The sequence below is a fragment of the Glycine soja genome, chromosome 4, assembly GCF_004193775.1.
Source record: "Glycine soja cultivar W05 chromosome 4, ASM419377v2, whole genome shotgun sequence".
NCBI classification, from domain to species: Eukaryota; Viridiplantae; Streptophyta; class Magnoliopsida; order Fabales; family Fabaceae; genus Glycine; species Glycine soja.
In genome coordinates, this window is record NC_041005.1 from 51,284,437 (window position 1) to 51,341,155 (window position 56,719).

Consider the following 56,719-nt stretch of genomic DNA (forward strand, 5'->3'; position numbering starts at 1 on the left):
TCTTAACTTTTTATCCAATTATACATGATTTCATTTTTTTACACTAGGTTTGAAAACATTACTGCAACATATTTTTATATGATTAAAACTATTATATTAATATCTTTTTAAATCTTATACTGATACCCAGAGAGAGAGAGAGAGACAAGTGAATGTGATGGTTAAAAATCCGTTTCCTAAAGTGAAAAAAGAAAAGGAAATTACAATGAAAATTTTAAATTAAAATAAAATGTAAAAATGTCAATCTTACGTAATTTTATTATTTATTTTTCTCTTTTTTAAACAAACACACCTAAAAAAAAAAGAAAGTGTTGGTGTAATTACACAAAATAAATCTCGGACATATGTTGTAATTTGCTTTAAAAAAATATGAAAAAAAGAGAAAAGACAAGTAAAGGGGATTCATGGATAAGGTCAACATTTGCGACTGTCACTTAAATTTTGGGTATCAGAGCTTTGACAAGGTCAAAATAACTCATGCGGGTTCTTGGGCTGTGGCCCCGTCTCATTAACACTAAAGGCAGAAAGCGTGTAATTTTACCATATATACTTTCCCCGGATAAATTTAGTTTATTACTAGTATATTTTTGTTTTGGGTCCAAAATCCTATTATATTGTTTGACCTTGATATGGAAAAAGTTCTAGTATTACCATGTGCAGAAAAAGTCTTACTGCAATAAAATTTTGCTAAACTAAGATAAATTATATATTAGTTAAATAATTAAAAAAATACTTCTTAATATTATTAATATATTTGCACAATAATTTCTAATGTATTGGCATCGTAATTTTTAATAGAATTTTATATTATTAATTTATTAATTAGTACCCTTAAAATACCGGGACATTGATTAGCATACTCGATCTTGAACTACTACTGATTAGGTCTGTAAACTTTTATTCACTTATCAACCAATGACATAACATAATTAGTGAGCCTTCCAAAAGAAAAAAAAAATAACAACATAACTATAGTGAAGTTAACAAGATATATGACATGGCAAATTGGCAACTAAGCCAACATCTACAGTGACTGAAAAAGAGGAAACTATTTATAAAAATGGCAATTCTTAAAGTCTGAAAAGTTACCGCGAACACCCAAATTTGCCTTCAGCAAAGGTGGGAAGTGGAAAGGGCAGAGATGAAAGCATTCGGTTTTGGATTTTCATGACTAATTAAAGAAATGATAGATAAGTTAATACTACTTGAACTATTTATTTAATTAATTCTTAAAATAAGTGACATCGCTCATAGTCACATATATATAGCCCAGAATAAAAGATTGTTTGCGCAAAAAACTCTTCATCCAATATAACGTGTCTGCGTGCAAACATGTAATATACACTAGTTAAGGAAATACTAGTATGATCGAATATTGTTCTTCGTTATCTCTCTCCTTTTATGAAGCATGTGACAGACAGAAGACACAAGGAGATGACCAGTAGATGCACTTGCTTCCTCTATCATCAAATAATTTTTATCTGATAATATTTTGCAGGTTACTTTTTAATTACACTACTTTTTTTACTAAATAAATAACACATAAACATTCAAACGTACTTTTTTAAAATAAGAAAAAACTTCTCAAATTAAAACACTAAGAAATAATGCAACATTGTATATTTGTAAGTGATAAAAGACATTCAGACATAACCCTTTATCTATACTTTAGGAAAAGAAATAAAGGGGAGGGGAAAGTATACTTAAATTGAAGAAAAAAAAGGGAAAGCAGCATTGGATGGAGAATTTGTGGAGTATCCATGAAACATCCGAAAAGGCTTAAAGGTGATGGAAACAAACAAACTAATGGTCACATGGGAAGAAGATGTGGGGACTGTTTCTGATTTGGTTGGATTCAAGTCATGCTCACATCATGGCCCAAAGTTGGATGTGTTTTTCCTAATTCACTCTCCCTTGCCTCCTTCATTTTAGTTGTTCTCATCCAATTTTCAACTTGTGTTTCAATTAAAACTAACTCTTAAATTAAACACTTGGAATTGAATTCCAACACTGATATGTATAGAAAACTACTTACTTCTCCAAAATTAACTTTTTTTTTCCACACCACTTTGAAGGCTTGAAAGGAATACATTACTCAAAATCATATATAACAACTTATTTATAGCTTAACCTGAAGGACTGATTATGTCAGTTTTCAGTTGCACTGCTAGCTAAATAAAAAATTTGCACTGATTATTAAGCAAATGACAAGTTCTTCTAAAGAGAAAAAGGACAACTATAATGAGGTGGATGTGCATTAATCACTGCTAATCAGTTTCCTTTCATTGATACAACCAGAGTCAATAAGTAAATTGATATTTGAGAAAAAAAGAGAAAAAAAAAGAACAGAAATGATGCATGCAATCCAAGTAGGATGAAATGTTTGAGAGACACATCCGATTGCTATGAGGTAGTCCATTTTTTGGTAAGATGGGAGTGGCATGGTAGGGTATGCCATCTTTTGGAGTGGCATAAATGTTGTTACATACACAACCGTGAAAATGTTGTTTGTTTTATAGTAGTGACACCTGACACGCCTCTCAAATGATATATCACCACAGAAAAAAAAAAGGGTAGTTTCAATCAATTGCATGGACAAGTACACTCCGTTTGTAGTAGCCGAAATCATAAACAAATAGGCAAAAGACAGTTACCACTTTAACGAAATTTCGGTATAATCAGCCAAACATTATTAAAACTCATTATGTACTCTGTAAGTTATTAATGAAATTTCATGATAATAACATTAATTTCTTGTTTTTATATTGAATTGAAAAAAAAATAGCTTAAGATTTTTTTTACTAAACAATAAAATTGTTTCACACCTTTTAAGTGTAGAACTAAGGAAGCATTTTAATAAAAATATATTTTTGTCCATTTTTGCACATAAAAGTTTTAGGTAAGAGGAGAGTCTCCTTAATTATTTTAAGCTCAGAGCAAACCATCTACTTCAGCTATAACTTAGAATAGTAAATAATCTATTATTGGGGATATCTAAACTTGAATTCAAGTCATGCATTCCATACACGTAAAAGGTTTAAATGGCAAACCTCTTTATTTAGAGTAGAATTTATGTAAAAATAAAAAGTGATATCTGCATTAAAAAGAGGTTAGGTCTAGTAAAAAAGTTAATATTTCATTACTCACCGAACCAAACAAAAAACTTCTAGCTAGTTACCAAGGTAAACTAAGCTAAAAGTAGAATAACGAAATAACTAGAACCAAATACGAAGTATTTACATGTACAGGCTTTATCAAACCAGTAGAATCCTTCTTCCGAATAAAACGATCAGCAATTTCTATGATTGTTCTTTCATGGAAGGAAGGATTACAGGTAATATAAATTGTTGCCTGCTTGCAGCTTGTCACATAAGATCATGGCAAGATCTTTGGAAACCTTAAGTTCTTGAAGTAAAGGTCAGAGACAAGTTATCACACTAGTGATCATCATCAGCTTTCAAAGCCACTATATTTTACTTTCCAAATCTCCAAGAGAAATACACACGATAACTACAGATTGATATACTACTATTTGGACATGTTCCTCCTGAGGAAAAAAAGAGAACATTGCCAGGAGTGTTTTTCGGATTTCTGTTATCGATAAACAAGATCAAGATAAGTAGTTTTAGGTTTAGACACAAAATGCCCTAGTTTGCTAGAGTAATTAAACACAGCACATATGATTGGTGGCATGGAAATGGTGTCGGTTAGTAATCAGTGATCACATAGTTAAGTGTGACTAAATCTAGTAGTTCCAAAATACTAAAGTTTATAGAGATAGGCCAGAAGTCAAAAGTCCTAATAATGATATGGTTAAAAAAGAGTAGAAATTGAGTAAGAGTGAAAAAGTAATAGAAAGTTAACCACCTCTTACTAGCTAGAAAGGTTAACTGAACCCAAGCAACTATACAAAAATAAAATAACTAATACTTGATTAGCTTTAGTTACCACATTTCCGATGGGATTCAAAATGGTACACTAGGCTATCAGTTATGTTTGGATTGGTGGTAAAGATCAAAGCGGAAGGAGTCAAAATATAATGGAGTGAAATGGGTTTAAAATACCATTTCATTGTTTGGGTAATTTATAAAAGGATGGAACAAATATTCCATTCCATTGTTTGAAAAAGGAATGAAACAGAATAAATTATAACTTTTCATTTTATATTATCCTTATTTTAAAGTGATTTTTTTTATGATGACCGGGTGCTGTGTGTATAGATATGAGAAAATATTCAGATATCAATTTTAGCCACTACAACAAATACAAGCCCGTCATTCGCAGCAGGCGTAGTTTTAGCTTGCAAACTAAGCGATTATACCAAACGTACCTAAAATCGGTGCGTTTGTTGAAAAAAATAGCAAATATCAATTGTCCATAGAAAAATCAGTACACACCAACTCATTCAGAAAAAATATTTATATTCCTACAAAAAAGTAAGTATATAGTATCTTTTACGTTCTATGATTAAAAGCATAAATTCAATGTTTGCAACTTAAAATCCGCACGTAGGGAGAACATATATTCTTACGTTTTCTGTTACAACGAGACTATTTGAACATCCTGAATTCATTTACTTCTGTCCATTCTGTTTGGGAGAAGGAAAAAGAGCAACGCTCACCCGGAAATCGTAACCCGACATCCACCCTGGAATTATATTGGTAAATATGATTAAATTTTATAGGTGACTAAAAGTATATCTGTAAATGAATATAATTATTGTAGCTTAACTAGAACTCTTAATTTGATTGTAGCTTAACTAGAACTCTTAATTTGAGTTTTAGATATGTAATTGTTTTAAATACTTAAAAAAATATTTTGTATCTCATTTTTTATTTTACGTGATTTAAACATTATTGTCTTCAACTTTTATGGAACACACCTATCTACGTCCTAAAATAAAGAAATAAAATTGTCAATATTTGACTAACAGTGTCTCGAGATAATTGAAAGACAAAAATAAAAATAGGCAATCAGCCCGCAACCCAAAGTGTTCCAAGAATACTATTCACTTTGGGTTGGTACTTTTGGGTTTTGGATTTAATAATTAAACAAAAAAGGGACTTGAGTCCTCAGAATTCAATTGCCAACAAAAAAAAAAACAATCTTATATTGTTAATCAGGCGAGTGTGAGTCCTCAGAATTCAATTGCCAACAAAAAAAAAAACAATCTTATATTGTTAATCAGGCGAGTGTGGGTTAGGAATTTTTTTTCCATCGAAACCTACATCCGGCTGTATAACAACAAAACAATTTTGAATTTCAATGTAGTAGATTCAAAATTTACATTTTACAAAGTTAAATATTACATGCTTAAAAAAAGTCTGAGATTTTAGAGCATTTCTGCATCTACATGCAATCCTAGATATTAGAGCAACGAGAACACTTTTTCTCATATTCTCAAAAATCACTATTGAGTCCCTGATTTCCATTTTTTTTTTTAATTCCTTCCCCCAAAATGGTAATTCTTGAGAGCGACAAATGAGGAAGAGCGTGACAAAAGAGGCTTCCTTTCCAAATGTATGATTCTAGTCTTCTTCACCTTCAAGTCTCCAATCTCATCTTTGTCTCCGCCAACGATACCGTAAGACGCATACAATGAGCGACTACCTGAAGTAACCTCATCTTTTTATGGCCCATGTGTGTTATGACCAATGAGCCACATATATAAATGACCTATAGGGCCTAAAAGCTCACAAAGTCTTGTGGGCTAGGGTTGGTCCATGGCCATAAAAACTACCTTTTTTTAATTTTTATAATTCAAATATCTATTTTAGTATAATACTTTTTTATTTTTGTATAAAAGAGGTTGGGCAAAATTGGTTAAAATTAACCCTAATGAAGGTTGATAAAAAATAACTTTGATCAAAATTAATCTTAGTCAAGGTTGATAAAAAATAATCCCAATCAAGATCAATAAAAAATAACTCTAATTGAGATAAACCAAAATTAATTGTAGATGGTCAGCCAAACATAGCCTTGAGCAAGATTAGTCAAAATTAATCCTAGTCGAGGTTGGACGAAAATAACATTAACTGAGGCTGACCAAAAATAACTCTAGCCAAAGTTGGTTGCAATTGACCTTAGTTCGGTCAACCAAAAAGAGTCCAGTCGAAGTCGGCGTAAAATAATCTTATCAAAGATCGATAAAAAATAATTCTAGTCGAGATCAACTAAAAATAACCCTGCTAACATAAATGATCAAATAAATCATCTATCCTTTTAAGATTTATGTGCATATATAGTATATTCTCAAGTCATTTTCTTTTCTGTACATAAATTTTAAACAAATAAGCAATTTTCAGCCATAGTTTAAGGTTCTATATAGGTACACCAAATAATTACAGCAATTTTAAACAAATGAGAATTTTTATTCTTCTTCCCATCTAACCTTGTCCACTAAATTAATAATATTGTCGGTGAAATAAGCCTGTCATTCAAATGTGAAATATATTTGAAAAAGGTTGCATATCTTAGAGTGAAAATGTACTGATATTAACGTATGGTTCATAAAATAAATTATACGACCTCTCAAGCTTTAGTGCATTACAAGTGATCGAGTCTATAGCAACGATTATAACTTCTTGTATTTGGATACAATAAGATATTGACAGAACTTTTTTTTTTTTTTCCGGGGGATTGGGTGGAAGAACTTACAGTTTAAATCAGGAAATAAGAAAATAGTGTACCTATTACTATGATTAAAAAAAGAAGAAAGAAACAATCACACCGATTACCAAATATAAAATGTGGTAAAGCAATGCACCAAAAAAACAGAGGAATAAAATGATCATATGATGGACTGGTATGGTGATAAAATACTTAAGCAACGTGATATGCCTATCGGTAAGGATGGCTGTACTACTACTACTACACCAGGCTCATGGTGAAAACCTTATGTGACCGTGATCGAGGAGTTAAATAAAGCTGTATTTATGAATTTAATAGTGGGTTTGATATAGTATGTGTTTCTTCATAGTTGATACTTGAATGTAAAATTCTACCTCTTGCAAGGTTTGATATCAAAAGACTATCTAACAACATATTTTATTTATGTGTATAATATAATTTAATAAAAAGCTGGTAAAAAAATTTAGATTTGTCTCTGTCATTCTCAAATGTTCGTTTTGCATGATAATTTTTTAAATTTCTATTTGGTTTGGTGTGCTACTTGTTTATCCCTCACTCCCTTTGGGCCATTGAGTTATTAGTAAATTAGATTTTTCGGCTGATGTTTCTATTGACGAATTTAATTTGGACCTAAGGCATTGGTCCAGTACATATAATTTCAAAAAATATATGAATTATTTAATTATGTAATTATAGAATAAGTTTCAAAATATGGTACAAAATAAAAATGTCTAATTTAGTAGTTAAATTGATTAGAAAGATATACTATAGGCAAAGTAATTAATCGAATAGTGCAAGATTTTTATTAAATAATTTAATATAAAAAATCTATATATAGATGAAAAGTTGCTATAATTGATCAAATTCTTAAAATTTTAAATTATACCTTATGTCAATTGGAAAATTTGACAAAAATTAACAAATTATTTCACATTTTTTTAATATAATTCAAATTCGTTAAGATAAATAATCTGAGGTATAATATTCAATATATCTTTTGAGGTTTCAGTGTGTTTATCAACGAAAAATTGACATTTAATGGTAAGCTATTATCTATACTTATAAAAATTTATTATTTCTTTGAACATTTCCCAGCCCATGAATAATTTCTCGCTCCAGTAGCTGACTTGCATCACCAGGCAACTGCAAAGATGTCATAGTATGAGATAGAGATAAAGTGAGTTAATCAAATTAAATTAACGGTAGTTTTCTGTCGTAGTCTCCTATATTTCTCAGTCACTATTATACTTTTTTTTTTTTTACTGGAACACTATATTATATACTACCTTTTATTGGTGCAAAAAAAGAACCAACTTCTCCATCATGAATTAACAACACAAATACAATCAATTGTCACTGGGAGAAAATAATACAGGCTAAGGGAAATAAAATAATTTTATTGGCTGATAAATAAAAAAAAGAATACAGGCTAAGGGAAATAATTTGGTTGGTTGGGTTTTTTTTTATCGGTTAATTTGGTTGGTTGGTTGAATTGATATTAACTCCTGTTAAGATTTTTAGCATGTCTTGATCTTGAAAAGGGCAGCATATTCTTTTCTTAATCATTTTATATATTAAACCTAATGCTAATAATAGTTATACGACACTTACAATTAATTGAAGCTGGGCCATAATTTTCAATTTGCATACCCAAAAATTCGCAAGATATCTCATAGATTGCATAAACGAATCACATGGAATATGCCACAATTGTTAAAAGTTCCTATTGCTGTGCCTTACTTTGCCAAACTTGTGCAGCCACATTTATCACTCAATTTTTTCAATATGATCGTGATATGTCGGATTAGTCTAGCCACATATTTAATAAAAATTAAATTAAATGTTAAATAGGGAGTGAATCATTTATTCGTTTAGCCTATGGGTGATTTTAATGAGTTGTTGATCGAACACTTGTATTCATGTCATGTTCATGTTCATGTGAAGTTGTGAACTATGATGAGTTTTGTAGACCTTGTCATCTAGGAGTAATTTTTGAGATGAATAAGTTAACTCATACAAAGACAATATTTATTCTCCTCTTGCACATCTTGTGATTCTCCATTGAGACCATGCGAATTCTCATTCTCCTTTTTCTTCTATAACTCAATCCTTTTACATATATGTCATATTTCAACATTAAAGATTTTTTATACCAAATTTTTACCACGGGTAGCAATAGAAATATGAGTTGACTGTTATGTCAAATACAAGGGGAACGGCCATTGACGTAGACTTTCTGAACCGAATTAGAAGCAGTGCTTTGAATCCATGCAGCTGCAGGCAAGGCAGTAGCAAAAACAAACTAGTGCTTAATTTTTGTCCTTTTACTTTTCTAGGAGGTTTGGGGGATATACATTTGGCTTTTGCTGACTTTGTAAACTCCACCGAACAAAAAGTATACATCAAACATCGTGCAACTAAGCTTTATACGGCTAATTTGTAGGTGCATCTTGTCACTTTTGGTAGCACAGAGCGAGAACAAGCCAATTTCCTATAAATATATTATGTTCATAATAAATTGTTGTAACATTTTATATAATTTATTTGTTATTTTTCTATCACATTACTCATTTTTTTAATTTATCATTTCTATTTAGTTTATTAGTATTTTGTAAGGGTCTGTCGGTTGCTGTTTATAAAGTGTGTTTTAGTACAAAGAGAAAAAACACCCTACAAAAACTAAAATCCTCTAGGAAAAAAAATACATGAGACTCGTGGACTAAGAAATTATATATTGAAATAAAAGATGCAAGAAAAATCAAATGCATCAAAATAATTCTGTGTAGACAGCTCAAACTTTGCTAGCTTTCCCTGTAGTGTGAGTGAAAGAGACCTACCAACACCATGCTGACTTTACCCCATGCAAAATCCCTAATAGCTCAGCTATAAGAACAAAACAAGCAAGCACCCATATTGTATAACCGAGAAATATGAAACTCCCACCATGGTCCCAAATCAAGCCTCTAGCTAGTTGGCCATGCCAGTTAATTGTTCAATGATAATTAACTTTAAGCCTTCGTTTGGTACGTATGAAGTAGTAGAAATGAAAAGAGATAAAAGTTGAATAGTGATTGTGTTTAGTAGAGGTGAAAATATGGGTGATCTTTTTCGCTCTCTTTCTACTTTAGTTCACTTCTTTACATTCATTTTTTTCTTCACACTTTTATTAATTTTACTTCAACAATCCACACAAGCTAAAACAAAATCAAAGAGAGGAGGAGATCAACCTAATTATTTATCTTGTAGGATGTACTACAACTCTTATACTGCGTTCAATATCAATGAAAGTGTGAGATAAAATAAAAGTGAGCGGAAAGTAAAAGTACCTGGTGGGGCTCATGACTTAGAGGATACCATTTTTTTTTTTTTTGAAGCACCCGTGAGACTGTGAGAGGCTTGCATTTACTGTAATTGGATCTCAACAGATTGAGTTCTCATTTATTTATTTATGAATTCTTAGGCAAATATATAAAATATTTAATTATCACATTTTCAAAGATTAATTTTCTGTTTTAAAAAAAAGGATCAATTTTATTTAAAAATATATACCAAATTAATGCATCATTTTTTTTACTGCTAACAGGAGGAAGTACATTTGATTTGATGTTTTGACAATTATGGTACGTGCAGTTTTTATGGACGTACTTATAATAATTAATTTGCGTCCAATTAACTAGGGAAGGTCCTACTGGTGGTAACTCTGTGTGGCATTGCCAGTACTCTGTACACTGTCATTTATTTTCTTAAAAGTGCGTTTATGGGTAATATTTTTAGGAATATTCTAATTGTAATTTAATATGTTAAGAAAATACTAAATTACAACTTATATATACAATTTTATTTCTGATTAGTTCCCCAATATAATCACTCATATCAGTGGATATGATCTAATTTTAACAACTAGTACTAGAAGTGTGAACCAGATTACTACCTGGGCGCTGATAAATTGAAAAGCTACCTTAATTAAGAAAGAGGCTTTGGATCCCTAATCTAATCCGAGATCCCTCCTATAATGTTTTTACTGTCAGTCCTCAAATCCCCATGTCCGCTAGTTGGGTTGCCGTGTGAAAATTTTGAATTGAAATTCATGCAGATCGAGTTACTAAATGTGGGGAATAATTTTTTTGAGGGGCATATTTTATTAATCCTTTTATTTATTAAATTTAAAAAATTGAGCATTTTTGAGATTTTAAGACATTATATATATATATATATATATATATATAAAGAATAATACACGTTTCTAAAATTACAAGTATGTATAAAGTATAATTCATATTTATTTTATAAGTTTCCGTAACAAAAAATTTAAAAGCATTATCAAACAAGAAACTAAAAAGTTAAATGTTAGCAAAATTTCTTACTTTATTCGTATTGTAACATATCATATTTGTATATAAATACAATAAAAAATTAACATAAATTTCAATTTTATGAAATACATTATAACTTCTCCTTGAGATGGAAAATAAAATTATAATTATAATAATAAAATAAAAGATGATGTCGTCTGTTATCTTCCCTCGTGGTTTTTAATTTTTTGGGCTGGTTTAACTCCTTTATATCGCATTAAAAAATTAAAGGACAATACTACAAAGATATAACTTTTCTACCAAAAAAAGTATAACATAATTGGTAAAAAAATTGAGTTCTTTAAATATGTTGAGAGTATGATTACCATTACCTAACCGTGCACATACTTTATAGCAATAAGATAAAAATAAAGCTCACTTCAATAATCTTTACAAGAGATATTAATTAGTCTTATTACTTCTGATTATGAAATATCTTAATTTAAAAAAAAGAAAAATATTTTTTTTCTAAATAGAATATTGTAGGAATATGTATCAAATAATTCATTCTCAAAATATATCAAATTATTATTTTTCTTAAAAATGCATATTTGTATAATTGCAAATGCTTCAGATTCTCAATTATAGAAGGAGTTTGCGATACATGTGGATAAAGACAAGCTTTGAGTATTTAATTAACTAAATAAATTAAGTATATTTTCTTAACAAGTTTTTTTATATGATTAGTGTATATAATAAATTTAAGAGTAAATTACACCAGTATATATTAAGATTTTTTTGAGATTACGCATGACCTCTTAATTTTTTTTAATATATATTTACAAATGTAGGGATAGAGTGTAATATGTTTATTATGTAATAGAAAAGTTTATATAATGTGTTTCAAAATATTGAATGAATACCAACATTAGGTTGGTTTATGAATAGAAAAGTTAATATAATGTGTTTCAAAATATTGTACCAACATTAGGTTGGTTTGAGTAAGATTAGATTCAATAATATTTCGAATTTAAATTTTATAGAAAAAATATAATAAGAAAAAGAAAGTTCACTTTTTAGTGGTACTACAGTAGTAAAAAAGTAAATACTTCACATTTAAAACATAGTAACAAAAAAATAAAATATTTTAAGAGGTTAGTGTAGAAGTGAAAAAATAAATGATTATTGAGAGAAATTTCATGAAATATGATGAAATGTAAGTTTAATTTATTTATTCTAAAGATGAAACTTATTTTAGTTAAAATTAAATTGTGTTTATAAACGTTATTAATAATTTTATTAAAATTATAAAAATACTATTTATATCTAAATATTGAGTACTTGTTTATTTTAAGCAAATTTCACATTTAGAGACATATTCAACGGAATTCTACTAACAGATTTTTTTTATGTTTAACTTAATTCAACGCGTTCTCAAACACGGCTTAAACAGTTGCTAAAACCTCTATAAATTTGTTAATCTCAACACGAAGTAGCATACTATTGTAATTGCCAGCTTGGTTATACGTTAAAGAAAGAAAACGAGTATCACTGTGTAAGCATTTTTTGAAGTAACATCTGCGTCCGTATTTTTAAAATTTAACGTTATTTTATGGTTAAACGTGGGTTAATCAATTTCAATTCTAGCATAACTATGCCATCACTTTATCTTTATAGCCTGTTTGGCAGACTGTAAATGCGTACAATTACGTTTAATCTGGGAAGAGTATATATATATATATATATATACAAACTACATTTGTTAGTTCTGATCATGAGAAAGATGCGCATAACAATTCATTCAAACACATGACTAAATATACTATCAATAAAAATAAAAATAAAACAATTGTCTACGCGATCTCAATGGTAAAGTTTGTTTTTTTTGTCAGATTTGAAGTTCAATTTTTGCCGTAAAATAATTTTTCTTAAGGAATATAAGTACAGATATAAATTAATGACAACTTTTTTTTTTTATATGGTTGTAGAGCTTCGCTCCAGTAGAAGTTAGTTTCACTGTTGCCGACAAGAATATTATCCAAACATGCCGTAACATTTATTTTTTACATCTAAATTACATCCTTCTTTTTAATTTATTTTTTTAACGATTATATTTATTTTCTCTTAAAAATTAATGTGTATTATAGTTTAGTTTATTTTAATATAAAAGATTTTTCAGAGAAATTTTTTCTCCTCTTAATATATTCAGTATAAGTTAATTTCAAATTTTTACTTTAACTTTAAATAATAGAGAATGAGACAAAAATATTTAGTGTCATATTTTTTAGAAATCACATATGTTCTCAATCTCAATCGGACACAATTTTATTCAAATCAAATCAAGTCATCACGAGTGACAAATTGTTTTTAAATACTTAATGCAACAGTCATCTATTTAGAACTTAAATTCAAGACTACTCTTACTCCACAAATATACTAAGTTATATTTACTATTAATTTTTTTTATAAATTGAAAAAACATCTAAAATTAATTATTGATGATACTTAGAGTTTTAGAGAGAGATAGAGAGAGAATATCCTTGAAAAGGCATATGATAATCGCCATTTTCGTTTAGGTTTTCTTATATTGATATTGATTAAATATAGCACATTCTATATTGATATTTTTTATTAATAATTTAATAATACTTACTTATTTATTTCAACAAAGCCTGTAATTTTTAGTAAACTTACTTATTTATCATTCTTTTAAATAATACTTTAAAGAATTGATTAATAAAATCTTAATAGAAACTATTATTTATTGTTCTTTTCTATAACACTTTGAAGCATTGATTAATAAAATCTGAATAAACATTATTGTTTGATCTTAGAATAAAACATTATTGTTTATCATTCCTTTAAAGTAACACTTAAAAGCATTGATTAATAAAATATGAGTAAAAATGATAATGATCTGAATGAAATTTGCAATCTGTATCTAAACAAGGAATTGAATTAACGCTTAAATATGTTTTTTTTTTTTTATCTAAGTTAGTGTTCTTGTAAGTTAATTTTTTTAATTTTAGTTTAGATAAGTTTGTGTTTTTTGAATTTTGATTTTTTTGTAAATTTTTTTATGTTTTATTTTTTTGGTGTAAATTTGTGTTTTTTAATTTTGATTTTTTTTCATTTATAATTTTTGTAAGTTGGCACTTATAAAAAGTAAAATAAAAAAAACGTAAACTTATAAAAATTAAAAATAAATAAAAAACTAAAATTTAAAAAATAAATTTATTGAAAATAAAAATAAAAAGTATTAATTTATAAGGAAAAAAACATATTTAAACTTGAATTAATTACTACTGTAATTACATATTCAGAAAGTAGTATTGAAAAAAGTGGGGAATGCTGATGGAGAGGCAGATCTTGAACTGTGACCGAATTGACCCCGAACCGGGGAGGTGGGAATAGCATGGGACCCACGAAGCAAAGCAGAAAGAAACATAAAATTTCCATGGCGTGACGGGGAGAGAGCCAAATCGAACCGAAAAGTTTCGAAATTACATACATAAAGAGGGAGAGAGAGGGGATGCAAATTCCATGAGAGCAGAAGAGGTGCCTCTTACTCCGTTACGAGTTCGACCCCTCCTCTCGCTCTTCTCTTCTCTTCTCTTATCTTCATAGCAAAGCAATAATCCTAGTAGAATATGGAAGAGAGCTTCGTTTTCCAGTGGAGCGTTATCAGATCTCTCTTGTCCATCCTTCAGTGGTGGGCCTTCAATGTCACTGTCATCATCGTCAACAAGTGGATCTTTCAGGTTCCCGCTATCTCCTTCTTCTTCATCTATTTTCAATTTCCAAACACTCACCAATTCGCTTCTTGTCTTCTGATTCTCGAGATTTTTTTTCTGTTTACGTTTATAATAATGTCTGATGTCGTGGATTTTATTTGATTTGGCTGTTAGTATGCTTGAGATTCATGCTTTGTGTATAATGAAATTGTCCGAGGGTGCTGTCAGAATGAAATTGCCATGGATTACTGTTTTTTTTTTTTTTTTGAGTATTGGTATTGATTGCTATTTTCGGCGTTACGTTTTGATTTGTAGAATTTTGGTTGTTTGACGAAACCTTTATTCTGCGTTTGGATCGAGTTTTTGTGTGTTTCAAATGGCGTGTGAAATTAATAATGAAAGTGATTCTTCTCTCAAAATTAATGAATAACCAAACGTGATTCCATTCCCAGCCTGTTCACTAAGCTAGATTGAAATTCCAAAATCGTGTTTCGTTACTGATCTACGTACTCTTCTGGTACTTCTGACGTTCATGTCGTAGGTTTCTCTTAAATTCTCAAGTTATTAGTCTTGATTTGATTTTCTCTCTGGCCGAGATTTAAATCCATATGTTCTTCTTGATCGTGCATTTGAGCTAAATTGCTTGATAACCATTGCAAAATCCTTCTGTGTTTAAATCTTAGATTGTGTTGTATGAATTTAAACAGCTGAACCAAAACGTGTAAAATCTTATAACTGTCATTTAACTTTCCTACTATAGAACATAACTTAGTTGATTTTAAAATGAATTAAAATTGATCGTAACAGGTGGTATATGTGATTAATTTGTGAGCAGTATTTGCGGCTCCAAAGCTTCTAGAAGTGTATCTTTTTTTTCCCATGGAGAGTGGGCTTTCTCCTGGTGTATATATTGTACAAGATTCAATTATGTTTTTTGCTGGTCTAAAAAGGTGTGATGGTTTTCTTAGGTTTTATCCCTGGTTCTCAGAACTCCATTAATCCATTTGGAAGGGAATTATTTTTAAATATTTGTTTCATGATGACATTGATGTGTAGATTTTTATTTTTTATGTTGAGCTAAATGATTGTGATCTCCAGATTGTTTAGATCTTCTATGTTTGTGTTCCATCTATAATGAAGAAAAGATTTATCAATCTTTAGAATTATTCCACAATCCATATCTGTGTATTTAGGATTCATTCTTACTCACCTTTGCTGCTCAATCATCAATTCATCATATTAAAAACTTGTATGGATTATATAGCAAACACTAACATTTTTGTTTTGTTGTTACAGAAATTGGATTTCAAGTTTCCCTTATCAGTTTCCTGTGTCCACTTTATCTGTTCATCCATTGGAGCATATGTGGTAATTAAGTTGCTGAAGCTTAAACCACTGATAACTGTTGACCCTGAAGATCGCTGGAGAAGAATCTTTCCAATGTCATTTGTGTTCTGTATTAACATTGTTCTGGGGAATGTGAGCCTACGATACATTCCAGTTTCTTTTATGCAGACAATAAAGTCATTCACACCTGCCACCACAGGTAGGTTTAATAATCGGTGTTAACATTTCTGCCATATATTTGCTACCTGCTTTATATTGAGACTTAAGGATATTTACATCTGATTTTGGTGAACTGGCACAGTTGTTTTGCAATGGCTAGTGTGGAGGAAGTATTTTGACTGGCGTATTTGGGCTTCTCTTATACCCATTGTTGGAGGGATTCTTCTCACATCTGTAACAGAGCTTAGTTTTAATATGTTTGGATTCTGTGCTGCCTTATTTGGCTGTTTGGCTACATCTACAAAGACTATTCTTGCAGAATCTCTTCTGCATGGATACAAATTTGACAGGTACGGTCTTTATTTATGGTTGCATTCCCTTTGCTGTTATTAACTTGGTATTTTGGTGTTCTTTTTTTCCTTTCTCCATTTTTTTGTCTTTCTGGATTTTCCAGTATATAACCTTTCCACTTCCCAGTTATTTCCATGTCCGTAATACCTATTTGTTGTGGAAAATGGGAGCTTCCCAGTTATATCTAGAGTATGAAAGTCTTTATTGTTGTAGGCTTTTAGCTAAGCAGTGTGCCTTAGCATGTATGGAAGCATTTCTGATCAGCATCCATTGAGGCACCGAGTTTACAATGATGTTTCTTGAGTTACTTTGTATTTGTTTGCTTTAAAAGAAACAGAAAAATGTTGTCCCTGGCAAACTGGTGATATTTTATTTTTTGGGGTATTGGAAAGTTTACAGGCTTTAACCTCATATTCCAAGGTTGGGGGCATGCCTAAGACTCTGTAAGGGCTTTACAGTGGTACTTGTAGATGACCTACTAATGAAAGTGTACACCAACAGGAATAGCACCCAATACGTTTTTTTTTTGGTCAACTACTTTTGATCTCGTTATTCCTTGTATCTTGGCTATGCTATACTTTGCTCTACTCGGTTCTTGTCTTGGTTTCTCGGAATTGCTTTGCCATTACTTTTATGCAGTACGCAGGCTAACTTTTCTTTTCATGTATCTCAGCATAAACACAGTTTATTACATGGCACCTTTTGCAACCATGATCTTGGCGCTTCCTGCCATGTTACTTGAAGGCAATGGAATCCTTGAATGGCTAAATACTCATCCATATCCTTGGTCGGCTCTCATCATTATTTTTAGCTCCGGGGTGTTGGCTTTCTGTCTTAACTTCTCAATTTTTTATGTGATTCACTCCACCACTGCTGTAACATTTAATGTTGCCGGAAATCTTAAGGTAAGAACTACCCCGCGTAATGCTTCAACCATGATGAACAGCAATTGGTTCAATTAATGTATTTTTAGAAACTGTTCCATTTTTTTTCCTACAAGAGATGCCTTTCTCCCCTCTTGCATTTTTTCATTGAATTTATTAATATTCATTCTTCAAATTTGCATATTAGTCATTAATGCCTGTTTGTGTTGTTAGGGCGGCATAGTTGGTTTTGTTAATGGCCAAACCGAACTATGATATATAAATCACACTCCCTCAATTTCGGTTTAATTTGTAACTTTTGGAATATTTTTGTCTCAATTTTTTTATCACTTAGAATATCATTAATACCCTTATTTATTGATATTTTTTTACCTACAATACACTCATGAGTTCTTTTCACTGTCTATAATGAATAACAGCATTTTAGTTAAACAAGCATTATTTTGCCATGGTAATTGATATAATCAATCATTTTCTTAGGATGTAATTATGCATTAAGACAAACAAAATGAGACGGAAGAATGAATTAATCAGATCAGAATCATGTTTTTTGTGCAGGTTGCAGTTGCCGTCCTTGTTTCTTGGCTGATATTTAGGAACCCAATTTCGTATTTAAATTCTGTTGGATGTACCGTGACTCTTGTGGGATGTACATTCTATGGTTATGTGAGGCACAAGCTCTCCCAACAGCCACAAGTCCCAGGAACTCCTCGGACACCCAGGACTCCCAGGACCCCTCGTAGTAAGATGGAGTTGCTTCCTCTTGTAAATGATAAATTAGAAGATAAGGTCTAGTTCATTTAGCTACATATGATGAGGTTTCAGCCTTTTTGAAGGCAGTAATAGCAATAGGTACAAATACATTAAAATAACTTCGGTTATTATTTGGTAGATTACCTCCGAAATCTTTAATACAAGGTTCTTTTTTTCCCCCCTTCAACTTTCATAGTCTTTTCCATCTTTTGTCAATTCTCTTTTTTCTATTTACCCCCTCTAGCGAAGAGTGCTTTTTTGTCTCCATTTAGCTTTCTATATTCCCCGTTTGATTGTATGCACTGTAAACACCGACGATTATTGTTAATTTATTGTTATTTTTGAAAGTGCAAAACGAATTCCTATAACAATAATTTTGACAGAGTAACGTTTATTGACAAAATTGCCTGTTCCTAGTTAAACGCGAACATTGGGCGGAAATTGTCTACCACCAGTGATTCGACTGCATGTAATTTTAAATACAGCGAAATTTTAACGTCATGCTGGAAATTAATGCTCACTGATAATGACCTTTTTTTACCATCTCTATAACTGAAGGACCTACTTATGAAAGAGAAACTGTTCACAAGCATGGACAATTTGATTATTTTTACTCATAGTGACATTAGTACACGATATAGTTAGAACTAGTTACAGGGTGATATAGATGATTATTTTTACTCAGATTATAGATGATGTTGCAAATACTAAGGTTAATTTTACCATTTCCCCATTTATCCCCTCTAAGATCTGAACTAGCAGCAACTAAACTTTCAATCTAAGCCAAAAGCCAGAAGTTCTTCTGCCATCTAGTGCTGACAAGGTATCCATTCGTGCCCTGGCTTCTCTTCCTCACTCCAATTGTCAAGCACTCTGCTTTATTGATGCAATGCTCCACAAACTCCTCTGTACTACTGCTTCCGCTGCTTCCACAAAGACTGCAAAAATAGTGATTAACTTGTTAAAATCGCAGACACTGAATCACTTAAAAACTCAAATTGAGTAACAAGAAATTTTAAAATTTGATATCAATGGTTGCTGATTAGCTGATTGCAGTTGTGTAGAATGTAGAATCTCACCAGCTTAAAAGAGAAGATGGCTTCTTTTGGCCCAGTACCAGGACAGAGACCTCCAGCTTCTTTACTTGGCTCATTACAGTGGCCAGTTTTGGTCCTTGGATTAAGAGCGCTTCCACTTCCACCTATGTCAGACCATGACCTTATCAGTAACTCTCTTTTTTCAGAACATAGGAAGAACTGTGAAAAGAAAAAGCTGAAGCATCTGAATAGTTCTCATGATTTCGCTCTGAAAAGTGAAAACAAAAGGAGGACTCATGCAAGAAGCAAGACAGTTTGCCATCTAAAGAAAAGAAAAGCTGGAAAAGAATTAATAGCAAAAGAAACATTGTAAAAAAGATAAAAAGAGAAAGGGAATGGACTTCCTACTCCAACATTATTGAACAACATTGAAAACTCAGAACTACTCTTGGATCAAGATCTACCAAGCACAATAACTACATCATTGCATGAAAGGATGGTTCTCTCTATTTGAACTCATTAACTGAAGGGAAAATAGTAAAAAACACATAATTATCATCCTTGCTACAAACATAACCAACTTACCCCAGGCTTGCAATCTTTGCAAAGTGACCCAAGATAATTGACAAGATAAGTGGAGCAAGAAGATTCAGGACCCCTGTGAGGAGGCACAACGTGAAGAAGAGTCAAGGAATCACCCTTGTTGGCAACATGAGTGAGTGCCCACAACATTGCATGCTTGGAATGTGAGGTGTCATCAACCACCACCATCACCCTCTTCCTCCCCACATTCCCCTGCATGTTAAACCCTTCCATTAGTTTCACACTTGCCTCACACCCTCCAAAGCTCATTCCCCAGCCACCACTACCACTATTATAGTATCTCTCTTTCCAACCCTCCTTTTTTGCACTTAACTGCCTCAAAAACGAAGCCGAAGAAGAACTGAGCATTGAACTATGAACTCTCTCTCTCTCTCACACTAGATAATGTAGTACTATTATTACTAGAAAAAGTGGGGGTGTAGGATGCTAGAGTGTAGCAGAGGTTTTGTTTGATAGATTACTATAGCTGGGAAAACACGCTTGCTATTTCCTATAGAGAGAAGGGTGAGAGGTGCAAAGTAGGTAGAGGGTGATGTGTGGGGGGATACGTGATGCAAAATTTGCGAAGTTGGGGGCTTTTATTATTTTTTTGCGCAGATTAAAGTGTCACGGGAATCTGTGGTCTCAGTTTTGTGCATGATGCAAAAATAGGATCTTTTGTGAAATCTTTTTCATCTATTCCAGAATCTTTTATACTATAGTAGTAATACTTGTTTTGTCATGATAAATTAGATCCTTAAGTATTGTCTACGTAATAATATCAATAAAGAACGTAATACCCATAACATATGATGGGTTACCTCATGCCACATGATGTAAAGTGGTCCATCAAAAGACTTAATTATCCTCAGCTCTCAATTCTTTTAGTCAGTATAAAGATCGAATCGAGATTTTGGAGGCAAATTCTTGGATCTAAAATGCAATTTTTGCATACAATACATACTCATGTTGCATTGTAATCTCGTTGTGAAAGAAGTTTGATGCATAAAATATGTTTGCATATGGTTTTAAAAATGAATTATAGTTATGTTAATGAGAGATTACAATGCATCGAAGAAATTACCCACAAGAAATTATGTTAAATACGACTCTTAAATTTGAATGAACAATTAAAAGTCTCTCTCTCCTGAACTCTTAAATTATTATTACTATTAGGAGTTGGATATAAATGCAACTCAGTTTCATCAAAACAGTGTCCACAATTGAGCTTGCCCGGGAAATAGTGTATGTGTTTATTTAGATTAAATTTCTTCTTTTTTTTTTACCAAAAAAAGAGATTATTTTTTTGGAACTAAGAGTAATAAACATTTCTTTGAAAACTATTACAGAAACAAGATGTCAATAATTGTGTATATCTGTGGTGCTTTAACTCTGTACTAGGAGTAAAGTTGAAGATGGAGATGATTTTAAGTTTGAACAATTTTAGCAGGAAGCTTCAGTGGGATAACCTCACCTTCCAAACTAAAATCTATTGATTGTTTTAGAGACCCGAGTAAATAGGCATGGGAAGTCATTAATGAAACAATTAAGTTTTTGAAGAAAGTACTGCATTATTAGACAAATATAAAGATACTGACACGCATAGTATTATTACATCTCTTATTAATTATAAGATATTTTTAGCTAATTTATGTTCTTTAAGAAAAATAAGTAATTTAGTTAGTTATATTCAATGTTAAATATTTGTATTATTTAATTATTTTTTTATTAATATTTAGATAAGAAAATAATTAAATAAAAAATAATTAATATATCTAAAAATTAAAAAAAATTATAATTAAGGAGAAAAGAAATACTAAGGATTTCAAAAGTGGTTGTATTTCCCCTGCTATCCAATAAGTGTCTGTTGGTTTCGCAAGAAACTACCATCAATGAAGAAATGGACAGAAACATCTAGTTTTTGTTGTTCGTTGTGGGAGTAAGTGTAGAGAAAATTGTTGTAGAAATGACGGGTCTCAGCCAATTTCTTTTCTCTTCAAAAACAGATCCCATAAAGCGATAAAAGTGCATGTGAAAATCATTTTTCCAAAACTGTCTCTAGCCTTCGAGACCTTATGGACTATGCTTTTGTTCTAAGCACTATGGGAATCAACTCATAATATAAACTTTGACCAAAAATGAGAACCAATTAAATCGAATGTGCTCATAACAAATAGAAAGATACATATAATTGTGTACTCGAAAGTAAATAAAACCGAATGTGTTGATAACCAAAATTGAATTTGTGGGTAGGATATTCGATTCTATCTCTACCATGATTGAATACATGTTGTTTAAAATATGCAGTTTTTTTTTTGAAGGACATAAATTATTATACCTGATAAATTTTAAAAAAATCATAATAAAATCAAAATCAAATGAAATATATATAAAAAGGACAAAATCAAATATTATTTAATACAAGCCCACATGAATAAAATTAGAATTGTACAATTGATTTATTTAAATTTTTTATTTAATTATTCATTATATCACTTTTTTTTCTTCTCATTTCACATCTCTTTGTATCTATCAAATAATCACATTTTTCATCCTCTTTTATTTATTTATTCTTCCTTTTCATTCTTTTTTTCTCGTACTTTATTTCCTTTTACTTCGTCACGAACCAACACAGCCTAAATCAAATCCTAACAAGTACTGATAGAACCCCAATATCACTCTTTTGGCATTGATGTTAGGAATAATTGGATGGATTAAATTACAATAATCAAAACAATTACTAAATGACTGCATAGTCTTCATTGCACAAATATTTTTCAATAAAATAACAGTTTCTTTACTTCTCATTCACTCGTCAGAGGTCAGGCAGCAATAAAGAATCCTGACCTGAGAGGCGATAATAATAATAATAACAAATTTGAAAAGATTAAAATAATGGGAGGGTTTTATTTATTAAATGATGAGTTATTAATGCAAGGGTGTCAGAAATGAATAGGGACCCTCGTGAATTGGGTTTTTTGTTTTGTATGGCTTTGGAAGGCCTCACAACGCAGAAGTTCGTACCTCCAAATTATTGCTCCCTTATACCTCGCTGAACCAACTCAAGTACTCAACTATTCATGATACGCTTCTACATAACTACTATTCTACCCTTTCCTACCTTTCTCATTTACCACACACAGCCATTGATTCAGATTATTTCACAATTGAGTTGTTTTCCCTCCTAAGCTTAATTAAATTAAGATGGAAGGGCCGTGTGGTAATTTGATTTTCAGGTTGCATTAACACGATTTTTCTAATATAATGTGTTTGAAAATTAGTTTAGAGCTTGAAAGATATAACTATTGGTTTCTGAAAATTACATTCAAAACAAGAAAAATCATACCCGAAACGTGGAATTAAACACACTATTAAGTTGGTGAATCAAGTTAAATTATCATGGACGTCATTCTTACCCACTTCATTATTCACATTTTTACTTGTTAACGTATACACCTCAAAAGTCCTAAAAGTTGAAGGCTGAAAAAGTCTCCGTGAAAACTTAAAATTGTGTAAACCTAGGATATCAAAGAGGATCAATCTTGTCTATTGGATCAAAAGTTCAAGACTTAACCATCTTATGTTGGAGAATATGGTTAAAAACTCCAATTGTCTTCTATGAGAAGCCTATTTATTATGCCCGGATAATCTACTTGACTGGATGATCCATTTTCAAGTTGTCTATTGGTTTAAAATTATAAAATTGATTTTTATATTTTTCAGCAAAAGTCGCATGTTTTAATATAATTATCTGTTTTAGATTAATTTAGAATCATATTTTGATTACATTTGATAATTTAAAATTAATTTTATTAAAATTAATCCTACAATCTCTTAATTAACCAACAATAAATGTAATAACGCCAAAAAGATTAGCTGTTCATGTGAGTTAATGCATGAACTCTGTGCTGCCATTACTTATATGTATGTAGTTTATTAAATTTGATTAAAATGTGTTTGATGAATTTTATATATTAAAACTTATGTCATAATATGTGAAATTAATTTCAACAATAAACCAAACTTCCCTTACTTAAGAACATTACCTTTTCTTTTGTGGGTTGATGAGGAGACGGATTCCAAACTGGTTCACCTTAGATTTGGTCAGTTAGATTCTAGCAAACGGTGATAGCTTTATTTTAAGTAAATGGTTAGAAATTTGAATCCTTACTCGTACGTATGACCTTATTGGAAGGGATAGTATATATATATATATATAACATGTATATGATAAATTTACAGATTACAATGCCTGGTAGGGTCGAGATGCACACTCTGATTCGGCAAATAGCAATTAATATATGTATATATGTAACGTTAAATGGCAGTTAAGGGAACATGAGAGCATGCCATTCATTCAAATGAGCATTGAAATGAGCAACAAATAGAGTACAGACGAAATAGAGTTCAGCACTTGGCAACTCGTGAAGTACTATCGATATTATGTTGTTTTATCATAAACATTAAACAATACGACACAGTATATAACATATAAGATCTCCTTGAGGGTGGTGCATACGTCTTTCTCAATTGATCCTAACCGGATCCTTTCCTTCCTCACGATATTCATCTCGAATTAGGTCTTATGAAACTAGACAAGGTTTTTTCATAACTAGGATCCACGTTGAAAAGTAGTTTTCATAGACCATAGTAAACATCGAACAATGACAAGCATGTATATATCTCATATTGGATAACCTATATATCCACCTCAGTTGGGTAGAGAGGACTTAAAAATAATACCAGACAGAAAGTACTTTTCATTTGTTATTTTAGGAATCATTCCCTATTTCACTATGTGTTTATTATTGGAGTGGCTAAACATAATTATATAGAATCAACATGGTAAGGACCAGAGCAATCACATAAGCGGAATGTCCAATCAATACGACAGATATCTATATAGTCTAAACTTTAAAATACCAAAAGAAAACTAATCAGTTAGGATTGAATGTTGTTGAGTGGTACAAGAGTAGGGTTTTGGATTGTCATCGGTTCCTTTGCAACTCTCCTTTTTCCCCTTCTTTTCCGATTTACTTTGGATCTCTCATGATGATCAGAGTTCGCGAGGGCCAAAATTTCCCTCTAATAATAATTCTGGTTGCACCAAGTGCGACTTCTAATTGTATCACATGCAAGTTTTTATTTTTTTCGTATCCCTTAGAGTGTGTTTTTGGAGGGGGAAATTTAAAATTATGAGAAATTTTAAATTTTAAGAATTTCAAATACTTTAATTGAAATTCTTTTATTTTAAAAATTTTGTGTTTGGATAAAAAAATTAAAATTATGACGGTGAAAAAAATGAGTGAAAAAAAATGATAAAATATGATTGGTGTACTAGTTATACTACGCTCACATCCAATCGATGTTCTACGAGCTCAGACAATATTTATTGAAGAAGACTATAAGAAGAAAATTTTTATTTCTCACCGTTTAGAAAAGGAAATTGAAATTTCAGATTTTTAGTTGTTCAAAATTTTGTTTTAAAATTCCAAAATTTTAAATTCTTCAAAAAAACATCCAAACAATGAATTCTCGATTACAGCAATTCAAATCCATAAATTTCTTTCCTTAGTTAAAATTCTCTATCCAAACGCACTCTTAGATTTAAAGTGCAGTTACCTTTGATTTTTTTTTATATGTATCAATTTGTTCACCCAAAATGGAACTCGTGTTTAAAACATTTTTATATTTATTTTAAAAAAATATATGAATTTAGTTTTTAGTTTTAAAAAATCACACACTCCCTACGTTTAATAATGATCCTTTTCTGCAGTAAAAAAAAAAACAACGATCCTTTCTTAGTATAGCTTTGATAATTTAAGTAAAAAAAAATTCCCTAATTCTTAAAACACCCAAGATATGGGAATCTTGTCGCACAGGGCACCATTAAATCAACGTTGTCAAATTACTATATTTTTAGGAGTAATGCTACTTCAACAATTTATTATTTATTATTTAATATGAAGCTTAACTGCGTTATGTATGTCTTTGATTTAAAACTGTATCACATTTCATATTCTCAGCAAAAAATACAAGTATTAACTACGGGGTTTGGTCATGTGGAAGCGTTAGTAGATAGTAAACTAAAGTTACAAATTTCTTTTCGGAGAAATACTTATATTTAGCGTTTGACATTATTTTGAACAAAATTGTATTCAAAGAAAGATATTTCAGAAAAAAAAAATATTAACTACGGGGTTTCGTATTATTGCTTCCGAGCACCAATCTTATTATTAAACACGGATGTGGGTACGGGTCTCAGATACCAACTAGATCTTGTGCATCTTCATTTCCAGATACAAAGATGAAAGAGATGCTTTGCAAAAATTATTTCTACACTCATTTTATGCTTTGTAAGAAGATAAAACATTTTTCATAAATTGGGTCAATTCCTACCTCTTCTACTTCTCATGTCACTGCTCTAGTTCAATTTACAATCTTAGCCCGTGCCGTGACCATAATCAAACAAACTACGCGGACCTATCCTATGTCAACCGTCAACGCGTTCTTCTAATTGCTTATGTGCATTATGAAACCTATACAGAAGTTATAATTTGCCTTCTATGTTGTATGTTGTGAAGAATCCTTTCTGTACAGATTACCCTCACTCACCAAAGATATATCTTCAGGAGACAACGTGGTACATCTGCTCAAGTAATGATGAAAACCACGTACCCTGCATTGAAACGTGGTTGAGAAACTATTCAAGGAAGCCTGGTTAACTTATAATAAATCAAAAGGCTTAAAAAAGAATTGCTCAACATGTACTACCTTCCTCTTCTATTCTTTTCAACTTCTTGTGAAATGCGGGAAGCTTCTGACCTCGTAATTTCGCGTAATGAAGATAGATATTCATTGAATGCACCACCTTTCAATGCCAAGGATATTCTTGCAGGAACAATGGATTGGATGGCTTTGAACTGAGATGTTTTGTTTTCACTGCATTAAAGGCTACCATAGTAAGGTTTGACATCGAGACATGCCCAAAAAAGTTGTAAAAAATTTACCAGAAAATTTGTCACGAGAGGAATTGAGTATTAACTAGAGATGAAAGGCTACCTCTTCTGCGTACTATTTATTGGGCTTTTCCACTCTACTTCCTTTCCAGTATAGATAACTTTGCTTTTTGTGAGATCCTGTCCGGATAATTTAATGGCGGAAGCCAACATCTCAGAAGTAATATCAACACAATTTGCACAACCCAACTTTGATGCTTCATCTGCTATAAGCTTAGCGTAAAAGCAAAACCCATGTTCAGCAACAGTGGACGTCATTATTTGTTCATGATACCAGCTAGATGTGGCTTCACCAGAAAGGAACGTTGAAGGTTCCATAATATCCTGCACATACATTTATTGTCAAAATTGAGTGCCAAATACACAGAAAAACTTCACAATATTCATTTCAGTTATAAAATGCACTTACACGTTTATGAAATAAGTCAGCTTCTGAAATTAGATTGTTCAGCCCACTAGCAAGTTTAACAACTTGAAAAGCACCCAGCTGTTCCGAGGTAGCATGCTGTTTTAAATCCATGCGACGCTCACGAAGATCTTTCCACAATTTTTGTATTTTTTCTGTCTCTGTTAATGGATTGGACTGCAAAAACATTGGCTTTGCTTTGAAATCCACACGACTGCACTCATCCATCACATTAACAATTGTTTCTATATGTTCATCTAGAACATCTTGCAGAACCCCTTTAGGAGAATGGTCTGAAATTTCAGTATCCAACAAATCTGGATTTTGCGACAATTTTGTTAAGCGCCTTCGAACACAGAATGGTTTCAACTCATTATTCACAGAAACTTCCTGATCCTGAGGACCAACAAGAGGGCCAGAAGACACTGCTCCAGAAATTGACTCCGTTCCATTTTCAATTTCAGTCTCAGGAACAAACGTTGATTCTGGCACACAGGATGCATCTAATGATTTACATGTTTCATTTAAGCATGTATCATCAGCTGTTTCTGAATATTTAAAATGTTCCTCCTCTGAATGCTGAAATTCAGAACAAACCAGCTTGCGAAGTGTTGTGCTGGGGTAGTTTCCATTTAATTGAAGCTCAGAGGGACATTCATTATTTTCTTTCATCAATTGTCTTGTATTAGCTTCATCATGTGTGTCTACAGGATATCTATTATTTGAATCCTCATCCTCAGAATCAGAGGACATGACTACAAGTTTCCTTCGACCATTTTGCCGACAGGATGTAAGCGGGGAATCAGAAGAATTGGCAAACTCAGAAATAGCATTATATTGAATTTCAAGCTCGCTGTAATCTGTCAAAGAATTATTTCTCTTAATCATCTCCACCTTCTTGGCCTCTATATAATCAGCTTCCATACACTGCACATTTAAATCATTTTTCTGTTCATCTGTGTGAAGAAGCTCTGTAACCAACCCTCTAGAAGTTTCTTCCATTTTATTTGTTGATTTGGTGATTTCATTCTCAATTAGTTTGGATATCTCTGAGGGGAAATCCCAGGGCATAATCTTCGGTAGTATCTGATGGCCAAGCTCAAGATCAAATGGAAGCGAGCCATAATGTGTTTGTGCCTTTCCATCTGTTCAGTAAAGGGGAAATCATAAGGTTTTGCAAGCCATTGCAATGGCAAGAAAATAAACCGGATTGTAAATAATATTATATTCCGACTATTAATTCCTAAGCACAAATATAATAGCAAAAAATTAAAAAGCTTTTAGTGTTGTTAACTTGTGGAAGGGTGGGGGGATCTACCAAAATGGAGTCAAAACAGTTAAAAAATGGGGAGTGAAAGTAAAGGAGAGAAACCAATATTCACTAGCAAGATTTTCAAATGAAGTAAATAACACTGGTAAAAACAGGTTATTGCACTAAAATACTAGGTGACTACAACAAACTACTTTCTTAAATACTTCACACTACTTAAAATCACTTCCTAAACACATAACACTTCTCTAAATCATGTCCCAACAAACAGTGAAAGGTCAAGACACAAAAAAAAGTGAGGTAAAAAGGGGGAATACTGAATACGTGTTGATGCTGATTTTAAAACAAACTTTTTCAAGGAAGACATATCAATCAATAATCATACAAACAAAAGCAATCTGTTTTAGGAATAAATAAATAATGGTTCGATTAATTTCACTGCTTTTCCTAGTTCATTTTACCCTTAAATATGGCCACTCTCACCTTTTAAATATTATTCCATATTCAATAAATGCATACAACAAAATATTTTCTTAGATGTGTATATGTTACAACGTACTGCTAACACAAATTAATAGTCTAGAAACACAGAAGAGACCAAATGCTGTGGGGTATACCTTTTTGAAATCTTTTACCCTGAAACCAGAACTGAAGATGCATAATGGATTTTCGGATATCTCCATCACAAGAATGTATAAACTTCTCCAGTAAAAGAGGATGGATGTTGACTCCCTCAGTGAGACAAACCTGCAGGTCATTCATATCAGATTAATATAAATTTGGACAATTTTATTTTACTGCTTTTGAGTGCAGAGGGGAGGGAAATCCTCAAGAATTGAAGAACATACAGTATACAAATGGCAAAGCAACTCCTTTGGTGATGGCAACACGAATGAAACATGAAGCACATCAAAATTATCTGGCAGGCCAGGATTATCACCTAATTTACAGAAACATGTCTTCATAAATATGAACATCTGAGAAAATCTGTAAATTAAGCAAAAATGCATTATTCTAACTGGTTATCTTACTATTACTGGTCAATATAATTGGCCCCTTTGCAGTCTCAGCAATCTGTTGGATGGCAGCAATACATCCACGATCTTCAGGAGAAAGGATGTCCACATCCTCAATTAGAATTAAAGTTTGCACTTTATCACATGATGCAACTACATTGTTTTTGCCAAGTAACTTCTGTAATGATCCACTGGGGATATGAGCTTCATCATCAGGTATGGTTATCAGTTCATCCACCCCATCATTCACCTCATCAGCAGCTTTACCACTGAACAAAGCCAAAGCCAAGGGGAACTTCGTAGTTTTCTTCTGTGGACTTGCAGTGTTTTCTGATGACCTGAAATATATACGCATCAAATAATATATTATTGCAGTACAAGTTAACAGAAGCTTCTTACAAGAGTAACTTGGTTCTGCTAAAATACAATTGAATCAAGGCATATCATGTAATAAAGCAGTTTATAAATGTCACACTCTTATTTTCAGTTGCATGAGGGCATCTACATTCCCAAGTTAAATAAACTATTGATTTCCTCTGAAATATGAAATACTCCCCAAAAAAACAGAACACTCAACTAAGCCAACTAATATTGCAGGAAAGTGAAAGCATATGTAACACAATTACAGTTAGTTAAAATTACTCAGTTCCAGAAGATTGGAAGCTATCGGCAAGCATTGATAGAACAAGTTAGCAAACCTTTTGAACCCAAGTGAACCAAGAGCATCTCCAAAATAATTCCTGACAGCAGTTCCATTTCTACAATCTGATGCATTAAGCTGTTGAGACAACACAAACCGTACTTAAGTTTGACCAAGTTCATGGTTGAAAAGACATATAAGACAACAACGAAAATGAATCTTTTAACAACTAGCAGATGTTTTAAAAGAAAAAAAGATGCTGACGGAAGCTTGAGAGGATTATGTTGTGCACATCTGTTTCTCAAGAAATTTGTATGAAGCCTATACTAGCGACTGGGCAATACAATTAATTGTTTCCACCATACTTTCTCAATGTTTTTAATGACAAATAACAATCTTTCAGACTATCATTCTTCCACTGAGCAGGAAAGACCGATCTTAAATTCAAGGTTAAGAGAAAATAGCAAGCTTCTTCAAGCTAAATCCAAATCTGGCCAAATAATCACTGCTTAATCTTCAGCGATGCATATAAATAATTAAGGTGGTTATTTAGAGGATCAATGAATGTTATTACAAATGTATATCAGTTTAAAAGCATAAATTTCAAAAATATATTAATAAACTTTGGTACCTCTAAAATCTCAAACCCTTGCTCTTCGGCACAAGCATAGACTGCTGCAGACTTTCCACTCTGCAATATTAAACTTATGTTTAGCCACCAATATGAACATGAAGTGTTTTACGCTGGTAAAAAAATACTGATTCTAGCTACATTTAATAATGATAATGCTTTGCAACTATGTTAAAGTTATCCAAGTAAAAAAAACATTGAAAAGGCATGGATAGTAAAGTAATAGATTTTATGCAAATGCAAATAACTTTTGTTGAATTGCTCTCCACAACAAAGACCAACAATCCTAAGCCCTTGATACCATTGTTAGAACTCAGATTAAAGAATTAATAATAATGATTTTCCTAATTATTATGATCATACATAGATAATAGATGAACTGAGGAAATTAAGCTGGAAAAGTAAAATAAAGACAAGTTTAAAATACAATGACTAAACAAATAAAATAGGGATTTGGCTATTGCCAGATTAACCTTGGAGAGGTAAAGGATCATTAATAAGTAATAACCATAACTCTAGTAATAGAAACCGTAGACTTGTAAGCATAGAGTTGTTACTTGGCATTCAATAAGCCACAAAGAAAACCACAAGAATGTATTCATTCCTAATCCTAGCATGATTTTAGAATAGAGGATAAAAGCAGCCACATCTAGAGCGTTTTGGTGCCTTTCAAGTAAAAGGAATGCAACAATTTTCAGTCTCTATTTTGTTCATAATCGAATGGCTCAAGATTTGTGTACCCATGGTTTCATTATTTTTCAATTTTGTTTGATCATCTACATTTTACTTCCCATGGTTTTATGTTGTTTTCAGTGATCAATAAGGCATTAGCTTTTATCTTGATTTAAAAGAAATTGTATTTGAAAAATTATCAAGTCTTGGTTGTAATGCCCTTGATTGTCAACTTTTCGACAACTCACACTTTGATACTTCACATAGTGACATTTCACTAAACGTCCTTGTTAATCAGAATCCTCTGTCCATCAAAACTCTCTATAGGTAACTGTAGAGTTCTTAAGTGATATGCTACTGAAAAGTAGATGCATCCTGTTGATATAGATAGTACCACTTAATTCCTTTAAGTCATCTTCAATTGTACAATCTTATACCTGCATAACCTTTGGATTCCTCTTATTTCAGTGTGATTTGTCTGAAATGTTATATTAGTATGTATCCTAAAACTACTCCACCCATTAGAAACTGACCATTATATTACTGAATAATAGTAGCCTTCAATATATGCATAAATGATGAGCATAGGAGGCAATTTGTGTAAAGAAGTGTATGCAACAATTTTGAAGTAGATTTCCACACACCCCAATTGGTCCCGTAATTAAAAGAACATTCTGCAGGGAATCCTCCTCATTTATATCTTCTGAATCGTAATCACTATAGGAGCATTTATAATCATCATCGTCATCATCAACATTTCGCATGTCACTTTTATCCATGTCAGAGATATCCTTCCTGCTTTTATAACGTCTTTCATGCCAAAGATGTAGCCAGTCACGCAAGAAGTTCACTGATTCATCATTACCACACACCTACAAAACACAACCAGAAATGCAGAATTTAAGATAATAGAAAATTGAAAAAAACATGCAACCTTAATTTTTAAAAAAGAAAATTACCTCAACAGCCTTTGTTGGCTTGTATTTGTATGTCCATAAGCTGTTCTCTGCCTTATCTACACAACTACAGTAATAAGATCTCATACTGCAAAGCAGATTCAGAGTACAAGGTTAAACTCACTATCAGGAAATAAACATCCTATGCAAATCTAAAGTTTATAGAACTGAAAAATGAAGTCACGCTGATTAAAAAAATAAAATAAAAAAGCAACAGGGTACAATTATTCTCCATTTTACAATTGATAAATTCCAGTGCTTAACTACTTGGGGAACCCAAGTACACCAGACCATACTTTAGTAGGCTGAGAGATAGAGGATCAAGATTGCAGAAATAAATTGTTGTTATCAGGAAACCCTGACTATCGAGATGGGCACCAAAAGTTATCTAAACCCATCTTGCTTTAAGCCAAGAGAATCTCAAATAAGCCAATCAGTTAGCATACATATCTTCCTGGACAAAACATTCTCTTCTTGATTGGATCCAAAAAACAGTCCTGGAATGGCTAGTGAAAGATAGACACAGTAAACAGTTTAAAACTTTCTATTTTATCGAAATTAAGCAACTTTGATCGAATGCATCTTTCCTAAGTTTGCATTAGTTGGGGGTTGATTTCAGCACAAGTGAAAAAGACACCAGCTGGGAGACTCCTTAATCCTTACTGTGTCATAATCATAATGATATTAAGTTTATGAAATGAGGTATTTCTCTAGAAATTTGGGATTTATATGGAACAAGCAATTTTCTGACTCTCATTCTGTAAGTTTCTGGCAATTAATTTGATTCAATAATAAACAAGCTTTTAGAGCTCTAAGAGGCAAAGATTATCAGGGAAAAAGTTGGACAAATTTAATAAACAAATAACCAACTGTACACATGACTGACGGCTGTTACACTTATCATCTCCCTAGGTCCTTATATATACATTTTTATAAATAGCTTGTACTTCATCTTATTATTTAACAAAAAAAATCAGATGAACACTAGGAGATATCCTTGTAAACAAGAAATCGATTTGCTTCCTTAAATATATTTTCAATTTTTCTTCAAACATTTTTTTACTCGGATATCTCTTTACCAAGTTATTTACAAGAACTTTCCACACATTTCATCAAAAAACTGTCCCAGACTGTCATTTATTGCTGAAGATGATGTTCAGCAATAGGAATTACTTACAATTTGCAAATGCTTGAAATGAACATATATATAGGGGCTAATATAATGAGAACAATTTTTATTTTAAGTATGTCAAACTATAAATCTTGATTATATAGCCATGCATGAATAGTCAAGATTAAAAATTACTAAGTAACCACATGACCAAAAAAGTCAAGTGGATTTATATTTTAATCTTGACTGTTTAAATAAAATTTAATGTTTCATCATAATTATATATAATGGGCCACCTGCTATAGCCATGTACTAATGCTATTGCCATGATGATATTGGTGGGGCATGAGTCATGCATGTGCTAACCTTTCTTGAAGAAATCTAATTGGTGGTTCAGTATCCGACTTTCTAAAAATGTCAGCTTGCATTGTTGTAGTAACAGATTCATCCACCTCCAAGTCCTGAAAACAACTTTTGACCATCAGTTAACAAATAATTAAGACAAAGGGGAGAGTATATGTCACCCTCTAAACTAGATTTTGTGGATTGCCTACATACCACAACTATGCATAGAGGGCAGGTAACTAGGGACAGAACTACAGAAGTCATCCATTAAAAATATATGAGAAATGGTATACCAGTTTGGCATCTTCACATGTCGGAGGACATGTTTGCTTTGCTAGTGAAGCTGAGTTTGATGGTGATAGTTCTTCCAGATTTTCTGGATGTATACAAAGTCTATCTGAAGATAAGGAATTCTGAGAAATTGAAGCGCCTGAGGGATACAAGGAACTATGAAGCTTATCAAAATTCAAGGATTCAACAGAAGCCTCCAAAACAGATGAATTTAAACTTTCTGAACCATAGTTCATAGAGGTAGTATTCTCCAAAAACGTCCAGTTTCTCCAGTCAAGGGATGAGGTGTCATCCTGCATGAGCAAATTTTACACCTAACTCAAAAATATGGTGCTACAGAATTCAAAACCCAAACACCAACAGAATATATATTACCCCTCCCCCCCTTCTTGTCATCACATCACATCAAAGCAATAGCAAATCCAAGCCACAAGTAACATACCTGAGTATTTTCAAATACATGAATAGGACCACAGGTAGTCCTTTCATCCTCACTCTTTGTTGTTGATAAATTACTTCCTGAATCAGCCACGTCCTGAACTTTCTTCCCCGCCTTCCACAGTGAAAAAAATGGATGTATCTGCCGTCCTGTGAATATCCTCGAATCTTCCTGGTTTAAAACAGGTTAAAAAAAAAAAGAAATGTCAGAGATTGTCATGCCATAGTTAAGTGGCACTGGAATTGAGAGTATGGAACCGAAGCTAAAGCCACAACACAATGAAGTTTCAGGCCAATGTCTTCTTATATTTACAGCATTCACGGTTTCGCCCAATTTTTGTTATTTCGCACAATCAAAAACACAAAACAGTGACGTGCTAACCTCAGCAGCCAATTTCGCTTCTAAAAACAAATCATGCACCGGTGCAATAACCCGATCGGAATCAGCTAACACCTGCCGCAAAGTGGACCCCTTGTTAGTCCCATTAGCCGACACATTTTTCTTTGGCGTGGCATTCTGCTCGTAGAGAAAACAACAACACCAAGTAAAATACGATTAGAATTTGAAATCCTCAATTTTCTCACCTTCCCAGCAACACTTCAATTTTACCGCGACATTAGTAAGCACTTGACATAAACCAAGTAGATTTCATAATTAAGGTTTTAAAAAAAATGAAATTTAAATTAAAAAGTTTTAACATTTAAATTAAGAAAATAGAAGATGAACTAACTAACTACCTTGGAAGCTTTTTTTCGAGGAGTTGTTTTAGCCTTGGGTTTCTTCCTCTTCTTGTGATTCTCAGAGTCGGAGTAATCCTCGTCGCGTTCGTCCTCTTTGTCGTTCTTTTGATCAGGCTCCGGTGGCTTGTGAGGGAAGAGCGTCGACTGGACCAGTCGCCGGCGGACACTGCGGCGCGGCGGTTCGGCGGCGGCATTGCAGGAGGGACTGAGGTCGGTGACGGTGGCGTCCATCTGGATGGAATTGAATTGATGAGATCTATAAGATAGGGTTTTGGGATTTGGGGTTAAAGGAAAAGAGGAGCGTGATTTTGAGAGTTGAAAATAGGGTGAGAAAAATTTGGAGGGAAATCGGTTTCCATCTTTCCGAATTTGGAGGGAACTCTTTTCAGTTTTCATTAATGATTGATGTATCGAACTGGCCCACCGTTATGCTTCTGTAATGTTTGGCCCAATCCAAAGAGGAGTAATGTTGTTAGATAATGTTTATTTTAACAGTTCACTGCTCCTGGTACATGTAGCGAAGCATGTGCTTGATGTAGGTTTTTTTTTTTTTTTAACCACAAACAATTTTGAAAAATATAAATCAAACTCACGTCTGTTTTTTTTTCATTCATTTTTATTTTCATGATGTTATTTAAAATATTGCTTGACACATCAATAATTTTCAAATAGCACAATTTTACCTCGGTGTTTTTATCTTTTGCTTCTAGTCTAATTATTTTGCATATTTTTCTTCAAAAGGCTTGCCACTTTAGTAGCTAATTTGTTCTATATAGTGTTTTTTTATTTATTTATTACAGTTTGTTCTATATAGTGCTTAAATTCGTTTGAGTTTACTTACTCTGAATGGTGAGATTAATAATTGAGCTCGCACCAACATTTGTATGAATTAAAATCATCTGTTCTTTCAGACCCAAAAAATGCATCATATGCATTTGATTCCTGCCCCTGATGAGGTTAAAAAGACTGGTGGTTCTCAGATTTGCTGACTTTTAAAAAAATAAAAATAAACAAACAAGTCATGTGATTCTGTTCTCATTTACATTAGGTTGCACCCCTAAATTGGACCATCCCAGAGAAAATTGTTAACGAATATCTAAAGAAAGGTATTAGATTTGGCAGAAAAAACAAGATTGTCAATTAACTTAGCATCACAAAAAGGAAAAAAAATAGTAATAATAATAATAAAACCGATTTAGAGCTTCTATACAGATTGACAATAGATTATACCTAAAATTACTGACAGTAGATAAACACGATAATTCAGCAAAGCACCAAATAATATATGGCTAAGCGTGAGAGGAAACCCGAAATCCCATAGTTTTCCAGATTCACGAATCAGTTCAAGAGTACAAAATGAATATCAGCAACTACGATAGACAGGTGCACCTGTGACAAACACAAGTAGCAGGCCAACTATACCCCCCACAAAATTGAGAAGATTACAATGCCACAGGTATCATCAACTTGACAAGCAATAACACAAGTGCATTCGTCAAAGTGGGCAATGGTTTCACCAAGGAGCATGCAACAGAAGCCCCGGAAGAAATGCCGCTAATAGGGCCATTTGCAGGAGAGAATCCTCCTGGAAGCCCCGCTGAAGGCACCAGCGAGGATTTGGGTGATGCTGGACCAGCTCCATCGAACAGTGGTGCTGGTGCTGGTGCAAACACTGTGTCCCTTGCAACGGTTGTAGGTGGAGCAACAAGGGGAGGGAATTCCTGCAGCCCTGCAACATCATTTAAAATATATTTAGAAGGCCATTCATGAATTACTAAATACTGAGTGTCACCAAATTTTCTTTTGGGGGCTAGGGGTGATGGGAGTAGGTTAAATTAGGAATTGCAACTAGAACATCTCTGATGACCCTAGAACAAAATGCAGATTGTTATGCTTCTTGCCATCACTTTAGTCTGAATTATAATTATAATAATGCCACACGATATCAAACCTAACTAAATTCTAGTTCTGCAAATAAACTCTATATTTTAAACTCAGAATTTGCATACAGTTGCTGACAATATGCATAGCACATAGAAAAAGCATGATGGGTAACCATGATTCACTCTTTGTATCTCTAGCATATTGAAATTTCAGACATTCAAAGTTGTCATCTCCAACACACCTCCCTTGCTCAACCCCATATATACACTGTTTTGTCCATATCACTAGCCAATGTAGGATCTCCAACACATCTCAGTAAATAAATCATCCAGAATGAAAAGTAAAACAAAGATAAGCACAATCTATTTAATTTAAATCTTTATAATGGAATACAAAGATTAGTAAATGAATTATACAATGCATTTAGGGTGTGTGCGCGTGTATAACACTAACCTGGACATCGAGGCTGAAGAGAGGGGGACAACCTGCAGGGTGTCAAGAAATGTTAAACAAGCTTCAATTCAAAGACCAGTTAAGCAAAATAGACATTACTAGAATATGTAAATCAGAAAATGCAGCAGGTATGCAGACAGAGGATAAACATACGTTGTTACAATGCTGCCATTAACAATGCCATCATAATTGCAAGACGTAACATTGCAACCACCACTAGTCTGCTGCACTGTAACATTCCCAAGCATAAGGTTGCTGCCTCTACATTGCATGCTGGAGCAAGAAACAGCCAGAGAAGCCGGCATACAGTACAAACTGCGTAAAAAGCAACAACATTAAAAACATTAGTAACAGGCAGCACCTTCTCAAACTCTACAATGCCCGTTTTTCACTTCACACCCAAAAAAGAGATTCGAAGCTAATGGCTAATGCACAAGGGGAAAAGCAATAATAAACTATAAACAGAAAACAAAGAGGTGCTTAGTCAGTACTCAAGGTTTTTGGGTCCACAGCTACATTGCACACAGTGCCCCGCGGTAATGGCATAGCTTCCATTAGGGACAAGCAAGCCAAAATCAGAGGCGGATTTCGGAAAATTCGAAGCACAAGCTGCAACACGAGAAAATAACAAAATAAAAAAAAAAGTTAGCAATTAAACAGAAAATTATAAACTGTAAGGAAAAAAGAGAGGCAATATTTAATTACCGGGAATTGGAACAGCGAGGATATCGCCATCGTTAATAGCAGTGCTTCCCATGGCATTAACATTCATCAAATCAGTGAGGGTGGTGAAGTACCTAGCAGCAATGGCAGCGAGGGTATCAACGGGGCGAACAACATAAGAGAGGTAAATCGCGGGGAGAGAGTTATCGGAGCCGTTGAAGCACGTGCAAGGAAGAGGAACGACGAGGTTCTGTCCGACATCGAGAACCGAAGGGTCGGAGATGGAATTGGCCTCGCGGAGCTGGTCGGAGGAGACGAGGCCGGCGTAGACGGCGTCGGCGATGGAGGAGAGGGTGTCGGAGGGGCGGGTCTTGTAGTGAGTAGCGACGGATTTGCGAATGCCGTCGACGCAAGAGCAGGAGATGGGAATTTTCAGGAAGAGCTTGGAGGGGAGGATGTGGTGCTCGACGTCGGGGTAGGAGATGTCGATGGCGTTCGCGGTGAGGAGCGAGATGGGGTCGATTTGGAACAGCGACGCCACCTCGGAGACTTTGAGGTCCGTGTAGAGGGTGTAGCCCAGAAGCGCGTTGCATGAGTCGGAGTTTGAGCATGGCTCGATCGTGGATTTTGACGATGCCTGAAGAAGCAGGCAGAGGAAGACAAAGCTCTGCAGAATAATGTGCTTTGGATTTGGCATTCTGGAAGAAATAGAAAGTGAGTGAAGCTAAGCTACTTAACCAGTAACTAATTCTAGGATGTCGGAATCTACAAGGTTTGAGAGGGGTTTAGGGTTTTCTGAGTTTCACGAAAGAATGTTGTGTTGTGTTGGGGGAGGGGAAAAGCGAACGAAAGAGGAGTTTAGAGTAGGAGACAGGTGTTTTGCATTTCACGAATAGAGCCGCAAGGAAGGACACTGTTTCCTCACTAGTTCTACTTCGATCATAGAGATTTCAACCTTTTACTTGCTTCGCTGGACATCTTTGTCCCTCTCTCTCTCCATAATCATTCCTGTTTTTAAACATGGTAAATAAATTATACATTTCTGTTGCAGGACAGTAGATTGTGATTTGGTTCATTTAAAGAAGTAATTATTGATTTTATGCCGATGAAAATTTCTTTTTTAAAGATGGAGTGCTCCAATATCTTATAAGATTTGAAATGTTTTGATTTAGAGGGTGGAATTTTTATTATTATGGTTTTGTCGGATTGGGAGCACCGCACGATGGGGATGTTTGGGTAATTTAGCAGAATGCTTTCTTGGATTTGCGGACAAGCTGGTGTGGCCCGCATTGAAGTTATATTGGTTCGTATAGTTTGCTTTTTCAGGCGTTTGGGCAAGGAATTTATAGTTTTCTTGCTGCCCTTGTATGCCAATGCCATAGATTATAGATACCTTGGCAAACCACATAGCTAAATTAGCTAACGAGGAGTCAGGGAGTCCCATGATGGAGTCGAAATTAAATATTTTTTTAACACATTTTAATGATTTATAATTAATTAAGGTAAATTGTTCAACAAATAAAAAGGTGGTTCATCATCATCACCATTCTAACAAATCTATTCAAGAAATCAATTGTAAATTATGTTAGGTGTCTCTCATATGCAACATACATGTTTGTGTCAGTGAATAGTGGTGATTGTCTAATTTCAGGAATCGAACACCAAGTAGCGGTGGGTATGGATTGAGGCTCACAAACTGACTATTTAGCGTGCACTTTACAAGTTTTAAAATATTCAATTCATCTTACTGTAGTGGAATTTTAGGTGCTTTTTAGCATGAAAGATACAATAAATGGTAGGAATTGTGATTTAACATATTTACATGTCCCTAAAAAATAAATCATTTTAAGTGATTTTAATTGTCATTTCTTCGGGACTTCTTCTAAAACCTTGATGATTGGGAGTGAGAAAACAATATGATTGTTGTTTATTTAAACTCACATGTTGACAATTGATAAAGACCATCTTTGGTTGCCCCATATACTAAAACTTTTCATTGTCACACTGTCCTTAAAAAACAAATTTGTATCAATAGTGGTAAAACGAATAGCAAACTTTTCAGTGTTTATGGTGTTGTTGGATAGTGGTCGCCGACGGCCTTATGTTTTATGAAATATTTCCATGTTTCTACAAATAAAACAATCTTCAGTCTTGTGTGTATTCATAGCCACCGCAAGAAAGGAGAGAAAGAATATGGAGAATCAAAGGCAAAGCGAGAAGATGGTTTCGCGAGTATCAGTGTTTTGGACGTGAAAAAAAAAAAAAGTCTTTTTGCATAACCATAGAAGAGTTTTTTTTTTTTTTAAGAAAGTAGAAGAGTATGGGAAAATGTCTTCTAGTTCTGTTTTTTAGTTTTTTTATTTATGTTTTAAAAATGTTTAAAATTTAACAGAAGATTAAAAAATAAGAGTTATTAAATCTCATATGACAGTTCTAAATTATTGATTGATTGCGAAAATATATACTAGAGAAGTAAGTGCATGCAATTCAGATACATCATACATGATCTTCCGAATTGATTCCTCTACAGAATTCAACACTTGTTGTTGTATAGTCAAACTCGATGCTTGTCTGAGAGTATAAAGAGCTTGTAAACACCTAACTTTGTCCGAATTTACCACTATTTTTATGAAGTTAAAAAAATGAGAGAAAAGAAATTAATAAAACGGAAAAAGCAAAGAAAAGAAAAGAAAAGAGAGAAAAAAAAACTGGAAAATTAAAAAAGGAGAAGAAAGAAAGAAAATAAAAATATTACACTCAAAGCCCAGAGCTATTGACCCATTGAAACTAATTCAAGCCATGCCCACGTTAAACTCAACTCACTCTAACCTAAACTAATTTTCCCCCTTTAACAACCGTTGTGTAACATCCGCATACATCTGTTAGCCACTACGAGTGAGTGCTTCTAAAAAGCATTTCCATCTTCAATTTGGGCACTGAACTGTTAACAAAGGCAAACTTCAATTGGTAATCCATCTTGATTTTCTCTGTAATTGTTGTATAAAGAGCATGTCTTCTATTGGGTATTCTTCTGATGTTTCCCTGAAGTATCCTTCTTGTTTTAGCCTTGAGTTGTTCGACAAAATGCATGAACTAATAAAAGTTGGTAATTAAGAAATTGTTCCTTAGTTTTAGTGTTTTTTTACTTTTCAGGAAAATAACTTATAACTTGGGCCTCGAAGCCCGGGAAGTGTTATTGCATCGTTGTGCTGCCACGAAATGAGTTGGAAGTGAAAGCAGAAGACACAACCCACACTATACCATGCCTTCTGCTCCTTCCAAACTCTACGCAGGTTCTCTGCACTCTCTCAATCCCTTATTCACTCCATACCAATTCCATTGACCCCTTTTCTTTCTTTCTTTGCAGATGACGTGAGCCTCCTCGTTGTGACGCTAGACACCAACCCTTTCTTCTGGAGCACTTTTCCCTTCCCCTTCGCCGAGTTCCTCTCTCAAGTAACACTCACACAAACCCTAATTCAACACTTCACCCCTCCGATTCCAGTCTCAAACTTTTTTTTTTCTTTCCTTTTCCCAGGTACTCGCTTTTCTCAACACGATCTTGCTCCTAGGCCAGCTCAACCAGGTCATCGTCATCGCCACCGGATGCAACTCTTGCGGCTACGTTTACGATTCCACTTCCGACAAGAACCATGGCTCCACCACTGGTACAATGCCCGCGCTTTATTCCAATTTACTTCACAATCTCGACGAGTTTCTCGCTAGGGACCGGCAATTAGACGCCGACGCCTCTCACGCACCGGGAATCGTTCCTTCTTCGCTGTTATCGGGCTCCTTGTCCATGGCGCTTTGTTGTATCCTTCTTCGCCAATGTAATTGAAAACACCTTATTTTAACGATTGGGGCTTTTATTTGTTTGACCTGATTGGGTTATCAGATATACAGAGAGCTTTTCGTTCGGGACCAATGCCTCCTCAGCCTCGGGTGCGTGATTAATCGCCTAGCTGTTATTGCATGGAGTTTTATGTTATACTTGAATATGATATAAGTTGCAACTTGCTACTGGAGCTGTAAGTCGACTATGGTTGACTTTTGCCTTTTATTGCATTAATGAGCAACATTGTGGGTTGTTATTGGAGTTTGAAAATGATATGCGTGTCCTCTTTGTCAACTTAATGTTGATATTGCAGGGTTTTGGCTCTTTGACACACTCTTCTTTTTGGTGTTCAGTGTTTGAATTCATTGATGCTAAATATTGTGTTTAGTATTACGCTTACTATTGTTTTTGCTTGTTTGTAGAATGATTGAACATAAAGATTGTGTCCTCTTTAAACTTTACTAGTGCTCAAAATTGAATTGGGTGCTCCAAGTTATGAATTATTTTTTATATCTAGTTTATTTTGATCTGCTTTAAACTGGAGATGATTTTTGCAAACTCCCTGCTGGAAATTCGTTTACATGATTGGTCTCGTCTTTATTTTTGATGTTATATTGGCTGTTGCTGTTATAGGAATCTAGTATTTTCAACTGATCATGATTTTGTTTTTTCTTCTGTTTTTTTTTTTGGATTTCTTTCCTACTTGCTGATTTTGAATAACTGTTATTTTACTTTACTGATTTATGAACAGATTTTATGTTTGCAAGGGGCTGCTGATGGACCAGAACAGTATGTTCCTCATTACATTTACTTTTTATACATTTAAATATTGTATCGACCCTTGAATTCAAATCACACCTTGTATCCTTTTCAGGTATGTGGCAATCATGAATGCAATATTCTCTGCACAGCACTCTACAGTATTTACTGAATCTTCACTTTCTTTTTCTTTTTTCTTTCAACTTTGGCCTTTTCCTTGCCAACACACTGTTATGTAGATAGGCAATTCTCAGCAATATAACTAAGACATAAAGATTGTTTGTATTTTTATGTGTAACTAATACCCATGCGTAACTAATATTTTATATTGTAGGTTCCTATAGATTCTTGTTATATTGGTTCAAACAATTCTGCATTCCTCCAGCAGGTAGATAAATACATAAACACACACACAGAGACACACTATTGAATGAGTTGGTATTGCAGTTGCAGAATATGTTTTATTTATTCTAGTCATTTCTTTTTGTGTTATGAATGGCAGGCTTCATACATAACTGGTGGAATATATTACAAGCCTCCCCAATTGGACGGGCTTTATCAATATCTTTCAGTAAGCTTTTGTATAATTAACTGCTTTGAGAGGAAGTTGTTTCACTGACAGGATTAGTTGACACAGCTAGTTTCTATTCAACAAATAAGTCCTTAAAATCTGTTTGGTAATACTAGAAATTGGACAAAAAATCGATTTAATAGCATCTGCCATGTCAGCATTCTCTCCCTGCCCCTTGTTTTTCCTAAATACTGTGGGCTTGGGCTGCTGATGTGTTAACTGTCCATTTGGGTCCACATTCTCTTTTAGGGTCCTAACAGGTCGGGTTTGGTTTCTTTGTTTTATTGACTATGTAGTTCCTTAAACAGAACGAAACAATTGACTTATCATTTTCTTCTAAAGAAACTACATCTCAACCAAATAATGTAGCAAAAGTGAAAAACTAATGTAATGACTCATTATACAACGGTCTCGAACATAAAACTTTAATGATTGGCCTCTAGCAAAGGAATAAACAAATTATATTTTTCTTTCTATTCAGGTTCAGGTTATTTGTCTTTTCAATTTTACTTTTTGTTTTACTTCTGACTGTAATCTAACCTTGTGTATGCAGACAGTGTTTGCAACTGATTTGCATTCTCGTGCATTTTTACGGCTTCCTAAATCTGTGGGTGTGGATTTTCGTGCCTCGTAAGTTTTTCCTTTCCTAGTTAACCTTTTTAGATTTCTCATTTTCATTTATTTTCTCTCCTGTAAAACTACAAACATTTGGGCTACAACCTAGCTATCATTATACTTGTGTTTTTTAACTCCAATTGGTCCTTTTTCTTCCTTTTTTAATTTATGTTGGTTTGAAGATACACACCTATTTATGGATCTGTTCTTATATTGCTTCTGTACGGTGGAGACTTCAAATTGTTTTTTTTTAACATAAAATGAGATTGTCCAGCCTGCCAAAGTCTTTTAGGTACCCATGGTTGACTGATATCACATATATTTATCCGATGCTTTTGAGCTGTCATTGACACTTGACAATCCATGTTTAGTGAACCACAATTTATGCAATCAGTAACCTAACTTTTAAATCCTAAGTTCACTAAATATAGACAGGTGATTAAGGGACACTTTCAGATACTTCCTCAATATAAATTAGTACAATGTTAAATGAATCTGACTGAGTATTGAACTTCTTTTGTGACGGATGATATATGAAATGTAATTTTAGTGGATTTATACAAGTTGTGTGATGTAGAACTCCTTTTGTGCTGGCAATTCTTCTGTTTACTATAGAAATTTTGAGACCCGCACCTTGATAAACTGTATGTATTGTGCAGGTGTTTCTGCCATAAACAAACAATTGACATGGGCTATGTGTGTTCTGTATGCTTATCCATATTCTGTGAGCACCATGATAAGTGTTCAACCTGTGGGTAAGTGTTTATTTCCCTAACTTATTGTGGCCATTTGTCATTCTGTTTCCATAAGCTTCTCCATATGTTATGCTTCAACAACAACAACAACAACAACAACGCCTTATCCCACTAGGTGGGGTCGGCTACATGGATCAACTTTCGCCATAATGTTCTATCAAGTACCATACTTCTATCCAGACCATTAATTTCGAGATCCTTTTTTATAACCTCTCTTATAGTCTTTTTGGGTCTTCCTCTGCCTCGAATTGTTTGTCTTCTCTCCATCTGGTCTACTCTCCTCACTGCAGAGTCTACCGGTCTTCTCTCTACATGCCCAAACCACCTAAGTCTATTTTCCACCATCTTCTCTACAATAGGCGCTACTCCAACCCTCTCTCTAATAGCTTCGTTTCTAATTTTATCCTGTCGGGTCTTACCACACATCCACCGCAACATCCTCATCTCCGCTACACCTACTTTATTCTCATGTTGGCTCTTGACCGCCCAACATTCTGTTCCGTACAAAATCGCCGGTCTTACCGCAGTCCGATAAAACTTTCCCTTTAGCTTGATCGGTACCTTTGCATCACATAACACCCCCGATGCTTTTCTCCATTTCATCCATCCTGCTTGAATGCGATGATTCACATCCCCTTCAATTTCCCCATCATCCTGTATTACAGACCCAAGATATTTAAACCGTGTGACTTGAGGGATAATATGGTCTCCTATTTTCACCTCTGAGTTAGAAACCCTCCTTCTTTTGTTGAACTTACATTCCATATACTCCGATTTGCTTCTGCTTAGGCGAAAGCCATGTGTTTCTAGAGCTCGTCTCCAAGTTTCCAACCTCTCATTCAACTCCTCCCTCGACTCTCCAAGGAGGACTATGTCATCTGCAAAGAGCATGCATCTCGGCGCTATCTCTTGGATTTGTTCCGTGAGGACATCCAGAATTAAGGTAAAAAGGTAGGGGCTAAGGGTTGACCCTTGATGTAAACCAATTGTGATGGGAAAATCGTCTGACTCTCCACCCTGTGTCCTAACACTAGTCGATACCCTATCATACATATCTTGGATAGCTCGAATATATGCAACCCTAACCCCTTTCTTCTCTAGAGCTTTCCACAAAATCTCTCTAGGCACTCTATCATACGCTTTCTCCAAGTCAATAAAAATCAAGTGCAAGTCTTGTTGGGCCATGCGATATTGCTCCATCACCCGCCGTAATAAATAAATCGCTTCCATGGTCGACCTTCCTGGCATGAAACCAAATTGATTCTCAGTAACTTGAGTCTCCTTTCTTAATCTCCGTTCAATCACTCTTTCCCATAATTTCATGGTATGACTCATGAGCTTGATTCCCCTATAATTTGCACAATTTTGTATATCCCCCTTGTTCTTATAGATTGGCACTAACGTGCTTCTCCTCCATTCCTCCGGCATACGTTTTGACCTCATAATTTCGTTAAAGAGTTCGGTAAGCCACTCAAGACCTCTATCTCCAAGAGTTTTCCACACTTCAATAGGTATGTTGTCTGGCCCCACCGCCTTACCATTACTCATTCTTTTCAACGCTTCCTCTACTTCCTGTTTCTGAATCCGACGATAGTACTTATAGTTCCGGTCCTCTTCTCTTGTGTCTAGACTGCTAGAGTCATATCCATATCCCTCATTAAATAAGTTGTGGAAATACGCCTTCCACCTTTCCTTGATATCTTTTTCATGCACTAAGACTTTGCCTTCTTCATCCTTAACACACTTTACTTGATCCAAATCTCTAGTCTTCCTCTCTCTACCCTTAGCAAGCCTATATATAGATCTTTCTCCGTCCCTGGTTCCTAGAGCTTGGTATAGTCCGTCAAAAGCTTGGGCTCTTGCCTCACTCACCGCCTTTTTGGTTTCATTTCTAGCTATCTTATACTTATCCCAAGTTTCAGAATTTCTACACCTAGACCACTCCTTGAAACACTCCTTTTTTACTCTAACTTTGCTCTGAACATTTTCATTCCACCACCACGATTCTTTACCCCTAGGTCCAAAACCTCTAGATTCACCCAACGTCTCTTTAGCCACTTTAATAATCTCTTGGGACATCTTGTTCCACATATCATTTGCACTTCCTTGTGATTGTCCACACCAACCCTCCCATATCTTTTGTTGGAAGATTCCTTGTTTCTCACCCTTCAAGTGCCACCATTTGATCCTTGGTGCTACCAGAGGACCTCTTCTCTTTGCCCTATCTCTAATTCTTACATCCATAACCAAAACTCTATGTTGGGTAGTCAAGCTCTCTCCCGGGATAACTTTACAGTTCAAGCAATACTTCCTATCAGACTTCCTGATAAGGAAGAAATCTATCTGAGAACATGTCCCTCCACTTTTGTAAGTGATAAGATGTTCCTCTCTTTTCTTAAACCATGTATTGGCTATAGAAAGATCCAAAGCCTCCGAAAACTCCAAGATGGATTTACCCTCCCCATTCATCTCCCCTAGGCCAAAACCCCCATGCACCCCCTCAAAACCTCTAGCCACGCTACCTACATGTCCATTGAGATCCCCTCCTAGGAAAACTTTCTCTCCTTGGGGTATATCCTGAAGTACCCCTTCTAGATCCTCCCAAAATTTTACCTTAAAGTGTTCTGCTAACCCAACCTGAGGTGCGTACCCACTAATAACATTAAAGGTGTCCTGTCCCACTACCAATTTTAAGGCTATGATACGATCTCCTACTCTTCTTACATCCACGACATCCTTCTTCCACTCCTTGTCCACAATAATCCCTACCCCATTTCTTGATCTGATTTTTCCCGTATACCACAGCTTAAATCCCGAGTTGTCTAATTCTTTCGCTTTTTCACCTGTCCACTTAGTTTCTTGTAGGCACATAAAATTGATCTTCCTCCTCACCATAACATCCACTATTTCCATAGATTTTCCAGTAAGTGTGCCTATATTCCATGTACCAAAGCGAATCCTCCTGTCATGAACTAGCTTCTTTACCCACACCCGTTCACGAAAATGTGGGAACCCTTGCTTACTTTTCACTACATCCGGGCGGCGATGCAGCGGCCCTTGCTCTTTTGACACTGTACTCGAGCCATACAGCGCGTTGCTTCCGGGCAACGACCTAGCATTCACATTATTACGTAATTGATCCATGTCATAGAGATTCGACAAAGTTTAACGTTGGCTGTCGAAAGCCTAACACAACCCTCTCCTTTTATCCGGGCTTGGGACCGGCTAGGAATAGCAAAGCTACCCTAGGCAGGATTTATATGTTATGCTTCAAATGAGTATAAATATTCATCATTTAGTTAGTAGATTGTAAGAACTTGTTCAATTTTTACAGAAAATTCCTTTTTCAATTGTATGCTTTTGTAATTTATTAGTTTATTATCAGACTTCTATTGCTTCTTCTTTTTTCCCTTATAATTTGATACAATTATTAGAGTGTCTCTCTTTAGCTTAATTTTATAGCCATAGCTGAATGATACTGTATTTAATTTAGGGGTTAGCATGTCAAGAAAAGCTATGAGATGAAGGCAATCCCAGCTGATTAAGATGAAGTTTTCAGTCCTGTATTTGGATAATCTCTTGATAACACCTACACAGCCGCAACATTTCCATGAGCAAACAATTGACATGGGATATGTATGTTCTGTATGATTATGTTCCAGCATTTGTTTCTACAAGGAAAATTACATTTTAGTCTATTGGCTACTAAAAATTTCTACAAGAAAAATTACATTTTAGTCTATAGGCTATATTGGCTACTAGCCTATGAATCCAATTGTAGCTTTTATTTTAATGTATAATACTTAGCCACATACTATTTTGCCAAAAGATCTCTACTTTTGGATTAATATCTTGGTGATACTTGCTTTTCTTCATTAGTTTGAATTTTTGTTAGCACAAGATTGTGTATGCAGTATGCTCGTTTTTTTTAATCAGAAACAAAACTTACAAATAGCATGTGAGGATTAAAATGAAAATACTGGGTATCGACCTTCGAGAATCCCTGGCTTGAGAGTTTTAGGGGAAAAAGGAAATTCCTTGTGAATTTATTATCCCGAATAATTTATCATAGAAAAGATTAGTTAAAAGCAGACCTGCAATATATGATGAATCTATTGTCTTCGCCTCTTTGTTAATTTGAAAATAGAATAGAAAATTCTGTCAATCATGAGTTGAAGTTTCACAATGAATGTTAACTAACTAGAGAAGCACGAATGTAGATGCATGTTAGATTGAAACACGAGTGACCAACATATTTTTGCTTCAGCATTCTGGATGCCTCTATTATTATTGAGACCTCAGTTGGTCAGTCGTTACTTCATTATTATCATTTACCTCCATTGGTAATTTGTGTCCTTGCACTTTTTGCAGGTCTGTATTTGGCCAGGCTCAACTAGATGCCTCAGCAGCCGACCGGCAAAGAAAGGCTTGAGATACATTATGTTGCATCTGAGTGCATAACATATTTTGTCACATTTATCAAGAGAGCTGATCGATTAACTTTCTTTTCATACCTGTAGCATGATGAAATTTTGAAATCAAGTTTCTTTTCCATCTGTCTTAGTGGGAAACTGAAGTTTGTCATGGAAATTATTGTAGGCCTATAAAAAGTCAGCATCGAAAAAACATTTTATCTGAAAGTTTAATTCCCTTTGAAATCCATGATTTGCATTATGTTCACATACATGGTCGACTGAGCTCGTTTTCTTAAATAGCATATGTTCCTTTCTGACGAGCTATCATGGCTTTTTGTTGTACCGGAGAAGGCCTACAAGATTATATTAAAAGGTGTGAAAGACAACGTAATAAATAAAGTGGATTTGGATTGAGAACTTTATGAACAAATGTTGAGTCTCCAACCCAAGTAGCCAAGCTGTTTTATTAGTTTCTTGATGCTTGGCATATACAATGAAGTATTCAAACAATGGAGTTTGTAATAAAAAAATTGACAATATTTTTAATTGTTTTATTTTTCAATACTAAAATAAAAAGTGATATTGTTTGTTGGATATAAATATAAGTAAATTTAATTAATTTTATCTTATTTAATGTTATCATTCCAAAAATAATATTTAATTAATTTTAATTTTATTTTTAATAATTTTTTTATTTATGATAGAATTTGAAGTTTAACCCATTTTCATAATCCTTAAAAAAATTATTAGAAGTGAAAACGAACAGAAAAAATATGAAGTGGGACCTACATTTATTTTTTCATTTTCAATAAATTTTAACCAAATATAGTAAATGTGTTCAAAATAATGTGTTTCCAGCATATCTTTTAATTAATTTTTTTAAAACAAGATTTCCCTTAAAGTTAGTATATCTTAAAAGGTAACTAGGTGCTTGTGTGTCTTAATAAATTCCTAATGTTATCTTAAATTACATTAAAACAATGATTAACTAAAATATAAGTATCTTGAGGATTGAGTGTGCGTAAAAAAATATCTTGAGAATTGAGGGAAAACGAAATTTCTTTATAACATTGTTAATCTTTGATATGAATTGATTGCATCACAACTAAAAGGGAAGATATGCTGGTGTGCGCGCTTGAATGCTTTGTCATTGAGATGGGCACAATTTTCCCCTTTTTCTTTTTATAACAGTAAGTCTATATTGCCTTAAAAAAACAGTAAATCTATATTTATTTGCTACCCATTATTAAGGTAAAAGGTCATTCTTGATTATTGTCATCATTTTGAGAAGGATATTGAACCTAGTTGCAGAACTAAGTCCCATAAACAAAAGATCAAACATTCATGTGTTGTATAAAATAAAATAAACTAATTGATTCTTTAGGACACGCTTTATTACATACAAAAGACTATAAAATAAAATAAAAAACTATATGAAAAGTCTTTTGGAAATAGAAACTCAATAATAATAACAAAAAAATCATATGAACCAATTGAAATTATTTGAAAATGTACTTTCAATCTGATATGACTTGATAATTTTGTTTCCTTTTGACAAATGGATAATCAAACGAACCATATAAAGTAAAGAAGGATGAAAAGAATACCTTTTCCATTTCACATAAAATAAAAAATCACAATACAAAAGAATAAGTCAAGAAATATTTTGTTAAACATATTAGATAAAACATTTAAGGGAGCTGCTATTGAAAATATCGATTTTAATGTTATTTCAAAATTATCCAGCTTATAAAAACATAATTTGTGGTATAAATCTATAATAAAATCGTGTTTTATTAAATGATACATTAAAAATATAATTTTATTGTAGACTTGTATAACAAAATTATGTTTTCGTTATATTTTTTTATCATAAAATATGTAATACTTGTATGATGAAATCATGTTTTCATGGAAAAAATAATTTTAAAATAACATTAAAATTTATTAAGATCTGAATTCAAAATATCATGATTATTTATAATTAATTTAAATTCATTTTTTAATACACCCAGATCTTAGGTTAAAATATCATAATTATTTATTATATATATGTGTGTTTTTGTATTTAATAAAAGATATTCAAACGTAAACAACACTTGAAATTTGGAGGTAAAAATTTTGACACATTTTTTTGTAAAAAAGAAAGTAGAGATTTTGAAAAAAACGAAGTTTTAACATAATTGTTTTTTCAAAGTAATTAACTTGAGAGTTACAAAAATTATTTTTTGCAATATCCATGTTTGCTTAGTAAAAAATTATTTCGGTTGTGAATGAAATAATTTTGTATCACACAGAAATGAGAAGAAAATAGAAAAAAAAATAGTAGTTTTATATCACATAGATATTAGTAGAAAATAGAAAAAAAAATGGGAAACAAAATTTCATAATTAATAGTCACATAATAGGAGAACAGAAGCATATGTATCCGCGGGGTCACAGGCACAGGTATTTCGAACAAACACAGCACTGAGGAACAGAGGAAGTGTGTGTGTGGGTGTGTCTGAGGAAGTGTACCCTAATTTGAATTTGAATGCAATTTCACTATTAGCAATTAGCAAAGCGAGAAGTGGAAGTTGAGAATTCACAGCGAGAGAGAGAAAGAGGTATGGCAGAAGCCAGCGAAGGGACGACGAAGAAGGAGGAGATTTTAGAGTCTCAGATTGAAACCGCTATGCGTTCTCGCGTCTCTCACTTCAAGGAACAATCTGAGTGAGTAACTATTCTCTCTCTTCTTCTTCTTCTTCTTCTTCGTTGCCGCTATTCTTAAATCTTAAGTACCGTTCTTGCTTTCTGTTTCGCATTTCAATGCAGCTCCTTGACGTTCGAGGGTGTTCGTCGATTGCTCGAGAAAGACTTGGGATTGGAGGAGTATGCTTTGGATGTGCACAAGAGATTTATCAAGCAATGCTTGCTCAAGGTACTTTTTTTCGCTCTTAATTCGAATCCCTAATTTCAACCTAGTTAGTATGTGTAAGTGGAAGCTACTAGGGCATCACACCAAAATCAGTTTTTTTTTTTTTTTTTTTTTTTTTTCTGCTTTATAGCGTTTTTGTTTTTCGCTAGTGAATGCATTCGGTAACCAACCCTAAGTCATGAACGAGTAACCTCTTTAGCAAAACAATTATTCGCGCTCTGAATTCGCAGAATTAAATCTTATGGTTCGAAGTCACGTGTACTGTTTGTTTAACATTTAGTAGCTGAATAAATTGATTTCAGTAAGCACAACTGTCATTACTTGGATTTTATGAGGGGCAGTTGTTCTCTTTATTTAACCAGGACCTCAGTGTATTATGTTTAACCAGATTTATGTATGATTGGTATTAGTTTTAGTACAGTTGACAAGTGTATGGTGGATCCGGATTTTTCAGAACCCTATAATGTGGCATTTTTCAATCCCTCCGCCACAAGCAGTCTGTGAAGGGAAGCCCGCTATAGTGGTACCATAGGCTGCACTGGCGTGTTTATTTGGTGGAATTTTAGCTTTCTACCATATTCCGCCATTGGCAACCTTGATAACGTATTTGTGTTGCATTTGGTTTAATTTTATCAATTCTGATGTCATTGAAGAATGCTTGGATTTTTTTCATAAGTCTTCTTATCAATGTGTGTTTTTTTACCTCATTGCTGGTAGTGCTTAGAAGGGGTAGGAGATGATGATGGGCCAAAGATATCAGGGAAAGAAGGGGAAAAAGGTTCAAGTATACAAGAGTCAGAAGAACCAAAAGAAGAATGTGAATCAAAAGATGCGAAGGATCTTTGCCCTGAAGATGAGGAGAAGATGGAAGACTCTCCAGTCTTAGGTCTTCTTAAAGAACAAAAAAGGGCTAAACTTGAAACCAAGGATGATAAAGGCAATGGAACCAAAGTAGTTCCAAGTGAGGCTCTAATTAAGAAAGCTGTTAGAAAAAGATCTTCGTACATCAAGGCTAATGCAGAGTATGCCGCTGATTTTTTCAATTATTTATAATTCTTATCTCTCTTTATGACAAATGACAATGCACTACATGTTCTTTCCTTTGGTACATTTATTCACATCAACTGATTGTTTGGCTATAATTCTTATGGTATGACACGGGGCACTTTTTTCCACTTGTTAATTTTAGGAAAATCACTATGGCTGGTCTTCGTCGACTCTTGGAGGAAGATCTTAAACTTGATAAATTTACTCTTGATCCCTATAAGAAGTTTGTAAGTCAACAGCTTGATGAGGTGAGTGGAAAATCTGTGAAGTGTCGTTGATGCCCATAAGAAGCACAAACACACGCTATCTGATGCTTAGCATGTCTCTTTTAAATGTGAAGGTATTAACATCTTCAGAAGTTCCCGAACCTGCAAAGAATGCTAAGAAAATTGTTAAGAAAAAACCTGATACCAAAGTAACTAAAAAGGTCAGCAGTGAAGAGAACTCTGATACTTCAGATAAGGAGACCGATGAGGAAGATGAAGTTAAACCTAGAAAAAAAATTCCTCCAAAAGGCAAGGTGAAGACTTCTGTCCAACCCAAAAAGCGTAAAGGAGAGGAGTCTGATCTATCCAGTAAGAAAAGGGTCAAACCTGCTAAAGCAGCCTCAGAAGACAATAGTGATGCAGAAGATAATGGGAAGAACTCTGAAGATGATCAGTCCCATTCATCACCAGAGAAACCTTCCAAGGTCATACTAATTTATTGATCTTATGCTGATTGCAAATAGAAATGCCTGGTATAATTTGAGGAGTTAAGGCCATAGCCATAATTATTGAACAGTCACAATCTTTTAGTGTTGAATAACAATTCTTTATATTATGAGTCTTCTCCTTCTGTGTGAATATCCAAGAAGTTGTTTTCAACTTTTTTTTTTATCAATTTCTACAAGTTAGATGTATGAGGTATATTTCATTGGGTTATATTGTTCTTTTTTCCCCTGAACTACAGAAGAAAGAAGTTTCAAATCCTGTGTATGGTAAACGTGTGGAGCACTTAAAGTCTGTTATTAAAGCATGTGGAATGAGGTAATTTTTCTTCCTTGGATTCCTTTTTATGATCCTAGATCTTTGTTCAGGATGATAGTTTGCTATTATATATTTCTATCAGTGTTCCTCCCGTAATTTACAAAAAAGTCAAGCAAGTGCCTGAAAACAAACGAGAAGGGCAGCTAATTAAGGAGTTGGAGGAAATACTGTCTAGAGAAGGGTTGTCTTCAAATCCATCTGAAAAGGGTGAGCTCATGTTTATTACTATTCCCTCATCCCTGGATATTAGCTGCAATATTTCATCCTGATTGAATAAAATATGTATCCCTTTGTCTAGGCTTGGAGCTGTTGTTATCAGCTATCCCAATTATCTTTCATACAACCCAAACGATTGAAACCTTTGCTACTTTTACCTTGGTATTCTTTGTTTAGTTCTGATCAATGTTGAGATGTGAGAAACTAAATTTAATTACTTGTGTTGTGAGTACAATGTAGCATTATTAAATTGTCCCATAAGTTGTTCGTACTTTAAAATGAATTAATCTATGCGATGTCTTTAGGGTCTTGGCTTCATTCAGTATGTATATTTTGCAGTGAAAAATTTAACATCATTCAGTATGTATATTTTCCTCATTTACTCAGAAATCAAAGAAGTAAAAAGGAAGAAGGCGAGAGCCAAAGAACTTGAGGGTATTGATCTAAGCAATATTGTGTCAAGTTCACGTAGAAGATCAACAAGTAGTTATACATCTCCACCTCCAAAGCCAAAGGTTCCAGTTGAAACCAGTGGCAATGGGGCTGAAGGTAGTGATAATGACGATGAAGATAATGATAATGAAGAGGATGAAGAAGATGAGGAAGAGGATAGCGGTGACGATGATGGAAGTCAGAGTGAAGAATTTAACGATGGTAAATCTATTTAAAATATGTTAAGGCTTTACTTTGTTTTCATTTTTTTGGTTACATTATATATCATAGATTCAGGAATAATGTGTTCTTTAGTGATTTTTGCAGTGGTCAAGTAGTTTGTTGTTAATGATAATTATTAACTGCTTTGATAGGGTTGAAGCATCATTGCTAGTAGGTATCAATTATCAAATGATTTCAACATTTTATAGCATTGGTCTTAGCCCCTGAACTTGTGTTACATTTTGATATCTATCTGATGTCGACAATAATATTTCAAATATCTGGATATTAGTTATTACTGAATTCCGATAAGGTCCTTGTCTTCTAGGACACTTGGATTGAGCAAGCCTTGATTAGTAACCTGAGGTTTCGAATATGCTAAACACACCACAGAAAATGGCAGCTAATCACAGCACAGTAAAGAATCTTTGGTTTGAAGAATCTTTTAACAGCACAATAAAGATTTTGGGTGCATTTTGCATTTCATTTTTTTAGATCTTTCTTTTCGTTTCCTGTTACCCAATTTCCTTCCGTGGTTATCTTTTAAGATTTAATTGTTTCTTAATATAATAGAGAGGAAAATGTGAGCTGCACTTAGTACACAGCTTATTGTGAAGCAATTTTACGGAACACTTGTTAAACTGTCTGGTGAATTATCTTCTCTATGACGATACGCGTTACTTTTTTTGGGAAGTGGTTGTCCTTACGTTCTCTCTTTTGTGCAGATGAAGAGGACAGCGATTGAACTCGGACAGATTTCACAATAATTAAGGCGATTTTTTTCACAATTAATTAGGAGGTGATGGTGTATAATGTAATGTCTTGTAACGTGTTTGCTCTTTTGCTTTATTTTCTGTTGTTCCGAATATATAATGTGGTAATGGCCAGTACTTGTTGCTAGTTGCAGAAGTATTAATTTAGTTTCTTCCTTGGTCCGTTAATAGTAACTTCTGCTTTGACAGTATTGGTTTAAATTTAGTATATTTTATTTCCCCTACGAAACACCTTTGCCCTTAGATTAATAGATTGCCTCATCTCAACAGTTAGTGGCAGCATGGTCGTCTGTTTGAAATATATTTCCAAATTTAAGTTCTGTTTAACTTGCTTTTAAGTCTACACTAAGCTAAACCTGAGATAAAATTGAATTGTTTAAAACATAAGATAGTTTTGAAACGGACTGTTTGTAATTTTGCCCACCTCGTCTACTCTATTGTTAAAATCCACCTTTCCTCTTTAAGAAATGTCTTTTTTAATTTTGAATTAAAACCTCAAATGTTAACCCAGATAGTGGAATCCGATTGTATAGTTGGACTTCATTGGATTGTATTTTTGGGTCGGGGGAGTATTACCGAGCCTTGTTAGTCCCCCTACGCGTCATGACTCTATACTATGTGAGTTGCCAACAATGGACAAGATTTATTTTTTAATGAACTTTTGTTGGATTCGACTTTGGGTTGTCATTTTCAAAAAATCAACATAAGACTGACCAATGTACATGATAAATTGTCATGTGTAGGCTGGGCTTCAAAATAAACACTGTTACCAGGACCGGAAATAATTATTAATAGTATAAATTTCATTTGAAAATGGCGATCATTA

The 56,719-nt window shown here is 33.6% G+C and overlaps 6 protein-coding genes across 9 annotated transcripts; 3 read left to right on the top strand and 3 right to left on the bottom strand.

Moving 5' to 3' along the window:
• The first annotated feature begins 14,368 nt into the window (after nucleotides 1-14,368).
• LOC114410425 (UDP-galactose transporter 1-like) lies at nucleotides 14,369-18,337 on the top strand. Its single transcript, XM_028374363.1, has 5 exons — nucleotides 14,369-14,683; nucleotides 15,953-16,202; nucleotides 16,305-16,512; nucleotides 17,187-17,418; nucleotides 17,956-18,337. The coding sequence occupies exons 1-5, from the start codon at nucleotides 14,573-14,575 to the stop codon at nucleotides 18,190-18,192; spliced, it is 1,038 nt and encodes a 345-aa protein (XP_028230164.1). The 5' UTR covers nucleotides 14,369-14,572; the 3' UTR covers nucleotides 18,193-18,337.
• A 393-nt stretch (nucleotides 18,338-18,730) lies between these two features.
• LOC114410426 lies at nucleotides 18,731-20,382 on the bottom strand. Its single transcript, XM_028374364.1, has 3 exons — nucleotides 19,773-20,382; nucleotides 19,230-19,351; nucleotides 18,731-19,088 (listed from the first exon to the last, which is right to left on the bottom strand). The coding sequence occupies exons 1-3, from the start codon at nucleotides 20,136-20,138 to the stop codon at nucleotides 18,929-18,931; spliced, it is 648 nt and encodes a 215-aa protein (XP_028230165.1). The 5' UTR covers nucleotides 20,139-20,382; the 3' UTR covers nucleotides 18,731-18,928.
• Nucleotides 20,383-25,980: 5,598 nt separating this feature from the next.
• Nucleotides 25,981-35,734, bottom strand: LOC114410427. Its single transcript, XM_028374365.1, has 16 exons — nucleotides 35,303-35,734; nucleotides 34,947-35,081; nucleotides 34,569-34,736; nucleotides 34,129-34,419; nucleotides 33,857-33,951; nucleotides 32,383-32,467; nucleotides 32,068-32,295; nucleotides 30,752-30,811; nucleotides 30,179-30,258; nucleotides 29,496-29,818; nucleotides 29,313-29,404; nucleotides 29,082-29,211; nucleotides 27,198-28,339; nucleotides 26,832-27,112; nucleotides 26,544-26,711; nucleotides 25,981-26,448 (listed from the first exon to the last, which is right to left on the bottom strand). Exons 1-16 carry the CDS (start codon nucleotides 35,699-35,701, stop codon nucleotides 26,334-26,336), a joined length of 3,792 nt encoding a protein of 1,263 aa, XP_028230166.1. The 5' UTR covers nucleotides 35,702-35,734; the 3' UTR covers nucleotides 25,981-26,333.
• A 758-nt stretch (nucleotides 35,735-36,492) lies between these two features.
• On the bottom strand, nucleotides 36,493-39,276 carry LOC114410428 (lysM domain-containing GPI-anchored protein 1-like). The gene is made up of 5 exons (XM_028374367.1): nucleotides 38,348-39,276; nucleotides 38,134-38,251; nucleotides 37,796-37,957; nucleotides 37,643-37,674; nucleotides 36,493-37,034 (listed from the first exon to the last, which is right to left on the bottom strand). The coding sequence occupies exons 1-5, from the start codon at nucleotides 39,000-39,002 to the stop codon at nucleotides 36,748-36,750; spliced, it is 1,254 nt and encodes a 417-aa protein (XP_028230168.1). The 5' UTR covers nucleotides 39,003-39,276; the 3' UTR covers nucleotides 36,493-36,747.
• A 1,804-nt stretch (nucleotides 39,277-41,080) lies between these two features.
• Nucleotides 41,081-49,523, top strand: LOC114410429 (general transcription and DNA repair factor IIH subunit TFB4-like). 3 transcript variants are annotated; one of them, XR_003666298.1, is made up of 13 exons: nucleotides 41,081-41,272; nucleotides 41,459-41,598; nucleotides 41,673-41,761; nucleotides 41,844-42,120; nucleotides 42,204-42,250; nucleotides 42,895-42,932; nucleotides 43,018-43,063; nucleotides 43,237-43,290; nucleotides 43,405-43,473; nucleotides 44,027-44,103; nucleotides 44,748-44,843; nucleotides 48,337-48,479; nucleotides 49,215-49,523. XR_003666298.1 is itself a non-coding variant. In XM_028374369.1 (12 exons), exons 2-12 carry the CDS (start codon nucleotides 41,568-41,570, stop codon nucleotides 48,341-48,343), a joined length of 831 nt encoding a protein of 276 aa, XP_028230170.1. In that variant the 5' UTR covers nucleotides 41,081-41,272; nucleotides 41,459-41,567; the 3' UTR covers nucleotides 48,344-48,718. The 3 variants fall into 3 exon arrangements, 2 of the variants coding, with proteins under 2 accessions (XP_028230170.1, XP_028230169.1); XM_028374369.1 differs by lacking the exon at nucleotides 49,215-49,523 and having other exon boundaries at nucleotides 48,337-48,718; XM_028374368.1 differs by lacking the exon at nucleotides 48,337-48,479 and having other exon boundaries at nucleotides 41,082-41,272.
• A 2,148-nt stretch (nucleotides 49,524-51,671) lies between these two features.
• On the top strand, nucleotides 51,672-56,120 carry LOC114410430 (DNA ligase 1-like). Of its 2 annotated transcripts, XM_028374370.1 has the most exons (9): nucleotides 51,673-51,970; nucleotides 52,073-52,178; nucleotides 52,893-53,197; nucleotides 53,365-53,470; nucleotides 53,563-53,913; nucleotides 54,174-54,250; nucleotides 54,333-54,457; nucleotides 54,854-55,120; nucleotides 55,846-56,120. In XM_028374370.1, the coding sequence occupies exons 1-9, from the start codon at nucleotides 51,867-51,869 to the stop codon at nucleotides 55,863-55,865; spliced, it is 1,461 nt and encodes a 486-aa protein (XP_028230171.1). In that variant the 5' UTR covers nucleotides 51,673-51,866; the 3' UTR covers nucleotides 55,866-56,120. The 2 variants fall into 2 exon arrangements, with proteins under 2 accessions (XP_028230172.1, XP_028230171.1); XM_028374371.1 differs by lacking the exon at nucleotides 55,846-56,120 and having other exon boundaries at nucleotides 51,672-51,970; nucleotides 54,828-55,018.
• The last annotated feature ends 599 nt before the right edge of the window (nucleotides 56,121-56,719 follow it).

Excerpts from the sequence above, each read along its gene's own strand:
- LOC114410425 (XM_028374363.1), top strand. The coding sequence starts at position 14,573 with ATGGAAGAGAGCTTCGTTTTCCAGTGGAGCGTTATCAGATCTCTCTTG. Across the intron at positions 16,513-17,186 it reads CATGGATACAAATTTGACAG|CATAAACACAGTTTATTACA; the intron begins GTACGGTCTTTA and ends CATGTATCTCAG. Across the intron at positions 17,419-17,955 it reads ATGTTGCCGGAAATCTTAAG|GTTGCAGTTGCCGTCCTTGT; the intron begins GTAAGAACTACC and ends TTTTTTGTGCAG.
- LOC114410426 (XM_028374364.1), bottom strand. The coding sequence starts at position 20,138 with ATGCTCAGTTCTTCTTCGGCTTCGTTTTTGAGGCAGTTAAGTGCAAAA. Across the intron at positions 19,352-19,772 it reads GCAAAGATTGCAAGCCTGGG|GTGGAAGTGGAAGCGCTCTT; the intron begins GTAAGTTGGTTA and ends GGTCTGACATAG. Across the intron at positions 19,089-19,229 it reads CCATCTTCTCTTTTAAGCTG|TCTTTGTGGAAGCAGCGGAA; the intron begins GTGAGATTCTAC and ends CTATTTTTGCAG.
- LOC114410427 (XM_028374365.1), bottom strand. The coding sequence starts at position 35,701 with ATGAAAACTGAAAAGAGTTCCCTCCAAATTCGGAAAGATGGAAACCGA. Across the intron at positions 34,420-34,568 it reads ATGTATTTGAAAATACTCAG|GATGACACCTCATCCCTTGA; the intron begins GTATGTTACTTG and ends TTGCTCATGCAG. Across the intron at positions 29,405-29,495 it reads AATTATATTGACCAGTAATA|GTGATAATCCTGGCCTGCCA; the intron begins GTAAGATAACCA and ends TCTGTAAATTAG.
- LOC114410428 (XM_028374367.1), bottom strand. The coding sequence starts at position 39,002 with ATGCCAAATCCAAAGCACATTATTCTGCAGAGCTTTGTCTTCCTCTGC. Across the intron at positions 38,252-38,347 it reads CCTCGCTGTTCCAATTCCCG|CTTGTGCTTCGAATTTTCCG; the intron begins GTAATTAAATAT and ends CTCGTGTTGCAG. Across the intron at positions 37,958-38,133 it reads TGTGGACCCAAAAACCTTGA|TTTGTACTGTATGCCGGCTT; the intron begins GTACTGACTAAG and ends CTTTTTACGCAG.
- LOC114410429 (XM_028374368.1), top strand. The coding sequence starts at position 41,568 with ATGCCTTCTGCTCCTTCCAAACTCTACGCAG. Across the intron at positions 41,599-41,672 it reads TCCTTCCAAACTCTACGCAG|ATGACGTGAGCCTCCTCGTT; the intron begins GTTCTCTGCACT and ends CTTTCTTTGCAG. Across the intron at positions 42,251-42,894 it reads CAATGCCTCCTCAGCCTCGG|ATTTTATGTTTGCAAGGGGC; the intron begins GTGCGTGATTAA and ends ATTTATGAACAG.
- LOC114410430 (XM_028374370.1), top strand. The coding sequence starts at position 51,867 with ATGGCAGAAGCCAGCGAAGGGACGACGAAGAAGGAGGAGATTTTAGAG. Across the intron at positions 52,179-52,892 it reads TCAAGCAATGCTTGCTCAAG|TGCTTAGAAGGGGTAGGAGA; the intron begins GTACTTTTTTTC and ends CATTGCTGGTAG. Across the intron at positions 53,471-53,562 it reads TAAGTCAACAGCTTGATGAG|GTATTAACATCTTCAGAAGT; the intron begins GTGAGTGGAAAA and ends TTAAATGTGAAG.